Source organism: Melospiza georgiana, chromosome 6 (genome assembly GCF_028018845.1).
Source record: "Melospiza georgiana isolate bMelGeo1 chromosome 6, bMelGeo1.pri, whole genome shotgun sequence".
NCBI lineage: Eukaryota > Metazoa > Chordata > Aves > Passeriformes > Passerellidae > Melospiza > Melospiza georgiana.
Window position 1 is genome coordinate 11,943,727 of NC_080435.1, and position 58,916 is coordinate 12,002,642.

Sequence of the window (58,916 nt, forward strand, 5' to 3'; positions counted from 1 at the left end):
TTGATAGATTTCTTGGGTGAAAATAATGCCCAAAAGCAGAAAATACCCAAGAACCATTGGGTTAAACTGGGATAAAGGATATGGTTCTGACCAGAGTGGGACAGAAAAGAGACCAGAGAAAGAAAAAGGGGGATGGAGAGAGTAACTGCTTTTACCTGCCAAGGCTGCTCCCAGAGCTCCATTTCCCAGGCAATTTTCTCAGGCATCCTGGCATGTGTCAGGGCTCTCAGCACCTGCCCAGTCCCTCCAGTAATTTTTCACCTCATGTGTAATACATGTTAAGGCATAAATAAAAATCAAATCAGTCCCTCACAGAAATGTTTTTGAAATCTTGCCTTTACTAACCTTACTCCAAAGGGGTGAGAAAGAGACGACAAAACACACTAACACAACACACTGTTACTCATCTTGCCAAAATTTGCCTCTCCTCATTGCCACAGCTGCTTGCCCCCAGCACAGGGACGCCATGCAGCAGGGCATAGGGCATAGCAACAGTGAGAAACAGGCTACCAGGGGAAAATTCAAAATCAGTTTGCAAATGAGGCGGTAGATGTAGAGGATGACTTGGAGGTGGGGGAGGTCCACAGGAAAAGGCTCTTTTTTCCTACTTAGAACTGTGAAATATTCGAGTGCCAGAGTGCTGGGGCTGTTGAAGGTACTTTCCCAGTTGCAGTACAGAAATTTCACTCTCCCTTTACACCCTTTCCCAGAAATTGTGCTCTCCCTCTGTCCTGAACACCCCAGATTCATGCCCAAAACACCTCTGCACAATTTTTTCCACCCTTAAGGAACAGGAATTTTGTCACCCACTCCCCCACAGCTGGAACCACACCCCAGGGAACAGCCCTTTTCCTGCACCTTTCGTCCTTTTCCTCTGCACAGAGAAGGAGTAGTCAGAGCCTGTGGTTACCAAAAGGGCAGGTATTTTACCAATCACAGCTCTTGCAGAGACTCAGAGGCATTAGACCCTTGAACTGTTTAATAAAGCTTAAGAAACAATTATTGTCTAATGGTCTAATATAGCTTAAAATAAACCCATTAACTGCTGGCTTACAAAATACCCTGGGGTCTTTGTACGTGGAGGCAGAACACAGTTGTCAGAGGATTTATTTCCTTCATCTGCAGAAAGAATAATTAGGACCAGCCCTAATCAGAATGCTATGTGCTAAAGAGACACTTGGCAGTTGTCTCCTAAAAATATTCCAGGCAAAATGCTTCAAACTAATTAGTACAGAGATTGATGTTTTTGACAAGGGGCACACAAAAAACATCCCTATCCTATGAAAAACCACAAAATTACAACTTTGGAACTGGTATTGTGGAAAGGGTTTCACATCCACAAAGGTAGACATGACAGCTGCACATCCTTTCTCTGCTTTAATCAAATATTCCTTTTCAGAACTTCAAGAAAATACAGATGAAACAATCAGCCTGCATTGCTTCATGAAAACATTACATTCCCATAAAACATACAGAGACTCTCTTAAATATGCTTGCTGCTTTAGACAGTATTCCACTGGTCTGGATCACATTTACGTGACACTTTTCAAGACAAAGGAATAACAGAAGCTGATCACAGGCTCCTTAGCCTTTTTAGGGGAGATCCTCATTCTTCCTGGGCACCAAGCAGGGACAGACCAAGACACAGAGGTCTGTCAGTCACAGCTGATTTGTCTGTCAGCACCTGGGTCTTGCTGGGTGCTGCACTCTTCAAGTGTTGGTTCAGCGAGCCAGGCATGGTCGCCAAGATCTTACTGGGTTGATCTTTAGCTGAACCAAGTTGCTGTAGCTGTTGTCTGCTTCTGGGGTAAAGCTGAGCTCATCACTAATGCCCGGAGCACCCATGGAGCCTGGGGGAGGCCAGCAGAGCAGACAAGGTCACACAGCATTCACCTCAGCCCGGCTTGGAATTTGCAAGCAGAAAAAATGGTCACAGCACTCAACATGACTATCCAGCTGAAGGCTTCTCTCCCACTAACAGCTGGACTTACATTTCATCCTCAGCGTGGAATCTGGTTTATTTTGGAAGCTTATTTTAAAGTCCGATGTGTTTTCAGCAATATTATTTCTAGTTACAATTTAGAGATGGCATTTTCTTTAATTCTGATTAATCTGTTAAATAAATATGCAAATATATCAAGTGCTCTATATAAAAATACATACACACAACAAACAACTCCTCATAATAAAAGCAAGATTAATAAAAATATGTACTGTTTTACACATATGAAATGGCTGTCTAGTTTCGAAACTATAATGAAACAATTACACATAAGTCACAGGACATAATCTAAAAAGAATCAGCATATATAAAATAATGGCATTGCCTCTTGAGCATCTCTCCTTTAAAAATATACAAAGAACCCAACCAGTGTTGCCTGTGCTTTTATAGCTACTGACTATAAAATAAATTACCAAGAAGTTTGTGGATTTCTTCATTTAACATCTGAACAGGGAGATGAATAACATGCCACAGACTCTTTGGTTTTTTTAAGAGAAGTTTAGCCTCCAAGACAGTGAAATACGTCCTTCTCACTGAGACCTATTCCCAGTTAGGATTTAACAATTTTTAATTCTTACCCTGGATCTCCCTACTTAGTGGAATGAGTACCTAACAGCAGTTTAAACACAGCCTTCAGCAGATCACTCTGATTTCTAATGACAAATAGAAAAGTGTGCTTAAAAACATTAAACAAGAATCAATCCATTGTTCACAGATGAAATATCTGATGTGCATAAAGCCAAAAAACATCTTATGTGTATTTTAAAACATCACTTTCTCTTGGGACTTTTTGCCCAGGTGTAAATTGCCCTGAGCAGATCTGCCAGCAGATACCAGGGCACTTGAGCATTTCCATGAAACACATGGGAAACTGCTGGAGGGCTGTGACTCAGAAATATAATCAACAGTCTTGTTCTTTATGTTCCAGTAAAGATCAGTGCTAGCTGAAGTCAGTATTTAGCCAGCTGAATATTCACCCTCCAAACTGCTTCAGATGGAGAACATAATACAACACACTTTAGCAGAGCAGTTTCAAAGACAGGGGCTATGGTCAGTGAACAGAACTCCTGAACAGCCCTGCTACAGACCATCCACATCCCACAGCTGGCACAGACCAGCATTTTTCCCTGCATTTCCTGGGGGGAGTCCAATTGGAAGTTTACAATTCTCCCTCCATTCCAATAAGCTTTCTAAAAATGGCATAGACCACTGGTAGTAAATAATTGTTTTCCTGACAATTCTTATCAATATAATGCACAGCATCATAGCTTAATACAAATACTTTACAGACACAAAAGGACATAACGAAAGCATGTAACAATGCAGCTCAACTACTCTACTATATTACATGGCTGGGAAGAGTTTCCTTTCCTTTGCTTTGATCTTTTCTGTAGAAATTGAACTTCTGGTACCAAAAAGCAAGCGATGTTTCTTTTTGGTGTTTTTAAAAAGCTGATGGAAAAAATGTAGATGAAATAGAATTCAGAGGAAATGAGCGAGATCATAGAAAAGCAGCTTTTAAAATATAAGCAATCTCGTATAATGTAATAGTTATAGAGGAAAAAAATTAATAGGCTCAGCATCTCCTTACCAAAATGGAGCAGAATACGGAGACCTATTTTCAGGAATAAAATACTGTCAGCTTCCCTAGTGATCTCAATTGCTTGATTTGTGCATATGTGATAGAGCTGGGGTCATTTTGTTTTATTCATTATCTTAACTAACAGGCTCATTAAACACATGCACAAACTTGGACCAATGAATGAGGTGGGGAGAAGAGCAGTGAACACCTCAAAAACTGAAGGATAATTGTACAGGTTGCTAGGATAATGAAGAATAGAAGTTTATTATATTTCAGCTCATGTTTTCATGCCTTTATTACCCCTCCCGAGAAGACTTGCTGTATGTCCATAGATATTTAAAAATAGAGATAAATAAATTTTGTCCTTCTGGGTTTCCTTCGTTGCAGACCAAGCCACACATAATTATAAAATGTCACTTTTTGTTTATACTGGCAGATTCTGAATGTACCCACAGCCATTCCTGGCTGGAAGGCATTTCTGAAGGATTCTGCTGTTGCAGACATTGTAGAAGATGCCTTTTGGGTTTAAACTTGATTTTTTTACTCTTGACATTTTTCCTCACTTATTTCTCTACCATGGCAAGTTTTATACTTTAAATATCTGTAAGATGGAGTGACTGGATACTTCTTTAGCTTCACACAGTGAAGACCTTCCATCTGGGGAATAATGATGTAAACTTGTATGCCTCCTAACATCCAGGACACAGTGAGAGTCCTCTGTGAAGGGACTGGGAACTGAAAGCATTATGCAACTCTTGGGGGTGTATTTCAGAAAGCACATGTCAATTTTTAAACTCAGGCGTCATTGCAAAGTGATTTAAAAGAAACAGAACTTATGTTCAAAAGACATCAGTAGCACAGTGCATCTGTGAATTCCTGTTCAAGTTCCACATGATTTTGGTTTCCCCAGCCCTGATCTGCTTGGCAGTGTGGTACCATTACACTCCAGTCTTCATGTCACACTCGTGATGATTTTGTGTTTCATTAACAGTCAGGAATTCATCACATGCTTGTGTTCGGTCATTTGACTGTTCTTTATGAACCAAGTGCACCATTTCTTGTGATTTGCTGATATCTCCATTTAATTCACTTGTCTTCCTGTCCTCCACTGCCCCTTTGCCATTGTTAATCACTAGCTTTTTCTTCTGCCCACATCTAGAAAGAAATGAAAATTAAATATTATAAATAGAGTACAAAAAAATAATAAAAAACTGAAGGTCAGTATTTAGGAAAAGGTGATTGGAAATTAAAATTGTGTCGGCCAGTGCAGACTTACACCATACAAAGTGTAAAATTTCTCCATATTGCATATTTTATTTTTGAAAACATCCACCATTATATGCATAAAATTTATTAGGAGCTCACTTATCTAATTTCTATTTACTGTTACTACATATAGCAATAACATTCATTACTGAAGACTAGAAATTTTTTTCTTTCATTTGAATTTATCCACATTTTTGAACTTTGTAAATAGCCCCACTATGAAGACAACTTCGAAATCCAGGCTTGGGACCACAGCTTTGAAATGCACAAATTCTTAAGCAAGCAGAAAATCTGGATCAAGCTCTCACCTCATTAAACAAGACAACTGTTTTTTCCTTTGTATTAGCAGGCCAAGCTCAGAAGCCAACCAACAGTAAGGAAATATGGAGAATTACTCTTGCTGTTGTCAGCAGCAGAGTTCCTTGGGATGTTCAGGTAGGAAAGAGGTACTGGGATTTTCAAGTTACACTCGCTGCAGGACTGCCCAATAAACCTTATATGTAGCTCTGAATTAAAACACACTAACCCACAGTCTAAATTTTAAAGAGTCACCAGTCCAAAGCCGATGCACACTGGTTATCCTGGGCTGGGTATCCTTCAGCATAGTAAAACAGCACTACTTACACTGCTGTCAGATTTACTGTTTAGATGACTCCCTGGCTACACAGTGCTGGACATCCCACTTGTCCTCAAACAGCCTTGTGCAAAGTGAATATGCAGAGCCCAGCATGCCTAGGAGGGACAGTGTGTCTGTGAAGTTGGACTTCTAAGTCCTTTCTTCTTAAATGAAGCATATTTACTCCTGAAGGACTGATTTGGCTGTTCAATTTTACTAAGATGCTCTTGAAATAGCATTTTTTTCATGTCTACTGACTCATAGATGAGGGTTATTTTATCTGAAGTAGCTCAGTTCACTCTGCTAATGCTACACACACCCTTGGGAATGATTTCCTGCTCTGCAGTCATAAAATGCCAAAAGACACCAGCAAAGAGCTATGGAGCTCCACAGCCTCTTAAAAGAGCAGCTCAGAGTGCTCTGAAACCAACAGACTAGGAAAAAATGTGCTCACTACTTCCTGCACAAAAATATCCACATGTTATATGGTCATTATGATAAAAAAGGAGTTAAAATCCAACTTTCAAGTAGCAAATAGTTACTCTGTTAAAAAGCTCAACTTTAACATTCAAGTAGCAAAAAGCTGTTGAAGACAATTGGCAAGTAACCTCAAAACAGGCCCCAGAGAAAAGAAAGAGTTAAGAATATTATAGCCCATCCTTTAGGCTAGGGTTTTTCCAATTTCTCAGCTAACTTTGCACAGATCATTGCATTACTTTTTACTCCTCAGCTTCCTCATCTGTAAAATGGAGTACATAGAGCTCCTGAGAGCTCAGAGAGCAATGTTAGCATATATGCTTGTGACTGCCAGCTGTGATAGTGGCTCTTGTTCAGAAGAAACAGAATAGCAGGTTTTCACAGAATCGCTGTGACTGTCTAGGACAGCCCTTCACACTGGCACACAGACAATGCTTTAATGGTGGAGAATTATTCCTGGCTCATCCTGTGGTTGTTACTGTGTGTTCATCTCCCAACTTCCACCCTCTATGAACACAATTTTCCCATTGATAACAAATAAAGAGAGGGTAATCATTTTTCTGTGATCTATGTACAGTTAGTTTCCCTTTCCCAGACTAAACAGTTCATGTAGCTGCTGACTTCATGGGAGTGGTTCCAGGTGAGTGTGAAGGCTGATGTGTGACCTGTGCAGGACATGGTGACCTGGGTCCCCACACCACAAGCCACAGAGCTTTGCAGAGGATGCTCTTTCCTGTGGTTTGCTGCTCTGCTCTTTGAGAAAGCTCTGGAGACTCTCCAAAGGAAGACAGAAGTGAGGCAGCGTGTTTTGGAAATGTAAAGGGGTGGCCTTACCTTCTGCGACTGTTGACAGCAATGCACACTGCCAGGATCAATGCAAGCACCACCAGAGCAACAACAATGATCAGCCAGTCTGCAGGGACAGATGAGGGAGGGCGAGAGAGAGTGTGAATGTATCTCATGTGGTTTTGCCATCTCACAGAACTGCAGAAACACAATCTCTTCTGCTTCCCATAAGCTGTCACACTCTTTTCCTAGCCTCCATGAATGTTTGTTTGGTGTACAAAGTCTTTCCGTGCAAATCAAACACATTTTCATCACTCAGCTATAGACAGGCCAGCTCAGATTAAATACCCCATTACTGCTATCACCTGGAAGCACTTTGGTGGGCATAGTGAAGAGGAGCTGTTTCACTGATTTACTCCAATGGCAAAAGAAAAAGCTCAGCATGACACACCTACAGTCTCAGGCACAGAAGCAGGATGAGTTTTAGCACATTTTAGTAAATCAGGTTTCACAACCTTCCCAGTAGCCTACTTTCTACTACCATTATAGCTCTGCTACCATTACAGATGGGGGTCCTCTCCCAAGAGTTATGTCCTGTATTTTCTTTGTTTGAAACAACCGTTCCTAGTTTAACAAGACTCATGCATTTAATTTGCAACAAATTACCTCTTCTAGTTAGTTAATTATTAGTACTCCATGGTGAAAAACTGATAGGCATTCTTTTCATAGCATGCTTTTCTTATATCTCCCTTCAGTTTTCCCTGCAAATGATGAGTTCTTCAAAAGGTGCTTCAAAGGTTACCTTCCCAAAATTTTCTGTGTGCTCTTGTCCATTTTTTTCCTGTGACTAATGCAATGCCTTGAACTGAAGACAGAGTTTCACCTCTGGACTTGCTAGGCCTAAGTACAGTGGGATAATTACTTTCTCTGTTTTAAAAATTACTTTACCACTAATAAGTCCCAGAATATATTCACATTCTTTTGCAGTTGTATCATGGTGTTGGCTTCTTTTTATTCTATTTTAGTCTGCACACTCTCTTCTGGAGAGCTTGTCTTAGCTGAACATTCTCATGGATATGATGCTATGCATATAACTTTACCAAGTTTTGCTTGATTTAATTTCAGTTTATAAAAGTTAATTGAATCTTAATCCCACTCCCCAAATGTATGGTTTCTCTTATCTTAATACTATATGAGTTACAATATACATTTCACAGACTACTTGTGAAATGCTGAATATGATCTGATCCAGAACAAAGCTTGAGCAAAGCATTTGACCTTCATTTTCATATCTTACTTCAGTTCATATGAAGACAAGTCTGTCCTTGGATTTTTAAAACATTTGACTTCCAAAACCCACCTGGTACACGGGCCGACCTTGATTCTGAACCTATTTTTGTTGTGGCAGTCCCTCCAGGGGAAGTCATGGATTCATCATGTCCCTTGTGTGGTCCTTGGTTATCATACACACTAGAGGTAGAGCCTAAAGAACAAAAAAACCCCAGCCATTAGGCCAAAAATGCTTGATGGATATTTAACAGCAATGTATGAAGACTGCAACTTAAACAGTGTAAAAATCATACTCTGGAAAGTCCATGCTGAAGCAGTTAATGAGTGTTTGTACTGAAAATTATCACACAGACTATAAGCATGACACTTATTTGAACTATGGCTAGCTTTAGTATTTTGAGAAGCAAAACTCATGGCTTTCCCCACTTGTCTCCCTCATATGTTTCAATTATATTCTGACACAGGATAAAAGTGAACCCCTAATACTCTAATGTTGTCATAAAATTGAACAATAGTCCTTTGAATGCTTGTGACTTTGGCAGCTAGAGTGGGACTCTAAAAATTAAAAGTATTCTTCTCCTAATAGAAAAAAGTGTTCTCTGCAAACTTAGATGTGGATCCTCTTGTCCTTTTTAATAAGTTGTGTAATTTGGTTCCAAGATGGTGTTAGACCTTTAATCAGTCTCTTATATTTTCTAAGCTGGCCATACTGCTTAAACTTTTAGGCAATTACATTCCTGGCCCATGCTATTGCCATAAGGTTATCCCAAGTCTATAATTATCAGCAGACTATAGATACAGTAATTTCATGATCACTACAAAAAATATATGACAGATCTCCACCTCTCTGAATTCTTCCAGACTCCAAGAAATTAAACACTAACTTTAATCAGCTGTAAAGTTCTTTTTCTTTATCACACATTACAACTAATTTCTGTCCAATATTTCTGATCTCATTTCCTAGTAACAGCTGGCAAATGCAAAATTGAGAAGCATGTTTTATTCCCTCTGTGAAGCACAGCCAGCAAGCAGCTCATGAATTTTCCAGATGTTTTTATTATTTTTGTTAACAAGAAACTTATTGACTGGCGTGTTGTTTGGTGCTATCTCACAACAAAGGCCAGAGCACAAATTCAGCAATGAAGAACCTTGATCTAGCAGCACAGAAAGCTGACCAAGAGGGACCTACTAACTTGTCTACACTACATCTCAGCAGATTTTTGAGCTTTTTCTCCACAAAACCCCTTATAAAGGCATTCAGACATTTATTAGAAGTTGTGTGCTTAGAAACCTGCTACATTTGCTCCTCCCCTGAGCATTGAGAAGCAGCAGCAAGGGTCAGCCACGTTCCCTGCTGTTCTGGCTCTGGGGAGGTGCTTGCAAGTGGCAGGGAGGGAACCTCAAAAGCCCTCTACATTTCATTTTGGTAACACAACAGATTTTCTTTCTTTATGGACAGTTATGTTTTGTGTCCCTTCACTGGACTGACTTGTTATGCTGTGGACACTTGGACACTTGGTGTGGTCTGACGACAGCCTAAACATTGCTGTAGAAAAAAAGCAAAAGTGGTACCGTACATCAAACCATTAATTTGATCAGAGAAGGCCTTTAATAATACATTCATGAATCTTTTCCATTCCATTTCACCTACACTGGGCAACATTACAAATGAATGAACCCTTCAATAAGCTTTTTGATAACAATGGTAATGTCTTAGTAACTCCCATCAACTGTGTTCTTAAAATGCAACAAGAGAAGGTAAATGAAAAAAGGAAGAGTTTTGAGAAAATGGCCTTCTGAGCTTTTTGCCAAGGTACTCACAATACTCCCACTGAAAAAGATATTCCCACTGTAAAAGATTCAAACCTGTTCTTACAGGTTTTATGTGATTAAAACAGAAAGGCAGCAAACATTTTTTCATAGTGTGTAATGTCTACACACAAAATTAAGAAGGGAGCTTAAATTAATTAAGTGAATAGGGCCTGTGAAATGAAAGAAATGTGTTTTAGTAGGAAGACATTATTTAAAACAGATTTCATTGTTAAAATTCTGACAAATACATATTTTGCATTTATAGTCCTATGCCTACATCAAAATACTCTAACCAGGCAATTTTGTTAGAGTTGAATTTACTGCTTTATACAAAATTCTTGGAAAAATAATTAGCCCAAGTTCTACCTCACAATATATTAATTAGTACTAATGAATTATTAAAGGAATTAGTTTTCAACTGTTTTCTGTATAATACTGTAAGGATATAGGTACATAATCTTGTTTATATGCAATGAATGTCCACAGAGCATTGGCAAAACTGCTCTGGAATGGTTCCACTAACTTCCAAGAAAGTGCATGAAAACAGTGTTTGGATTAGCTGAATTGGGAAAAAACCCTTACTTTTAGGATGGTTATTTGTGAGGAAACCACATTTGGGAATATGGAAAATTCCCTTCATTTCCCATGTTATTAGCATCCAAAAACATTACCAAAGGCTGTATGTAGTATAACAGGCTAACACTGTTAACTGCAGTAACTTCATCAGAAGAATAACTCTTTGAAAAACAAGGCTGTTCACAAAAGAAATGTCAGTTACAGCCCAGTAACAGCTACATCTAATCACTGGAAAGATACCAACAGCACATATAGCTAGGAAAAAAATGGTGTCACAGAGAATTACCTTTCTTTTGTACTTATTCAGCTAATTTAAAAGGTTACAAATGGGGGGAAGTGACAGATACTTAAGGGTTACATAGCTGTCATTTGTGCCCAGCAAAAAAAAAAAGAAAGACAAAATGCTATCACAAATATATGGGCATGAGCAGAAAGTTTGCATTTCTTCATTTCAATAGTTGTGTTACCACATGCTGATAACAGAATATAAGAAAAGCTTATTTGCAAAACACTATTTACAGCCTTTACATAATGCTTTTGCTAGAAAGAGATACCATTCATGACATCTTATCAGCAGGTTAAAACCAATAACAAAACCTAAAAAGGAAATCATAATATGACAACCATTTACAATTATGCCTAGTACACATTTTTGGACAATAACTATTGTCCACAACAACAACTTACTGATGGATAAATGAAAATGGTTATAATTCACTGTTCTTACTGGTAGTAAGAGGAGTCTGCAAGGGAATGAAACGGTCCTCAATGTCTGAAAAAACTCCAGGTGTCCCATGGACATGGAAACCATCTGTGGTGGTTGCTGGTTCACCTTCCCTTCCAGGTGCAGTGCCAGGTGCCAGTGGCTCCTTGGTTGCTTTCTCTTGGTCAGCATCATCCACAGACTCTATGACTGCCATGATGGTGGCATGATCAGGGAGCACTCACAAAAACCACCACCTACATAATTTCCTGGGCCACAGCAAGCCAGAAAGCACCTTCGCCTTCCTCATGCAAAGCACAGAAAGAGGGGAGAAGACATGAGGCCTCTCCTTCTTCTTCCACACTGTCACTGGCTTCTGAGAGACCCTGAAGCTCCACATCTATGCTCAGCATGTTGGAGCAGGATGCTGGTGACATACACAGATCCCAGTGACAGAGGGAAAGGGGAGACCTTTAGAAGAAGAGATGACAGCAGCAACAACCTGACCCTATCACTCAGGAGTGAGTGGCCTCACCTCTGTCGGTTTTGCCTGGCAATACACAGGGGAAGAGAAGTAAGAAACTGATGGCAGAATTTAAGGGATGTAATTCTTTAATGAATGCACTGCCCTCACCACTGGGACACCACTTCCCAGTAATGGTGCTGCTGCTGAGTTGACGGATCAAGTCATCTGATTAGCCTGCCAGAGCACCTCCACCACACCAGTCATGGTGCCAAAGCATATCCAGCCTAATCCCACTGATGCATAAGAAAGGAAGATTAGGTTGGGGATTCAGAACCACCAAAGTGCATGTCTCACAGAACATTTGGGAGATCACCCGAAAACATGCTTCAGCAAAGGTCAGAAACCACCAAGTACACCAGCAAGAAGGAGCAAGGAGTCCCTCAGGCCTTGTTCACAGATCCTATGCCAGATTTTTCACTGCAAGTCCACGCTGAGAATGAAGATACCCAGGATGAGAAAGATAGTGAAAGGAGTCATCTTCAGCAGAGATAATGTCTCATTTCACACCAGACATGAGAAATGAGAATGATCCATTATTCTTGCTGATACCCATCAGAAAATAGTCATTACCAGCTGTGGTCACACTGGAGGTAGTTCTGTGGAGGCCTTCATCTCTGTGCGTATCCATGGGATTTGTGATGCCCTCAGTGCCCTGTCCTGGTTCATCATCTGAAGGCAGAGGTGTTTGAGTTGGCTCTTTGTGGTGGGCACCCTCAGGAGAGGAAGCAGATGTCACCACAAGGCGAGGTGCCCACGCTTCCTGGGTTATATCTTCTGGTGCCAGAATGTCAGTGGAGGCTGTGACTGTTGTGATGATGGCCAAGTTAACTTCAAAAACATTTTAAAAATGCACCTTACATATTACTCCCTCTTTATTTTTAGTAATCTCTAGCTTTTTAATTTATTTGCCTATGTAGACTCTACAGTGAGAAGATAAACAAAACAAAACAAAGCCACAAGCAAAGAATATCCTCTGCATATGACACACTCTTTTTGGTTTGCCTCTTCCTTCATTAATATTCACAATGCAGCCTAAAATACTGGTTTTGAAAATACCTAGTGAACACTGTTTAGAAGTGAGAAAACAGCAATATTATTTTCAGAATGAGTATAAGAATTCCTCTTGTTACACAGAGGAATGAGATTAGAATTACTTAATAACATCTGAAAAAATTGCAAAATCATACTTGGGTTTTCATATTTGCAACTGACCTGTCAAACCTCATAAATTTTGAAAACAGTGAACTGGAAAACTTTACAGAATCTCATTCATATTTAGAAAACGTGAGCAGATGATAGTGAACACAAACTTTTTCATCTACAAACTATATTTTTAATCTACACAATTTGCAGTTTTCATAGCTCTCTGTCAAATCCTAAATGTTGAGGATTAAATAGTCCAGATAAAAATGGATTTAGAGGTAGAAAAGCAAAACGATAACAGCTAATTTTTCCTTAGAACATCTCTTTTATAAAATGCAGGAAGAAAAGATGCAAGAAGTTCCAAACAACTTCAGTGTGATAAAAAAAATCTTATTGTATTAAATAAAAAAGAAGTATTTTCAATGAGAATAATTTTAAATGGATAACATGCATAGTTTGAGAATTTAAGTTAGAACCTTGCAGAACTACATAAACAAACTCCAATAAATTATTTCAGATTTTACAGTATTAAGAGAATATGCTGAAAAATTAAGACCAGGAATGACCAGACATTTGCACTACCAGCCACCTCCAAAAAGCAACTGTTTTCACAGTTAAAAATACACCCAAGTAAAGTCAGGGTGCACAAGAAACAGGGCACACAGGAAAAAAAATATCCTTAAGCAGACAGGAATTCTTGTTGGGATATTTACATGCAACAAAATAATAAAAACATTTGCAATGTAAATTCACAACAAGAATGCACACTTCGAAGATGAGAAAGGCAAGGAAAGAAGTCAGTTTCAGAAGAAATAATGTCTCATTTCACACCAGACATGAGAAATGAGTACAATCCATTATTTTTATGGGAACCCATTGGAGGAGAGTCATTACCAGCTTTGTTCATAGTGGCTGTGGTCCTGTGGAGAACTTCATCCCCGGGGGCATCTGTGGGATTCGTGATGCCTTCAGTGCTCATTTCTGGTTCATAATCCCGAGGCAGAAATGGTTGAGTTGGCTCTTTGTGGTGGGCATCATCAGGAGAGGCAACAGCTGCTATGATGGTTTAATAACAGATGATTTAAGCACAGGTTATTTAATAGCTGTGAATTCCACGTGTGTGCTGCTGTGGCCTACCCATTTCCATCCCATCCAAGCCTCCTGTTCCCCTCAAAGCACTGTTACCCTTTTCTATCCACAAAAAGGGCAGAGAAGGGAGCCCTTGTGTACATCACCACTGCTCTCTCACAGTTTTGGTGAGACATATCCATTTGCTGTTCTTGCCTGCTTTTTTACTTAATTAAAAAGACTCCTGAGGGCAATGGACCCAGGGAAAGACACAGAGGCAGAAGTCAGAAGGATTCCCTGACTCGCATCCCAGGCTACCTACAGAGTCTCAGCTTCCTTGGCACTGTCACTTGCTCTAACAGTTTCACGTTACAAGCATCAGTACTGAAATACTGACAGTCAAGAAGACATGAAGGCCTCTGCTTCTTCTTCCACACTGTCACTGGCTTCTGAGAGACCCCTAAGCTCCACATTTAAGCTCAGCATGTTGGAGTGAGATGTTGGCAAAATATACAGATTTGAGATGGTCTCTCCTCTCCATCTCCAGTGGCAGATGGAGAGGAGAGACCTCCAGAAGAAGAGATTACCCATGTTTTAGAACACTATTTTGATGTTATAAATACTGTGTTATATGAGAATGAATTGCTGTGTCTTGACAATTTTATAGATTCCAGCCTCTCATCATTGTATGAATGAACCAGAGGGATAAAGATTTCAGTAAAGTCTATGAAAAGAACACTCTTTCACCAGGTGAATATTCACAAATGGAATGGATTAACCTCGAGGTACAAATATGCGTAAGTATGGATTCGACTTTATGATAAAGACAGTCTGGCAGCACCAAATAATGTAACTTAAGTAATGAGCTGGATGCAATTGCACAGCCATGCTCCAGTAAGGAATGAAAAGCCCTCTAAGTGGTGGTGGCAAGTAAAGATCAAATGTTTTATATTGAGCTAAAATTGAAATCTGTTTCACCACCATCCAGACAGGGCACAGAGAAAATTAATCACTCTACAGTTTATGAGATCAGTAATTACTCCTTCTACAAGTTCATGCAGTATCTTTCCAGGAGAGGCCATCTGAGAGACAGAAGTGATGCAGCATACATAACAGACATTATTACTAGTACCTGTGGTGGAAGACTCTCTTTCATGATTGCTCTCTCTGGAAGGAGTAACTCTATCCATTCCAGCAGGCTCTGTGGCATAATCCTCTCCCTCATTCCAGCCTGGAGACACCAGTGGCTCTCGTGCTGAGTCATTCTGTTTGGCCCCATGGCTGGGGACCATAGCTGTTATGATGATGGTGAAGCAATTATGAACTCAGTATATAAAGATACATTTCTCACATTATTCTCCTCTTCAGTTCTTGTCTCTATGACAGGTCTTGCTCACATGACTACTACATTTAATGGCAAAGAGAAGTAAAGTAGATTTGCTTCTCATCCTGGTTTATATTTAGAAAAGCTGCCAACTGTCATCAGTAGGACCAAATCCTTCCTCAAAATGAGCATATGCTTTTCAGAATCAAGTTGTGTTATTTTTCAAAAGTATTTATCTGAATCTTGCTGTCAAGTTTGTATCGTTGAATATTAAACCAAAATTGACTGATGCAGAATTTAAAACCTCAGACATAAATATGCAAGGATATGACCCATCAGTAAGATTTTGATCACATAATTTGAGTGTGTTGACTATATCCAATTTCTTCTGCTCAAAGTTTCACTGTTTCATTAGTTGCAGCATCTCCAGGAAAACACACAAAGAGGTGTGACAAAGGGTAATGCTAGGTCATGGTTCAGATCTGTGAATGGTGCACACAATGAATAAGACAGCATACAGCTGGAGAATATCTGATCTTGTAGTTATTTAGAAAAACACCATCCATGTCAACCAACCTGTAGATTTTATTACACAATCAAAGCAAAAGAGTACCCAAATTGTGTAAAAAAGCATAAACCTTCTTAACCCCTTCAACCCAATAAGAGGGGCAAAAAAGCAGGAAATTTGCCACAGTGTGTTACAATTTTAATTGCATTTAGGCCATTATATATTGGTGTAGTAGTGTAGGATAACAGATTATCAGAGACCTGCATTTGATAATCCACAAAGGCAGATGATGACTGTGGTGCATTCACTGTTGGCAGTCCTTAGTACAGCACATCTGTCATTAATTTGTAAGTTTGGTACACTCACAGGAACAGAAATTAAAATATATCAATTTTCAATTACCACTTTTACAGTATGATTTTATCTTTTATGCTTCAATTTATTCAACCAATGAAAGAGAGAAGCCTCTCTCTTATTCTACATTGCTTTGTTTTCTTCCCTTCATATTGCTATAGCTCAAAAGTGGGATGAGTAAACATTTTTGATACTTTTTTTTAGATATAACTGTCATTAAAAAAAACTGGAAAAAAAAATCCCAGGGCCAAGAATGACTTGCAGCAGGAGAGTGAAAACAGTTGCCAGAGGAGTGAAAAATGCAGCACACATTATTATTTTTCCACTTAAGCCTTCTCTGTTTCCTGCAGACAAAACCCTGGCAGACAGCTTGTTGAAAGCTTGTGACTGCATGACACACAACACAAAACGTAGGAGAGCTACAAAATTGACCTACTAAAGGTCTTGACATGCAAGACAAATAGAAGAGAAACATCCAGGAAAAGTCTGAAGAACAGACTAATTAAAAATATAATAATATAATATCAAAATTGCTGAGGTTTATTCACAGAACCTGTGTTATGGCCTCAGAATGCAAAAATGTGAGTAAAACATCCTAAAACTAAATTTTTATAAAACCCTGAAAATTTACTAAAATGTGACCTGCAATATTACCTGTAGAAGTTTCCTCTGAAAAATAATTTTCACCTGCAGTAGTAAATTCATGTTGTTCAATATTGCCAGTGGTACTTGCAGGATTTTGTTCTTGACTGATCCCTCCAGAATGAAAGCTGTGTGATAGTGGATGTTGGGTTGGTCCTTGATGCTTTTCATTTTCACTTGTAACTAGTGCTGGTAAGATTGTGATTGAATCAATAATGATCAAAATACTCAACATATCCTTATCATCACAGTCTACATAACAAGGGTGTTTGGCTTTTGCATTTTGGCTTTTTCTTGTTGTTGCATTTCATGTGAAATGAAAGATGTAAGAAAACAGAAGTCTTCTGGAAACCCGATCACACAAAAGCATCACCAGGAGTAGCAGAAGATTTAAGTACTCTAGAAAGGATCCCAATGACCAGTGGAAGATAAGACATATCCGAGAACCAGAAGAGCTCATAGAAACAACAGCTTAAATATTTCATATTTATTATTATAAACTTAACTGTTGAGTTTGTTTGTATTCTGTGTTTTTAAAGTAAAACCCTGATGAACCTTTTCTTTTGAGTTATCTCAATTGCATAATTACAAAGCTGGCCCTAAAGAAATTGTAATTTCTTCTGAGACTGGATGAATTAAATAAGCAAGTTCATATAAGTAGATAAGCATAATTATTTTGAACTCTATAATAATTAAAGCTCTCACCAATTAAACTAATTCATTGCTTGCTCTTTAACTTGTTGTTGTTTACACAGCAGAAGATGCAGTCAGCTGAAGTACCACCACCATAAGAGATGTTCTAACAAAGATTTGGAAAAGATACATCAATAAACCTAACATAAGCATAAGAAGTCAGATGGAAATATATTTGCCTTAAGTATCAAACATTTCCATGAATGGTATATAAAGGTAAAGCTAAGGTCCTTAATCAAGAGCATGCAAAGAATGAGCTGGATGCGTCATACGTGTCATAAATTACAAGAGAGAGAAACGATGCTACTTCCCAAGAAGAGAAAAACTGGAGGAATATTTATCTTCACATTCAGGCAATGAAATATTTGTAAAGACAGCGCTCATGCAAATGTAGTTCATTATTTTTAAATTAAACCGAACACAAATACACTGTCTTACAAAAAAAAGAGGTAATATTAATCAATGTATGAATACAACTGATCTAACAATACTTCACCACTAAAAGAAAGTTATCACAAAAACCATTTCTGTATGATTATAGAATCTGTTCTAATGCCAATTGCATAAACAACTGCTGTTCAAAACAATCTCAGAACCAGACAGACACAGAAAAATAGCTTGAGGATGCACTCTGTAGCTTTTGCATACAGAATTGAACATTTTGGTATCTCGGTTGGCTACTGGCACTAACACTGGTAGCAAAATGTTCACCTCCAGTTCATCTGGCAGTAGTGTATTATCCTTTGCAGGACAATTTATGTATTGAAAACACTAGCTCCCTTTTTTGTCTTTTGTCTACAGATTTTACAATATAAATTTTGAAGTAGAAAAAGGAATTTTTTTCTCACCAGAAGTTACAGACTGCTCAGTTTTATTGCACACTACTGGCAGTGCAAATTTTAAAATACCAGAGATGTGAGGAGAAGTGGCAAGAAATGAACTTTGTATATATAAGATAGACTTGAATCAACAGATGAATGTTACAGATGCCACCTTTGAGGGCTCTAGTACAAATAATGTAAAAGTATTACTGTGAACTGATGAACTGTAATTCCCACTAATGGTGTGGGAATTACAAACAACTGCACCGCAAGTGTCATACTTCACTGAATTATATCAGAAATCTGAGTATTATCTGAAATGCTTTACCCCTGCTACCAGAGCTAGAATCCTGCTCCTCTTCATCTGTAAAGGTGGGGTTCCAATGGCCTTGTGTGGTGATTTCCAGAAGTGTTACGTGTTGTGAGTCTACAGCTGTTGGGAGAATGGGGGATTCAATGCTGACTGTGCTCTAAATCTGCTGTCTGTGTGTGCCATAAAGGTGATGGAAAATGGAACTTCTTGCATAGCCTAGATGTAGTCTCTTTACTCCTCTTATCAAATCCCTTCACAACAAACCAGTTGCTCTTTTCTTTTCATTCAAGAGATGCAAAGATTCCCAAGAAATACGGGAAAAACAAGCAGCAGAAGAAAAATGTACAGTAGAAGAACTGCAAAACCATTAGAGCAGTTGTAGAAATTTAAACTCATGTTTTAAGAATAATGCTGGACTTAAGGAATATGGTAGGTATCTCAATACACATAAAACATGCTTGCTAAGTACTCAAGAAGTACTCAAGAAGTACCATGTTAGAATACCCATGACTGAGCAAAAAAATGAGAGCACTTTGACAAGCACCAGGAAGCCAATATTAGTCAAGAAAGTTATAATACAATTAAAAAGATATAAACCAGAACTTCTACAAGAGTCTGTGACCAGAGACTGAATAGACTTTCACACATGGACCATGCAGACACCATGTCAAAGGTATGGAATGCAGTACACCAGTGGAACAAGTCACCAATGCAGATTCTCAAAGATAAATAAACACCAAAACTACCCAAAGCATAGGAGGAAACATAAGAAGTCCCAAAGCAAGATGAATTCCTGATTAGCATTTTCTACTAAAATGGAAACCACTGCTGAAAAAATGCAAATACTGCACTATCTTCAAAAAAATAAAAGGCTTATGAACAGTGACTGCTGATTAAATAAGAGCACAGACAACAGACACATTAAGATGTACTTAAATTAAATAAAACTACAGAAATAGAACAGGTTAATATCTTTGTACAAGTATGAACATTAGACTATAGTATTTAACAGCAACATATATGCTAAAAACCCCCAGGGCTGGGGCCATTCCCAGGTCAAAAGGCAAGTAGCAGTTTGTGCACTTCAGTGACACATAGCATTTAGCTTTAATCTTCATATATGGTGTTTTTCTGGTTTTCAGACAAAAACTATTTCACCTATGGATGGATTGTGAATTAAAGAGTTCTCAGATGGTCACTGTGGGACTATTCATACAAGGAAAATAAAGCTATGTATTAAAATATCTCCATTGTAACACTGGATGGTGCCTAGACATCTGAGGTCACAAAACAAATGAGATGATGTTAGAAGACTGAATGTGTGTAAAAGGTAGCAAATACAAGACTGTATTGTTGACAGTTCCTAATGAAAAAGGGACTTGGAGTTTGGCCTTTTCAGATCGTACCTCAGCATCCTCAATAGAGAGGAAGTCTACTATTGAATAGATGTAGGTTATATATACCAAGAAATAGAATTATTTTAACACTTAAAATAAACTAATAGAAGGAAAGATAAAATTTTTTGTCTTCATAATCATGAGTAAATACAAGCATTGAATAAACACGTAACTTAGACACTAATTTTAAGTAGAGTCTTTAAGTAGTTTTAAAAACGGACATTATTTTATGCTAATGACCGGAGATAAATTTCCAGTCACAAAAGAGGTATGTCTGAAAGGGAACAGCTGATGAGAAGAACATCCAATTTTCAAAACATAAATGCATTACAAAGTAGTAGAAGAATCAGGTAAGACAAGAAAATCAAGAAAGAAACAATCCAAAGAGAACAGAAACTCGTTACTCGTACTTGGAGCAGTCTCGTCCTTGGCCACACTCCTGCCCCAGCCTGGAAACATGGTGGGATACACAATCTCCTCAGAAGAGTCCTCATCATCTGAATCACTGCCACTGGAGGTCACACCTGCTGTGATGATGTTAAATCTGCCATGAAGCCCGAACCCACAAGGCCTTCTGCTGCTGGCACTTCAGCTTTGCTGCCTACTCTACCCACAGCCTTACAATCACAGAGGAGAATTTACAGCCCCGTGCTTCCCAGGGGCCACAGCTGCTCCTGGCCTTGCCACTCACAGGCGGTTCTCCCCTCTGCCATGGCCCTGCTCAAGCTGCTCCTCTAGAGCTCTTACATACATTTTGGGAACCTTTCCATGTTCACACTCATAGCAGGTAGAGCAGAGCATACTGGCTTGAAATCCTTTCCTTCCTCTCCCCTAAAAGTCCTTCTCATTGGAACACTCTGCTCCTAAACTGCTTCCAAACAGGAAGAAAGACAGACCCAGATACATGCTGTACACAATGGCATGCTCCCATACTCATCCCTTTCATACAGGCAGAATGCCTCCATGGCACATGGACAGTGTGCACAAATGCTCCATTGCTCCACGTCCACACTCTGTGACAGGGAGCCCGGGACTTTGCTTTTCCCTACTTCAAGCACCGTGCAAGGAACAGCAGAGAGAAATGTCACCCATTCATCCCTCCTTCCACCTAGAGTCTGTGCACCTTGCTGCCCTGCTCCCTGGTAATTCAGCCCCTAATCCAAGCAGCCTCTGAGCATGGCATTCTTTACCCCTGGTAGCTGGCGTGGGTTCTTGCGTCTTCTCTCCAGGATTCGACCACCACCAGTTGTCTGGGAACGGATTCCACCAAGCTTGGGTGGTGGTTTTCTCCAGGTTGTCATGATGAGGCCCTGGAGCTGTTAGGACATGGCTCATTTAACCAAGACCTGGTGGTTATTTCTTGAGAAGCAAGTTTTCCTCCAGCACAGTCCAGTCCACCAGCAGCAGCACCTTGAGAACGCTCATGCTCACAGATGGATGTGAGAGCACGGTGAATGTATGAACCCACGGTGTCATTACATTCCTCCAATGCCCAGCCAGATGCAAGCACTTTGGGCAGTCCCAGGAAAGAACATGCTCCCTTGAGAGCTGCCACCAAAAAGCCCCGTGGGGCTTTTCACACCTTCACATTTCATAAGATTAATGAGTTCCTCAAAAGCTCTGACAGCACGAGAGAGCAGATAGTCCTTGAAAGAGAGCCCAGAATGAGGAACATCCACCAAGATGACAAAAAATCACATACAAAAGATGGAAGAAGTATCCATGATAGGCAAAAGGGATACCCAGAGATAAGCTCACCCAGAGAACCAAAATGGTCTTCTACTGACAAGCCCATGAAGCCAATCCTGCCAAGGATCTGAGCACAGAACCGAGGCCATTCCTCTCAAAAGACACATGCATTACCCTTGACCAGATGCTGACAGCTAAATGCACACCAGAAACACCTTTCAGAGAAGGCACCAGTACAGCATGGAGAGATAGGAGCAGCTTTACTTGTGTCCTGTTACCAATGCACAGCCTATTCTCACAACACAGTATATCAAATAGCAGGATACCTAGATTTATGCCTTGAATTTACAGATGGAAAGAGGTTTCTGCTTAAAAAAACGACAGGAATCTACAGTCTTTTCATCCACCATGCTACGCAATCCAACCAATTGTTGGCAGACTAAGAGAAATAATTGTGCCACTTGTAGGAGGCTGGAAATTCCCTCCAAATGAAATCAATCCTTGACTCCCAAGAAGTCACAAGGAAAATCCACAAGTCAAATGAGAAGGAAGACAACAGTTCAAGAATCAATAGAAAGTGGTACTTTTAGCTATGTGGAGCCCAAACATTATAAATTTGGCCTTTTTGTGACATGGGAGATGCCTCTGAATAAAAGGCGATGAGATCATCCAATTTTCAAACAATATATGTGTAGCTAAGGAGGTGGAGCACCAGATGGGAAAGGAGAAAGAACAAACCAACGAAAGAGAACAGAAGTTCCTTACTCGTACTTGTAGCAGTTTCGTCCTTGGCCACACTCCTGCCCCAGCCTGGAAACATGGTGGGATACACAATCTCCTCTGAAGAGTCTTCATCATCTGAATCACTGCCACTGGAGGTCACACCTGCTGTGATGATGTTAAATCTGCCATGAAGCCCGAACCCACAAGGCCTTCTGCTGCTGGCACTTCAGCTTTCCTGCCTCCTCTACTCACAGCCTTACAATCACAGAGGAGAATTTACAGCCCCGTGCTTCCCAGGGGCCACAGCTGCTCCTGGCCTTGCCACTCACGGGGGGTTCTCCCCTCTGCCATGGCCCTGCTCAAGCTGCTCCTCTAGAGCTCTTACATACATTTTGGGAACCTTTCCATGTTCACACTCATAGCAGGTAGAGCAGAGCATACTGGCTTGAAATACTTTCCTTCCTCTCCCCTACAAGTCCTTCTCATTGGAACACTCTGCTCCTAAACTGCTTCCAAACAGGAAGAAAGACAGACCCAGGTACATGCTGTACATAATGGCATGCTCCCATACTCATCCCTTTCATACAGGCAGAATGCCTCCATGGCACATGGACAGTGTGCACAAATGCTCCATTGCTCCACGTCCACACTCTGTGACAGAGAGCCCGGGACTTTGCTTTTCCCTACTTCAAGCACCGTGCAAGGAACAGCAGAGAGAAATGTCACCCATTCATCCCTCCTTCCACCTAGAGTCTGTGCACCTTGCTGCCCTGCTCCCTGGTAATTCAGCCCCTAATCCAAGCAGCCTCTGAGCATGGCATTCTTTACCCCTGGTTGCTGGCGTGGGTTCTTGTGTCTTCTCTCCAGGATTCGACCACCACCAGTTGTCTGGGAACGGATTCCACCAAGCTTGGGTGGTGGTTTTCTCCAGGTTGTCATGATGAGGCCCTGGAGCTGTTAAGACATGGCTCATTTAACCAAGATCTGGTGGTTATTTCTTGAGAAGCAAGTTTTCCTCCAGCACAGTCCAGTCCACCAGCAGCAGCACCTTGAGCACGCTCATGCCCACAGATGGATGTGAGAGCACGGTGAATGTATGAACCCACGGTGTCATTACATTCCTCCAATGCCCAGCCAGATGCAAGCACTTTGTGCACTCCCAGGAAAGAACATGCTCCCTTGAGAGCAGCCACCAAAAAGCCCCCGTGGGGCTTTTCACCCCTCCATGTTCCATAAGATTACTGAGTTCTTCACAGGCTCTGACAGCACGAGAGAGCAGATAGTCTTTGAAATAGAGCCCAGAATGAGGAACATCCACCAAGATGACAAAAAATCACATACAAAAGATGAAAGAACTATCCATGACAGGCAAGAGGAATACCCAGAGATAAGCTCACCCAGAGAACCAAAATGGTCTTCTACTGACAAGCCCATGAAGCCAATCCTGCCAAGGATCTGAGCACAGAACCGAGGCCATTCCTCTCAAAAGACACATGCATTACCCTTGACCAGATGCTGACAGCTAAATGCACACCAGAAACACCTTTCAGAGAAGGCACCAGTACAGCATGGAGAGATAGGAGCAGCTTTACTTGTGTCCTGTTACCAATGCACAGCCTATTCTCACAACACAGTATATCAAATAGCAGGATACCTAGATTTATGCCTTGAATTTACAGATGGAAAGAGGTTTCTGCTTAAAAAAACGACAGGAATCTACAGTCTTTTCATCCACCATGCTACGCAAGCCAACTAATTGTTGGCAGACTAAGAGAAACAATTGTGCCACTTGTAGGAGGCTGGAAATTCCCTCCAAAGGAAATCAATCCTTGACTCCCAAGAAGTCACAAGGAAAATCCGCAAGTCAAATGAGAAGGAAGACAACAGTTCAAGAATCAATAGAATGTGGTGCTTTTCGCTATGTGGAGCCCAAACATTCTAAATTTAGACTTTTTGTGACATGGGAGAGGCCTCTGAAAACAAGCTGATGAGATCATCCCATTTTCAAACAATATATGTGTAGCTAAGGAGGTGGAGCACCAAATGGGAAAGGAGAAAGAACAAACCAATGAAAGAGAACAGAAGTTCCTTACTCGTACTTGTAGCAGTTTCGTCCTTGGCCACACTCCTGCCCCAGCCTGGAAACATGGTGGGATACACAATCTCCTCTGAAGAGTCTTCATCATCTGAATCACTGCCACTGGAGGTCACACCTGCTGTGATGATGTTAAATCTGCCATGAAGCCCGAACCCACAAGGCCTTCTGCTGGTGGAATTTCAGCTTTGCTGCCTCCTCTACTCACAGCCTTACAATCACAGAGGAGAATTTACAGCCCCATGCTTCCCAGGGGCCACAGCTGCTCCTGGCCTTGCCACTCACAGGCGGTTCTCCCCTCTGCTATGGCCCTGCTCAAGCTGCTCCTCTAGAGCTCTTACATACATTTTGGGAACCTTTCCATGTTCACACTCATAGCAGGTAGAGCAGAGCATACTGGCTTGAAATCCTTTCCTTCCTCTCCCCTACAAGTCCTTCTCATTGGAACACTCTGCTCCTAAACTGCTTCCAAACAGGAAGAAAGACAGACCCAGATACATGCTGTACACAATGGCATGCTCCCATACTCATCCCTTTCAAACAGGCTGAATGCCTCCATGGCACATGGACAGTGTGCACAAATGCTCCATTGCTCCACGTCCACACTCTGTGACAGGGAGCCCGGGACTTTGCTTTTCCTGCTTCAAGCACCGTGCAAGGAACAGCAGAGAGAAATGTCACCCATTCATCCCTCCTTCCACCTAGAGTTTGTGCACCTTGCTGCCCTGCTCCCTGGTAATTCAGCCCCTAATCCAAGCAGCCTCTGAGCATGGCATTCTTTACCCCTGGTTGCTGGCGTGGGTTCTTGCGTCTTCTCTCCAGGATTCGACCACCACCAGTTGTCTGGGAATGGATTCCACCAAGCTTGGGTGGTGGTTTTCTCCAGGCTGTCATGATGAGGCCCTGGAGCTGTTAAGACATGGCTCATTTAACCAAGACCTGGTGGTTATTTCTTGAGAAGCAAGTTTTCCTCCAGCACCGTCCAGTCCATCAGCAGCAGCACCTTGAGCACGCTCATGCCCACAGATGGATGTGAGAGCAGGGCGAATGTATGAACCCACGGTGTCATTACATTCCTCCAATGCCCAGCCAGATGCAAGCACTTTGTGCACTCCCAGGAAAGAACATGCTCCCTTGAGAGCAGCCACCAAAAAGCCCCGTGGGGCTTTTCACCTCTCCACATTTCATAAGATTAATGAGTTCCTCAAAAGCTCTGACAGCACGAGAGAGCAGATAGTCCTTGAAATAGAGCCCAGAATGAGGAACATCCACCAAGATGACAAAAAATCACATACAAAAGATGGAAGAAGTATCCATGATAGGCAAAAGGGATACCCAGAGATAAGCTCACCCAGAGAACCAAAATGGTCTTCTACTGACAAGCCCATGAAGCCAATCCTGCCAAGGATCTGAGCACAGAACCGAGGCCATTCCTCTCAAAAGACACATGCATTACCCTTGACCAGATGCTGACAGCTAAATGCACACCAGAAACACCTTTCAGAGAAGGCACCAGTACAGCATGGAGAGATAGGAGCAGCTTTACTTGTATCCTGTTACCAATGCACAGCCTATTCTCACAACACAGTATATCAAATAGCAGGATACCTAGATTTATGCCTTGAATTTACAGATGGAAAGAGGTTTCTGCTTAAAAAAATGACAGGAATCTACAGTCTTTTCATCCACCATGCTACGCAAGCCAACTAATTGTTGGCAGACTAAGAGAAATAATTGTGCCACTTGTAGGAGGCTGGAAATTCCCTCCAAAGGAAATCAATCCTTGACTCCCAAGAAGTCACAAGGAAAATCCGCAAGTCAAATGAGAAGGAAGACAACAGTTCAAGAATCAATAGAAGATGGTACTTTTAGCTATGTGGAGCCCAAACATTATAAATTTGGCCTTTTTGTGACATGGGAGATGCCTCTGAAAGCAAGATGATGAGATCATCCCATTTTCAAACAATATATGTGTAGCTAAGGAGGTGGAGCACCAGATGGGAAAGGAGAAAGAACAAACCAACGAAAGAGAACAGAAGTTCCTTACTCGTACTTGCAGCAGTCTCATCCTTGGCCACACTTCTGCCCCAGCCTGGAAACATGGTGGGATACACAATCTCCTCTGAAGAGTCTTCATCATCTGAATCACTGCCACTGGAGGTCACACCTGCTGTGATGATGTTAAATCTGCCATGAAGCCCGAACCCACAAGGCCTTCTGCTGCTGGCACTTCAGCTTTCCTGCCTCCTCTACTCACAGCCTTACAATCACAGAGAGAATTTACAGCCCCATGCTTCCCAGGGGCCACAGCTGCTCCTGGCCTTGCCACTCACGGGGGGTTCTCCCCTCTGCCATGGCCCTGCTCAAGCTGCTCCTCTAGAGCTCTTACATACATTTTGGGAACCTTTCCATGTTCACACTCATAGCAGGTAGAGCAGAGCTTACTGGCTTGAAATCCTTTCCTTCCTCTCCCCTACAAGTCCTTCTCATTGGAACACTCTGCTCCTAAACTGCTTCCAAACAGGAAGAAAGACAGACCCAGATACATGCTGTACACAATGGCATGCTCCCATACTCATCCCTTTCAAACAGGCTGAATGCCTCCATGGCACATGGACAGTGTGCACAAATGCTCCATTGCTCCACGTCCACACTCTGTGACAGGGAGCCCGGGACTTTGCTTTTCCTGCTTCAAGCACCGTGCAAGGAACAGCAGAGAGAAATGTCACCCATTCATCCCTCCTTCCACCTAGAGTCTGTGCACCTTGCTGCCCTGCTCCCTGGTAATTCAGCCCCTAATCCAAGCAGCCTCTGAGCATGGCATTCTTTACCCCTGGTTGCTGGCGTGGGTTCTTGCGTCTTCTCTCCAGGATTCGACCACCACCAGTTGTCTGGGAACGGATTCCACCAAGCTTGGGTGGTGGTTTTCTCCAGGTTGTCATGATGAGGCCCTGGAGCTGTTACGACATGGCTCATTTAACCAAGATCTGGTGGTTATTTCTTCAGAAGCAAGTTTTCCTCCAGTACAGTCCAGTCCACCAGCAGCAGCACCTTGAGCACGCTCATGCCCACAGATGGATGTGAGAGCAGGGCGAATGTATGAACCCATGGTGTCATTACATTCCTCCAATGCCCAGCCAGATGCAAGCACTTTGTGCACTCCCAGGAAAGAACATGCTCCCTTGAGAGCAGCCACCAAAAAGCCCCGTGGGGCTTTTCACCCCTCCATGTTCCATAAGGTTAGTGAGTTCTTCACAGGCTCTGACAGCACGAGAGAGCAGATAGTCTTTGAAATAGAGCCCAGAATGAGGAACATCCACCAAGATGACAAAAAAATCAAAAGATGTAAGAAGTATCTACAGAGCCAATGCTGCCAAGAACCTGAGTTTAGAACTGAGGATATTCAAAAGGCTCATGCATTCCCCTTGTCCTGATGCTGGCAGCTAATTTTACACCAGAACCCCTTTGCAGGCAGGCATTAGTACATCACAGGGAGGGAGGCACAGCTTTACTCCTATCACATTAGAAATCTACAACATTTCCTCAGAACACAGCATATCAAGTATTAGGTTCTACAGGTTTGTGATAGATATTTCTGAATGAAAAAATGTTTCTCCTTTGAATAATTACAGGAATCTACAGCCTTTTCTTCCACTGTGCATCCACATAGGTATTTCTATGCAAATAGATATAAATGTGTCTATCATATATGGATGAAAAAAAATCAGAGTTATTGTTCATGTAGGTAGCCCATTAATCAGTAAGAGTTCTACATCTGATTCATGGCACACCTAGAGGTGAATCATAATTTGTTAATAACAAAGAGTAAAACGTGTCTGGGCAAGGAGAGAAAGTCAATGGTAAACTGCTGATGTTGTATTAATCTGGCCCATTAACTTGATGGAGCACAGCACAAGTGATGTCCAAATCCAGAGAAAGAATGAATGTGTATCATCTGAAGAACAAGAAGCTTTGCAAATTGCTCATTTCAAACCATAGCACAGAATTCTTTAGATTAAGCTATATATCTTTAAAAAAACTTTAACTTTACAAATTAATTTAGTACAGTGGAGAGCCACCAATTTTGTTTCTCACTTTGGCATACTACAGAGTTAGATACATAGATTTCCAGCCATCTATCTGAAGATATATGACAAATAATTTTCTTTACTTATTTCTTAATTTTCTGCTTCCCTGTCTGTGGGTTTTTTCTCTGGGAAATTAAATTGTGACCAGGATATTCCACTGAGCCTGCACTGCTATACAAACTAAGTAACAGATATTGGGTCATGGCTTTATTCCTTCTTTTTAGGACTGTTCTCCATGTCATTTTTTCCTGTGCTACTGAATATTTGATAACTTCTTAGAGAGATGCACAGCTTATACTTTACGTCTTTCTAAAAGGAGTGCTAGGTTACTGATTCATTTGTAATGCAGTAAAATTAAACTAAATGAGTTAAACACTTCTGTGTTAAAGTGATCTTGCTGGGTAACAGCCAAAGCTATCAGAAAAGCCCAGGAGCATTACTTTCATACATTTTTTTTTCCTCCAGAGAACCAGTTTATCATTCCTACCCCTGTAAACAAACATGCCAATGTTATCACTTGTGTGATACACATTTATCATTATTGATGCATTTTATCACATTGCTCTATAGCTTCTTTGATCTTTTCAGATGTTAAATATCTCCAGTTTTCCCTCTGTAAAACAATCTTGCCCATGAGAGAGAGCTGCTAGCAAGAGGAAGGGACATACATATTTAGGAACAATACATTTGGTAATCAAGTATTAAAATGAAAACAGAAAGCTTTCCTGTACAGAAACAATGCACAGGTTTTTTCAGTGGGTACAGAAACACCAGCACAGGGAAAGATTAAGTCACATGTGCACACAAAAGCAAACATATAGGAAGGAAAAGTCACCACCAGAGCCAACCAAGCTCCCCACTATTACAGGTGCGATTTTCTGAAACCTCCGCCCCTTACAGGCAACATTTTGTAACAAAAGCTTTCAGTGGAAACAAGCACCAGAAAATTCTCTACTTTTTTTCAAGTTTGGGGGTAAAATCAACCTAATATTTCTTTTTCTATCTGCATACTTATAAGGCATTACTAATCTTCACATCTTCTGAGAAAAGATGTTTGGGTTTAATAATTTATGTCTTTAAGCAGAGCTTTTGCTAACTGAAATGCATACAGTCATTCTTCCTCTAAATAAAGTGATGAGGGCACTATTTCTCAAAGTCACTTAGACCATTTGACCAACTATCAGCAACCAACAGGCAATCAAGGAACATGGATTCCCCCGATGGAGAAAACAAAGAGCCAGTGGGAAGGAACTTTCCCTTCTATCAGTTTGATCTTTACTACAACAAGCCGCTGTAGATTTCCTCTGTATAATTAAAATGTTCTCCCTTTAGGTTCACTATATTTTCTGAGGCAAAGATCTTTATCACTCTAACCATAAGAACTAGTGTGAACATATGTATGTTATTTCCACTTTAAAATGTGGAAGAGGACTTCAAAAGCTTTTTATTTATTGTAGCTGCTGCGCACTACATATTTGATAAAAACATCGTAAGCAGTTTTTCCAACTCAGTAAAGCTATGTAAGGACAAAGAACAGAAGATGGCTACTGTTCTTTTGGGTCCTCAAAGATTGTGGAGTAACCACAGACCCCAGGTTTTTCTTAGGAATGTTGTCAACAGCAAGGGTGAAATTAGTTTTTGCAGTGCACAAATGGCTTGGTAGTTGCAACTACCATATAAAGCACTGCCTTGGTTAGCAAGGCCATGGTTTTTGACATGGAACATACATACATTCACAACTACAAATATATTAGAATAACATCACGAATCTACAAAAATATCCTTTTCTACCTCAGAAATAAATTGACTTCAAGCAATAATAGGTTGTACTAATTTGTGATTCCTCATAAAGTGATAAACCAGCTGTCGGAAACCCAAAACTGCAGTCTTTCCGAGCTCAGGTAGAAGCATTGCAGCAAACATACTGTAAATGATTTTGCTCCCCTTGTCTCAGAGAGTGAAGGTCATTACCCACTTAACCAGTCTAGAAAGCAGTCTATTTCAATGTCTTTCCAATTTCTGAGGTGTTGCATACTTCACCACTTACCAGAATGCCCTTCTGGAAGAAGAAAGCAATTTTAATGTGATCTCTGTGTAATGTTGTTATTATGAAACATAAATCTTACTAGTACTTGCAGGATACTGCCCATCATCTTCGTCATGGAAATCACCAGCCGTTGTCCCAAAAAAGGTATCAGGTGATACAGATGGAAATTCATCACCTGTATGGTGATGGATAAATCATTACTATTTCATAAGCTCAGTTACAATACAGTACTCACAAGTACTTCAACTATTCCACCCTGCAAGCTCCATTCCTTCATGTACTGGTCCAAGAGAGAAGAAAGATGCAGGTCCCACATAAGCTTATCTCACTAACACAGTAAGGATATCACCCAAACAGATCGTTTGAAGAGGAGAATGTATTACAGTGACAATGAACATTCTGGCAATGATCTGTTTAAGTGCTACAAGATCTCATTGTAGCTGTATGACATGAGGACAGGGACTCTAGAGCAATGAGTGAAGTTATTCATATTCCCCTCTGCTGAGATATATTCCGAGGTTTAGTCCAAAAATCTAGACTATGCATGCAAGCAGAGATGGTAACAGTTGTAACAGCAACCAACAGAAATACACTGCACACACCTTGGGGAATGTGGGGAATGTTTCTGATCCTAGTTCCTTAGCTAGACAGTCTTAGGATTTACCTTCAATAGTCCTAGCTACATGTCAAAACAAGCATAACATGCCATGAGTACACCACCAGTGAAAAGTAATTTTATAATCCTAATGTTCTTGCTTTTTTTTTTAATTAATTTCAGTATGTATTGAGAATAGTAATGCAAAATACTGGTATCCTTCACTGGTAATTTATTAGTGATTTGATAAAAAGCCTGTAGTCACACAGTAAGCTTTACTGTTCTTAGAGGATGACTTATATCTGTATCCCTAACGTTCAATGGGAGTGAGTCTTTCAGACCTCTGATAATTTCAGTCACACAAGCAACATAAAAGATTAAATAAAGTAAGTAGAAAAGAATATGGCATTTGTATTTGACAGGGCCCCATGAAATTAGTCTCAACCTATTGTCCTTACCATAGATTCCAGGAAATTCCTTTTCACCTCCTCCAGAAGAATGACCTGGGAGCTGTGAGACTGGAGTAGGACTTCCATAATATGAGGGGCTGGACCTGCTGATGGAGGCATCCATGGCAGTTGTCTCATGAGTTGATCCACTACCTGCATTTTCATCATCCACCCCTGAGGTGGAGGACTCTCCAGCGGTGTGACGTGTACCGTCCGCGTTGAAGCTGGAGCCGTCCGCGTTGTCAATGACTGCGGAGATGGAATTAAACGGAATTCGTGTCAAGGAGGCACACAGCCATAATAAAGAATAGTGCCTACGGATTAATACCAGTTCACCTGGTTTTGGCCTCCTATCTAACCTGGATAATACATCACTAAAATATGTCTAATGCATATATGCTAATTTATATGTTTTTTGCATTTGTAGGCCTGAATTGCATCACTTATTTTTATCAAACAGCTTGATTTTAACATAATGTCTTGGCATGTGTAAAGTCAATCAGATCTTAGAGTTGGAAGATATAATTTATTATGAGCCTTTTTTCAGCTTCCAGCAGCTTTTCTAACAAACAGCTCAAATCAGATGTATGAAGGATGCAGTTTTAAGCAAATTCCTTTATTTCAAAGGGATGTTAGCAGCTCTGAGGTACCAAAAAATGTCAAATACCTATACAAAAAATGTTTGGTATCCTGAAATAAGCCAAACTCCACAGGCTTTAGGCGAAGACAAGTGACTAGTTGCTTTAATTTCTACTGAACATCTCATAACTTCTTTTTCTTACGTTCGGCTTGGCTTTTTTAATATTAGTGATTGTTTATGTAAAAATAAGATAACCAGCTACTAAAAACTGAGCAAGTGCATGTCTTTCTAATCAGTACAGTACCTATTTCATCCTGGTTGCTGAGTAAGGAAGTATCTATTTTTACAACTGGCTCACATGTTTTTTCCTCTGTTTCTGTGAAAGAAGGAAAATAGAAAGTATTAATTTAAAAAAATGGATTAAAAAATCACATGTATACCTAAATCAATTGTACATAACGACAAAACATCAGCTTCAGATGAGGAGGACTGGAAGCAAATTTCCAAACAAATGTTATTCACTGTTGTGCCACTTTCCCAGGTGGGGCACTTTGAGATTGTTCCGTCAGCTAACAATGAGATTCCCCATTTCCATAACCATTCCAGAAAATGTCTGCAATCAGTGCCAGTTAAAACAGCCTTATGACACAGTTTCAATGCAGTCAGACCCACTGTCATTGTGGCAGTGGCAACTCTAATGTTTTTAGCTGGCAAGACCCCGTCCCTCCCTGGAGGGCTCAGCAGAGGCCGCGCGTGCCCCGCTCTGGTGAGCGCTGCCGGCCCCTGTGGGCTGAAGTGCCCCACCTGGGGATGGTGTATGAGCTACCTGCTCATACTGCTGGTTGGGAATAACACTTGGGAGGAGTTATAAAGATCTGGAGGGGATGGACATCACCATTGTAGTCCTCCGTGAGTGACAGACAATAGCAATTCACATGATACTACACCAGATTTTTAATTATATCACTACCAAGAACAAAATAAAAAATTATCACTGCATTCAAATCATCGATGAACTTTTCCTACAACTTTCTGTAAGAACTCTCTGCTTCCACTACAAATGTCACAATCTACTGAAATTCAAGATCCTGGAAGTTATTTTAGATTTTATTTTCAAACAGTGTTTTCAGCATCTGTCACAGACTATATACACTTTCCTAATAATTTGCTATAATATCTCCAACTATTAAAAAGTCCAAAAGCTTAGAAAGCAGTCTGCTGCTGACACACCTTGCTGTCCAGCTGCCTCATGTCTAGATGGAGATTTGCCTGAGCAAATACTGAATGAATCTGCCAACAGGAGAGCAGTAGCTCTGTTCATGGGCCTGGGATGGACACTGCAGACCTCAGAGCTGCTGCAGGTGGCAGCCACCCCCAAAACACAAAAACTGCTCCTGGCTGTAAAGCTCATGTCTGCATGAACAGAAGAGTGCCAGGCTGACAGCAGTTGTGTCTTTCAGAATCACTGCTGCACTGGTGCACTTCACTAAGCCATTATCATGAACTGTTCTGAAGCTGCAAAGTTTGTCCCAAGGCCAGAAAAGTGATGTAGTTCCAAACACCCTGAAAATAAAATGGTCATTGCTGACATGACAGATTCACTTCTAGAGGCTGACAAAATGTATTTCTTCTCAGCTGAAAACCAGGCTATGTTTATTATATAAACCCTCATCCCAGTACCTTAAATAGGAGATTACATATGTTATTTTTAGTTAATCTGTTTCTAAAATGCATCATAAAATCATCTGCTTACCTGTTGCATTGTAACAGTATGCATCATACCGAGCAGTTGTATTTGCTGAAAGTTTGTAAATGCCAGTGTTATTTGCTGCACAAAGAGGATAGGGATTGATCCGTGGGATAACAACATACCCCACCACGAAACCATACCTGTGAACAACAGAGGTAAATAAACCATATGACTTACTATAGCAGACGTCACCTCAAACATTAAGAAGCTACAAAGAAACCATTATTATTTAAAGGTTCATGCATTTATTCATACTGTTTTGCTTTTTTGTTCCTTTTTCATTTGAATGTTCCTTTGTCACATGCAGCTACATCAGTCTCCCATCAGTCAACATCATTTTGTGTTTAATTTCTAGACCTAAACACATTTAAATTAAATATGCATCTTATTGGCTAGATAGGGTGATCAGCTCCAGAGCAAGGGAGTGAAAGTGAGGGAGGTGAGTGCACTTTTTGTTCAGTGTGAGTTTGTATCACCTGACACTAAATTCCCATTCTTTAGGGATTCACATTTTCATTGCCTTGACATAACACACCCAAACATTTCACACAGAAATGTTGAGGGCTAAATTTATGGTACTTGAGCAAGTTTAAAGAATGATTACAATCCACATTATTATCTGCAAAAACTGACAGCCTAGTAAAATATTCAAATACAAAAATCATTCATCCACAAATTCTTATTGTATCTTTCAGTTGAACAGTGTGATTATTGTGCACAGAGCTCACATAATTCAGTGAAGACTGTGATTACATAAGGTACAATACATTGTTACTGTTTTGCAATCCTGTAACACCTGATTGATTCCAATGTATTTAACTGGAGATGTGACAGAATGGTAACAAGAACTGAAGTTTGGTTTGGGTTTTGCTTTACTTCTTGAGAGGAATGATTTATCAAGGAGGAGCAAATGTCACAGCTTTGCAATTTTTTATCTAGGAACATCATTTGAGTTTCATGTCTAATGTGCAGATACCTGCAATTCTGAAACTTGTAGGTGGAATTATAAATTGCTTTACTCACACTCGCAACTAAGCTTACAACGCTGACACTTTACAAACCAATATTGACCTACTTGTGTTAGGCTCTGTTGATTCATCTTATTCACACACATTTGGATGGTTATATACAGCATATTTTCCCTCTCCTACTCAAGTTTAATAAGAGCTAAAGCTTACTGACAAGGATTACTTATAGCACAGGATCAACAAATGAATGCAATAGGGTGGGAGGGTTGGCCAGAAGGAAGGGAGGAAGAAATCCTATCTACATGGCTTGCATGTCCAAATCCGTCCTCTGGTAAAATGTGAATTAGGGAATTGTAACATTAATTAAAAATTACAGCTTCCCCCTGGGGGAAAAAAAATCCTTCTTCTTCTTTCAATTGCCTTCATATTTTAGCTTTAGAAAATGTTTTTCATAGTTTAGAATACTCCTAATTGCTTGCATAGAAATCTCTACCCCTATGCATTATTTAGGATTTGATCTTTAAATATTGTGTAGTGCTGGGCAATTCAGAATGCTGTGTATGTTCATGTGCTAATGTCTGAAAAGATCATGCCTACTGCATTATGAGGGACTTCCCCTCAGAGTAAAGAACTCTTTCTCGTCTTTACATGGTACAATTTTAAATTACATTTCCACTTCTAATGGAAGAATCCCCTAAGAGTTCTCTGTTCACATAGTCCACCACCACAATATTTGTGAAATGAACATGCCAGAACAGGAAATAGTTGCAAGCAGCATTGATGTCAGTACTATTTCTCATGGTACCAGAGTGAAAGTCTTAAAATTTTGGAGACATGTCCACTGAATTTTTCTGTGCCAGTTAGAAGATAAATTCAATTTCTCCATGCTTGCTGTTTAAGTTAGACTGCAATAAAGTTGAATATTTGCTGACATTTACTTAAACTCCATAATGGTGTGCCACCATGAATCTCCTGGGCTGCAGTGATCATGCAGTGGTGGAGTCTGAAGTCCTGAGAGAAATGGGCAAGGAGAAGAGCAAAGTCAAACCCCTGAATTTTAGGGAAGTAAACTTCCAGCACTTCAAGGAGGTAGTCAATAGGCCATCCTGGGAACCTGCCCTCAGGGACAAGAACAGAGATGGTCTTCAAGGATTCCTTCCAATAAAGTGCAAGAGCTCTTGATACCAGTGTAAGAAATCAGCAAACCAAGCCAAGGGACCAGCACAGCTGTTTTGGGACTAAGGCACAGGAAGGAAATGCACAGGCAGTGGAAGCAGTGCACCAATACCAGCTGGGGTATAAACACACCGGGAGCAGCCTGGCCAGCAAAACCTGGGGGTTCTGCTGGATGAGAGGCTGGGCACGAGCCAGCAGTGCCTGCTTGCAGCCCAGAGAGCCAAACTCATCCTGGGCTGTGTCCCAAGCAGCGTGGGCAGCAGGTCAAGGGGGAGATTCCCCCTCTCTGCTCTGAGACCCCGCCTGAAGTGCTGTGTCCAGCTCTGGGGTCCCCAGCACAAGAAGGACATGGACCTATTGGAGTTCAGAGGAGCTTCATGAAGTTGATCAGAGGGATGAAGCACCTCTGCTATAAGGAAACACTGAGAAGATTGAGATTGTTTAGCCTCACATACTTTTATTCACTTAATTTTTTTTTAATTAAAAGTTTTCTGTAACTTCTAGTCTCTTGGTCTAGTTACTTTTTGAGAAACTGGGGAGTCTGTATCATCCACATTTGTTGTCCTATACATCATTGAATACAGCAGGTCACTTGACAATGTGGTTTTGGGATTTTTAATAACTACTGTAGCTGTCATGTGAAACATCTCCATTCACAGATTACAAGAAGGCACTAGTACTGTGGCCGTTTTTTCAGTGGGATGTCAAGAGTTAACCCCTCACAGTACCATCTGCTGCTCTTTACTGTTCCTTGGCAAGACTGAGTTCCATTCACTGCATTCACCATCCTCAGCCTTTGACCTCAAATTAGGTCCTTACTTCCCACATACTTATCTTACCAATTGTTCAGTAACACACTAGGATATGAACATCTTCCTAACTAGCTGATTATACTGTCAGTCTTTTGTTGCCTTTATATTTTATCTGTGTGAGGTTGTGATTTCTTTAAAAAAATAAATGGCAAAAAACAATGGCATCAAGGACTTACTTATTACTGGACTCAGAGCAAACATACACATGCACAAAGACGTTTTTTTCATTATAGAATATAACTTATTTAGCCAATCATGGCATCTACAGTAAGTCAAATGTAATTACTACACTAGTGGTGTCATGATATACTATGTCTTCAAGTTTCTTTACCTGCAAGTTTCAAATCCAAGCTCATGAGCTTTCTTCAGCTGCTCTAGGGTTGCCAAGGTACTGTTGAGAGCTCTGCAGAGTTCAACTGCTTCAGATCGTGTGAGACTGTAGCGACCATTTTTTTCAACATGAAAAACTCCTCCATATCTGCAACTTACATTGAATTCTGTTATCAAAAGAAAAGAAAAAAGATGTTAAAAATGTATACCTAATGCTTCACTGAAACCTGGAAATTAATTTTTTCAAGTATAATGCTTGAAAGCAAACCCACAACAAGTAACAGCTACCAACTCATTCAAAAAAGCAGTGCCACTTTCAATCACCTTTTTCATACTTTCCTTCTTTGGGCTGAGGCATGAGCCAAATCTTCAGCCTTCCCAAAAACAGGAATACAACATGTTTTTGTAGGGTATCTAGGAAAACTAACGTGCCATTAACACTAATGTGCAGAAGAAAGGGTTAATAATAAAAATATCAATACAAATAAGAATAATCATGTGCGTAGAGAGAAATGAGGAAACAGCAGGACACTTCAAAGCAATGTGAATTAATTTTGCTTCTGTCTCACCTTTCCCTCAAGAGAAAAAAAGCAGTGGCAACTCCAGACTAGAATGACAAACTGCAAAGCACACTTCATAGGAGTAGCTATTATTTCCAGTGCAAAGAGGAGCATGACTCATTTTTATCTTAATTTTAATGGAAGTTCCATGTGAAAGCAAGGGAAAAATAGACTAGTCTTCTCCAATATTAAAAGGGTGTGTCCTTACTGTCTATTTGAAAAAAACAGATGATATAGGAAAACTGTTTTTCTAAAAGACACAAGATGCAATTCATGCACATTTGCATTGACACATTATAAATAATGAGCAACTTTCCTAATGTGATTTTTGCTTGATTATTTTGTTTTGTTTTGTTCTACAGCATAAATGTGAAAGCAAATGACAATATCCAAGGCATGCACTCTTTCTTTAATTACTTTTGTCCATTCATAAATTGATGCTATTCTGTGTACAAGGTATCTACTCAGTGTAAACCTCAAGGAACTTTCCTTTCCATAGCTCACAGGAAACACTGAAGGAGATAAAATGCAAGAGATAAGATGCAGGCTGGGTGATGCATGAGAGGCCAACCACTATTCACAGCATAGGCAGGAGTCCAACAGTATTGATGCTTGCTTGTCCAAAGAAGCTCAAAAGCTGTGCATCCAATCTTGAATGCTTGCACCATAAGCAACAGAATTAATCATTATTGTTACTTGGATAGCCTTCCCACAAAATGAACAGAAAAAAAACCTCTTTTCCAACAATTCCATCTTCCCCAGTATTGGTTGACAAAAAAAATTTAATTTAGACAAAATCAATTAGTATTTCAGAGCTGTTTAACAGTCTTGTTAATTACAGTTCTCTGTATTTTTAATATTTTGTTGTCACATGTCATTAAAAAACATATGGCCCTTCTGCCACTCCTTGACTACTGCTAGGATGGAGCTGCTCTCACATCTGCCATGCCAGTGACTTTTGCTTTGGCTCCAAATATTTCATATTCAAAACCTGATAGTGTCCTGGACGTTGTCCAGGCAGTAGCTGTATTAAGCAGCTATTAAATTACCTAGACAAGAAAAAAGGTTTCTCTTTACTTTTCCCTTCTTCATTCTCTCTTCCTAAAACACACTCTGTGAGGCACAAGACTTAATGTTAAATATGGGGATAAGATCACAAAGCTGTACTTGATTACTTTAACATAACAAGCTCAGTGATTTTGGAGATAAATTTTCTTGGAGCATCAACATCTTTTCTGATAATTTTAGGCTAATTTCTAAAAAGCTTTCAGTGTGAAAGCAGATACCACATACACTTGCTTTGGGTTCCATTTGATTGCAGTTAATCCTAGATTCACTGAATTATAAAGTGAAGTTTGCTTTTGTTTAGAGAGAGTTGATTTAGCTATCGTCAAACCTCAGCCCACTCCTGGTTTTAAACACAACAATTTTTGCTCTATTACCACTCTGAGATTCAATCATACTCAGAATTCTGCTTAGAGAGTCAATTACTTAGAGTTCTGCTGCTCAAAAAAGTAGGCTTACTCACACAGATAGGCTTAATGGAACGGCACGTGGGCTGCATGCCTGCACGTGTGTACGTTTTCTATGGAAATGCCTGCACGTGTGTACGTTTTCTATGGAAATGCCTGCACGTGTGTACGTTTTCCATGGAAATGCTGAGCCTGAGCAGACCCTGCACCCCAGGATGCTGCTGGGGGTGCCAGGCTGGCTGCACGTGTGCTGCCCAGCTGCAGGAGAACGCCCAGCCACACTGCCAGGAAGCCTTGCCTGCGCAGCATGGGAGATCACGTGGGTGTCCAGGAAACCCCAGGCAAAAATGTGGCAATCCAGTTCTCAAAACTGGGTTTGAGGCCATCCAATTCGTTGGCACTGCGTCCTACAGTAATGCTGAGACAGCATCTCTGTCTTCACTTTGATGATATCTTCTACGCCTACTATTCCAAAAGTACCACTGCTGCAGCAGAGACACTCTGTTCATGAAGAGCTGAGTATGGAAAAAGGACCAAAGCATACTCAAAACTCACACAGAATTTCACAGTCTAAGCAAATTGTGTAAATTCAGCATCTACTCTTTGAAGGCAGTAATTATCACATTTTAAAAATGAGCTATCAGGGAACACAGCATTTTTACTGTATAGTCTCAGATTTTAACATTCACACAATGGGGAGGGACCCTTAACTGAATTAACAAAAAAAAATTCTAATCACACTAATAAATACCATATCAAAAACAAATGATGGGATCTAAACTAAATTAATACCTTCATTTTTTTCCCATCCTGAGGCTTACAGAGTAATTTTGAATTAAGTAAGAAACATGACTAAAATTTAAATCAAAACACATATTTCACCTTTTCCCATAGGGCAAGAAGGCCAAATCCATTAATTTTATATTGATGTTACTTAGCTGGCTGTAACACACTTATGCAAAAGATGGATTTTTATCGTGTTCCAAGAGCCAAGGCAATGTAAAACTCATTTAACATGACTGACTATTGCTGATCCTTTTAACATTTTTGAATCTTCAAAGGGGCTGACTCAGAGTGGACTCACAGTGAAATCACCAACAGCACGCTAACTTTCCCTCCTTCCTCCTCCTAGAGCTGTCTGGCTTTGAGGACTGACAGGACACAATCCTTCCTTTTTTCCTTCATTCACATGATTTGCTAGAGCTGTTTAATAATAGCCCTTGAAGAAGGCAAACAGTACGAAAAACATCGGAATTGTCATAATCATCAATCTCACCCAGACCATGAGATTGGGTGACACAACCCAAAGCCATCAAGTGCTTCTGTCTGTGCTGAGCTTTATAAGCATGGAAAGCATTAACTTCTACATTTCTCCCCATCCTTGCTGGGATTTCTGGCGCCCTCTCTCAAGCAGCTGCATGCAAACCTTTCTCTGCTATCCTCATTCACACATCTAAACCAGTTTCAATCAATACTTGTCAGCCAAAATCACTAACTTTGGTTCCCCAGACAATCTGCTAGCTAGAGCCCGCTGGTGGGGTGGAATCGCCTCACACAGACTAAAGAGCATTGTCCTGTCACAGAAGTGTGAGTTACACCCTGATAATTAATAGGAGAGGCTTGTTAGAAACTGTCACTGTAAGAAACCAGGTGCAATTTCCACTTCCACCCTGATTCTGCAACCCTTATGTATAATGAGTAACAATGATTCATGCTAAGTCTTCCCACTGGAATTAATTTTCCATGAAGATTTTTGGTATACTGTATGGACACCTCACGCTCTACTCCCCAGTTTTCATTGTTTTCAAGACACCACCTGGGGGTTTCATTCTCAAACTGTCTTTTATTGGAGGGAAAGAAAACAAAAAAGCAGCAGATCTTTTAGCAGCTGCAGAGATACATCAAAGCAAGGCAAGTGGAGGATGTGCAAACAGCCTGCCCGCTGGAGGAAAAGCAGTGTAAGACTCGTACATGCTAACAGAGTTCTTGGTAAAACCGCATGCTGAACGGCATGGCAACCAGGAAATGTTAGGGGGATGTTTTGGTGGGGATTTTCCTTTTCAGTTTGTGGTTCAAGATGACTGATAGCTCACCAGGATGTGCTACACTGGGGCTGACAAAAGGGACAGAACTAGAAGTTTGACAGCGCATATAGTTTTCATTCTCTTTGTTTTAATAGATATAGGATTTACATTTACTGTAAGAACTATGTTCTATATTTATAAAACTGATTTCTAGCTCTAGGCAGATGTACATGTGTAATTGTTTCCTTATAATCACAGATTATTGAATTTTGTACTGACACTTCTGAACAGGAACCACCACCAGCTTAGCACTGATACCTGCATTATGAATATTATCACCTGCTTTAAATGCATGCTAGCAATGAAGCAGCAAAAAGTAACATACTGGAAACAGATTAAAATATATTTAAAAGAAAATCCTAGTCATTACTATTCCTCTTCAAGCAAATCTATGAATTGGGCCACATGAGTCCTAAAATCTGAGGAGATCTGGACAATTCAGATCTTGTCTCTCAGTTCAGACCTATCTCTAGTTATGCCTGGTTTTCTAATTGTTTCTCAAGAAAACTACTTCATGGCTAAATAAGAATGCATATTTTATATCTGACTCGAGGAAATGGCCTCTGAATACAAAATTTCATATGGGATGGATTCATAAAACATTTCAGGATCCAAAACATTTTGTCAATGTATATATTACGTAAGTCTGATTACTGCCATTTTGACATCTGTGAGAACTTAAAATGTACAAAAACTATCATTCAGTGATTACTGAATATACTACAACACACATGGGCCTGGAAAGCATTATTTGCTGAGTATTCTACCTTTTTTTCAGTCTATTAGTAAAAAAGTTCACTCAAGCAACTTGCAGCCCAGGCAACTGTAACAGGATAGAGAGGCTTTTACCTTTATGTCAGAAGTTGGACTGAAGCCCAAGGCAGTGATGAAAACCACTGGATGGCTGTTTGCTAGGTTATGTGAAATGATTCATTAATCCCAGCCACACTCACTAATAGACACGTGTCGACATCATTAAAACACACCTATACTTGAATCCCTCAGGGCTTGATGAGGAAAGGAAAACTGTGCTGGGAAAATAGGACGCAAAACTGGGATGACTACACACTGATCAAAATTCAGAAGTCAAATTTGCAAGATCCATGTGAATGAAGCCAGCAGTCCTTTACCATCCCAACACAAAAGTGCCAAGGATCAAGCCATACATATCATCATTAAGTGTGGCTGGTTTTGTGTTCCTCCATTTATGATATTCTGGTTCTGCCAACCAATACTCTCCAAAGAAAGCAAAGAAACAAATCTAGAAATAGACCACTTGCTCCATAAGCCAGGATTCTCCAAATAGTGACAGTGAAAGTCTTCACAGATTCTTGGGAGTTATTTGATGAAATACTTTCCTTGGAGTATTGCCAAGCTGTGAAACCTACAATGACTTATAGGAAATACATTTCTAGATTTAGTGGCAATAAACCTTATTTTTAGTTTTCAAATTATCCCTTGTGGATACTTAAATAAAGCAAAATAAGGAATTTGTTTTCCAGTATGAAATTACCCTTAATTCTGAAATTAAAATAATTCATTTGCACAAAATAAAATAAAATCACTTAAGAAAGTTAGGTTTAAATGTTTACATGGCTGCAATACATGTAGATGGTTTAAGGAACCCAGACAAAAGTTTTCCTCAGGGATCCTTTAAAATGTCATATTTTCATTTCAGTTTGGCATAGAAAAATGTTCTAAGCCTTGAAAATTGTAATGGGACAGAAAAACGCCACATAATTATATCCATAATAGTTATGTGATATTCAGGGAGGGAAAAATTCTCTGCACACCTGGCTTTTTAAAGACAGCAATGTCCAGGAAAACAGTTTAAAAGGGATTTACCTGCATGTTTGCAAGGCATTCCTGCTATAAATAGAGACAACGTATTCTTAGTAGCTGGGTGTGGTGACAAGAAAGTGAAGATGACTCTCCATAGATCCAAAGGTGCAAAGTCAGAACTTTCTTTGAAGTTGTGCCCAAGCTGTTCCTACTACCCAGGTATATTTGGATACCTAGTAATTCACTCTAGAAAAGCAAATAAGAGTGTAGCTTTCTCACTTTCCTGTGTGCTGCTAACTGCATGAAAAGCCATGAGACAGCCATGCTAACCTTGAGGTCCAAGTGGGCTGAGGCAGATCTCTGCAGTGAAAAAGAAATGTGGCTGGACGTATGCACAGGGGCCAGAGTGGGATACAGTGCTGTGGGAGGTTCTCCTTTCTCCAACAAAAATTAGCAAGCATTCCTTGCATTTCTGTCTTCTGGAAGTGCACACCGGAAATGGGATGCGAGACAAAGCTCAAGCTGCTGACTTTCTTCTAAACTGTTGCTCCTAATGAATCTGCCTACGGATCATGCAGTCACTGTCTCTGGATCTGTCTGCTGATGGACAAAAATCTCCAGTCTCTTAACTGACAGCTCTCCTGGCTGCTGCTTTAAAACAACGGGTGTGGGGGTAGTGCTATTAATAAATCAAGCCTTCACAGAGTTACTCAAAATGCAAGTAAGTACAAGAAATATGCCTCAGTCCTCAGCAGTTGCTGTAGGAAGAAAAGAATCTGCTAATGCATCTTCCAATCATACTTTATCTGCGTGGCAACTGTTGCTCTGGTAAACATCCTGAGTGAGCCGATACGGTGTCATCACTTATGATAAACCTCCTTGCTGCTGACATTAATATTAGTCTTTTTGTAATAGTCTCACCCAATAGGGAGCTAAAAGTTTTCAGACTGCAGCAGGATGTGGTACAGCTGCACAGCACCTCGGGGGAAAAGTTGCAGGCAGTGATATCATAGTCTGCAATTAGTTATCTGATATGCCCCCTCGAAATGATGAAAACATAATCAACATTGCCGATACCAGGAGAGCTCCAGGCTGTACAGTGAGCAGTCTAACCCCAAAGGATGAGTAACAAGGGCTGTGAGGAGAATCAGTTGGGATCAGTTCCATGCAACCCAGGTGAAGAAACACATGAAACAAAGCTGGAGAATAATAGCCGGAGTCTGATTTTCACTGTTAGACCGATTTAGTTATTTGGGATAAAAGCAGTTGACATACACACAGAGACTCAGCGGACAGATCCCCAGTCTGGAGCCCAGAGGACCTTACTCCTATTCACTGCTCTGTCACTTGTCCAATCAAAGAAAGGAACCTCAGGAATCTTTTCTAAACCTCTGAAAGCCAGCCAGTTAAAACAAAGATAACATTACTCTGAGAGACATACCAAAGAAAGGAAGGCTGCTCAGAATATGCCCCACAGTGTAGGAATGATCCGTAGAAGTCAAAGGGAAAGTTCTTATGCAAGCTTCTGATGATGGAACAGAATATTTTCACATCCACTACTCCCCTTGTTTTTCCCCTAATACAAGCATGACAGGGATCCCATAGTCTGTAACCAGATTGCCTAGGCCAGCAGGCAACTTCTCCTGGAATTTTTGGTGGCAAAATATTTCCATTTAATGGAGTCTTTGTGGGTCTACCCATGCATTTACTAGGGATTCAAGAATCTTGAGATTTATACTGAAAATTCTGACTAGCAAGTAACTTTACTAAGATGTATGCAGGTTATTCATACACTAAGCTACATGAGCAGTTAAATTTCTTTAATAATTCTTATAGTCTTAGTTATGAATCTTTTTGAACTGGTTTCGTAAAAAGGCACATTTAATAACTAGAGTTTGCAATAAGCATTAAGATGTACACAATGCTATTGCTATCACAAATATGGTGGGAATAGTGATATTTTTCCTATTAAAAAAAAGTTTATTTAAATTTAACAATTCATGGCAGACAGTGAAGATTTTCTTGCTTGAGGGAAGAATGGGAAAGAAGCACTGGCAGTGGGGCCTTGATATTCTGTGACTTCAAATACTACATTAAATCCTACATATATTTAGGCAGTGGAGATACATAAAGGCAATACACTTTTGCATGCATGGAATCACCCTCAAACAGTGAAGCATCATTGTTTCCCAAAGACATTACTAATTAATAAAGCACCACAATATTTTTCCTCTCACCAAGGACATTACTTGAAGCAAAACTCATCAAGAGCACTAGACAAAGCATCCATCCAGGACATAAGAGTACAGGCTAGGAGAAAAACTCATTGAGAGCAGTCCTGATGAGAAAAACTTGGGATTTGTCATGGATGAAAAGCTGGACACGAGCCATCTGTGTATGCTCCCAGCCCAAAAAGCCAACAGCATCCTGAGCTGCATCCAAGGGAACGTGGCCAGCAGGGCAAAGAAGTGATTCTTTCCCTCTACTCTGCCCTTGTAAAACTCCACCTGGAGTGCTGCATCCAGCTCTGGAGTCCCCAGCATAAGGACATGGACCTTTCAGAGCAAGTCCAGATGAGGGTCATTAAAATGACTGGAGGGCTGGAGCACATCTGCTACTAAGAGAGGCTGAGAGAGCTGGGACTCTTCAACCTAGAGAAAAGAAGGCACTGAGGAGGCTTCACTATGGCCTTGCAGTACTTAAAGGGTTTTTTTAAAAAGAGGGAGAATTTTTGTAGAGGCAGATGGCAATAGAACAAGGGGGAATAGTTTTAAACTAAAAGAGAAAAGATTCAGATTTGATGTTAGGAACAAGTTCCTTATTGTGAGGGTAGGAGGCACTGGAACAGGTTGCCCAGAGAAGCTCCACCCCTGGGAGCATTCAAGACCAGGTTAGATGGAGCCCTGAGCAACCTCATTTAGAGGGTGGCATCTCTGTCCATGGCAGGGGTTGGAACGAGGTAATCCCTAAAGTCCCTTCCAACCCAAGCCATACTGTGATTCTGTGATGTCTTAGGAACAGCCGAAGTAGGTGATGCAGTGAGAAACAACTTTTCCAGGTGATTTGCTACCAATCACTGTGCATAGATCCTCTTGTCTTCCCTGAACAGCCCAAAAACATGTCTTAGAAACACCTTGCTATAACAAACTGCTGAATGACCTGACTCATAGAACTACTTTCTCTGGAAGGGTGGGAGACATCGGGCTATTTCCCAATATAGAAATCAATTCAAGATACCAAAACCAGTAAGTTAAAAAGTAAAAGATAAATTTCAATTAGTCATGTTGCCATGACTATCACTGTGGATATATTTGTATCACATCAGGGGTGGAAAAAAGGTGTCAATACATTGCCTTGCAATTCCTGTGAGTCAACACTGATGTGATTGTGACTGTGTTGATTAAATGGTATGACCTGACCACTATGAGTAATAAAGTCAGACAGAAGACTTATACTATTAAGAAATTCAGTGTAGGTCTACAAAAAAGGGGTTGTATTGATGCCTTTAGAGGCTCCCTAGAGCAGAGGCTAGACAGTGTTAAAGGAATAAGTTATTTAAAGGAATAAAGTAGGTATCCTTCAAAGGATACACCTTGGGCACTACAAGAGCCCATCTGTGGCTACACCCAAGACAGACAATGGGTCACGAGTTTTTGCACTTCTATAGGTTTTGGTCGATTTACATATTTAATTGTCCAATTACTGCTTCAGGTTATGAAGTTCCATCCTTCCAGACTGCTCTCCTCAGTTCACTGCTATTTATGCTTTTGGGGCCTGAAGCTGTAATGGGTCCTTGGCTCTCCTTGGAAAACAGATTATTTTGTCTGACAAAACTGTCAGAAGAACTTGCTAACACTTCATATGAAGTTGAGAGTTATAAAGTAATGCAGTACAGAATCTGCAAAACATGAAAGCTAAAACTTAAGGCATCAGTATGGGTGATTCAAAAATTAGGAAAACACTTACTCTTACTCATAAGGGGTATTTTCTCACACATACTGCTTGGCAGAAGGAAGGATTGCACAACCAGACTCAGTGATGGATTGCCAAACAGTAACTGAAGAGAGTTTCCTATTTTTACGGTAACAGTTTTCAGAGAATGCTCTGGTCCTCTGTGTTCTTGTTCACTTCCTATCCAGTAGAATAATATTTGCACAAGAACGTTTTTCTTACAATTAATCATAATGCTTCTTTCATCTGAAATCGCCCTGTATGTGAAATGATAGCTGCTTTCTGAAACTGAGGCAAGAGAGGCACTGATCTTGTTGATGGGACAAGGGGCTGGGGCTTTGGAGAAGATGTTCTATTTACAGCTATATTTCTGTCTCTCTGTTGTCCTGCCTGTGAGGCAGGGATAAAAACACTGACTTCCCATGGGCTACAAAAATCACAAATCAGTATTTTCTGCAGGCAGCATGTTTGTCAGTTCACTTCTTTCTCATTAGTTGGGAATATTATTTCTCTATTAAATACCACTATACCTAGACTTCAAATTCGAAGTTCTAGGGTAATTTACATACATCCAGCCTGACTCCAGCTCTGCTGAAGGTGTTGATGGAATCCACCAAATAAGGTAACTCCCTCTTGACCAAATGTTGTAATATTTACGTAAACTCTGCACAATGGAAGGAAAAAAACAAGAACTAAATTTCAACAGAGACACCATCTACTTCCGAAGTGATATGGAATACATCTCAGACTGGTGTTGAAATGTTTGAATGTTTAAGGTACTGTAGGACATACTGAGGAGAGACCACTTATTTTTGTGACTAATGTCTACCTTGAGCTTTGAAGATGTGGATGTGTATTAAGTAAACGTTATCAATAAATACTTTTGTAGGTTATTAATGAATATAAACCTTGCTGGGCCCAAGACTCTCAGTGCTGTGGCTATGTTTTAAGGGGCTTGTGATAACACAGAAGCAATTGAAGCAAATAACACTGTTTATATTTTATTTTGAAGGGTATCCTAGTCAGGCATAGAGAGCTTTTTTAAGTTTTTCCTCCTTTTCTCAGCAAAAGAAGTTAATTAAAGAGTTTATTAATTTGCAAAAATTTTGGATAGAAATTCTACTGTTCTTTAAGGGCACTGTAGAAACATCTTACCAGTCTTGCACTATTCTTTAAGCAATATATTATTTATACTGCACCAATGTACAATAGTTAGGGTCCCCACTGGCATATATATAAGTAATAGGAGTTGTTACGAAATATAAAAGAAGAAGAAAAATTATCTCCAGCTCCAGAAAGAAACACAAAATACCTGTTATATGTACTACCAAAATTAAAATAAGCTCCCATCAAAGCATTACCAGAAAGCAAATTCAGATTTAGTCATTGGTCTTAACAATCTCCTACTCACAGAATATGTCTCCTCCTGGAAAACTGGACAACTGGGCTTTTTCTAATCCACATAAACACACAGAGACAAATAACACTATCTAGTGTATATGCCTAGAGATGCCCTTGAAAATCACCTGAAAAACTGTGCTGATCTTACTCTTCCATGATGCTATAAGATTGCCCCAGCTTCGCTGTTTAAAAAAAAAACAGAAATTGCTGTTCTCTGTCCAGTGAGAGCACAAACAATATCACTACTGGATTATGTGTGAGACTTGGCAGGTCAAGAGTATGTTGAGAAAATAAAACAAAACTACTGTAATCTCTTCCCACCTAAAAAGCATCCAGGAAATTAAGCCATAAGAATAAAAGGAGAAAAAAAAGAAAAAAGATAGTGAATAGAACTGATCTTGTAGAAATATCACTAGACACAAAAATCATCACAGACACTCTTAGAAGTGCTCTGTAATATTTTATACCACAACAGGGAGCAAATGGATCCAGGGTTTTACTGAGGCAAGCCATAAATGCAGGAAAGAAACTTTTCTCTAGGCAGTCACCATGGGAATGTGTCTCACATGCTCAAAATGTCTGGCAGTTACTGGTTTTAATACAAGAATTGTCAAGGGGATAAATGCTTCTCTAAAACCTTAGCTGTGCCCACTCAGTGGTGAACTGGAACCACCAAGTATCTCTTCTCAGTAGGCTATAAAATGATTTGGTTACACGGTGGAAAAGAGGAGTTTAAAAGTTTAGAGCTCAATACCCAGTCTCAAGGAGGACATTTTTATTTTCTGTGCTAGGAGAGACTGTGCTCCTCACAAGACAAAGTTTACTCTGACTAGTGCAATGGAAGAGTGGTATTTCGTTAATACCAAGCTTCCAAAGTCACTGCACACTCCAGCCCTACAGCCTTTGCCAGAGCATCAAGTTTAAGTAGCAATACCTCCAAAATCTCAATAGGACAGTTGATATTTATCACTAGGAAGTATTGCTTCAAACACGAGCAAAACTTGACTAAATTTAGTCAAGTTTTAAATTAAGTTTTAAATTTAAATTAAACTTCAGCTAAGTATTAAATAAATTTTCAAGTTCTCGAACCTAAAGAAGTGTTCATTCTGACAGCAGGGCAAAAGATGTAAGTCAGTTCTCACTTGGCAAACAGCTTCAAACATCACTAATCATAAAAAGATAAGCATGGAATAAGAATTCTTTAAGGAAACTCTACTTTGCATTTGCTGTTGTCTAACAGGAAACAATTGCTATTGAGCTCTAAAAAGCTGCCAGTCCTTAGTGCATATATAGATAGCAAACACACAAGTAAACAGGATAAAACTGTCAGAGCAATATAGTTTTATCTGATTTTTACAGCACTGCTACTGGTGAAATTGATTAAAACAAAATACGTATTACTTCACTTCCATGTTCTAAGGGTTCCTCTATGTCAAATTCATATATAAACAACATACAGGAACAGAGAACAAAGCCCTACATTCATAAACATGAAGACTCATTAGCAAAAGAAGCTTTTTTTCTACATTTACACACCTGTGTAAATGAGGGAAAAGGGAAAGGATGTGTAAATAATGAAGGACACCTAATCAAGCAGGAGGAGGAAAAATAAGGAAGTGAGTGAAAGATGCGTTCAGGCCGCACCCTCAGTGTCTCTATTATGAATGGATCATGTTTCCTTATAATTGGCAAACACTACTTTCCCTTGAACCTGCCTGGTTAACTACTCCATCTTCCTTGCACAGAAGCTTTATCCAGAGCACCAGGATGGAGCTGGGAAGACCTGGCTGTCCCTAGCAGTGACATACTGTGTCACTCCCTCACCTCCTCATTCCGAGATAGGGACACTGTCTCAGAGATGCGAGCTGGCCGATGACAAAGAGCAGGTAAAGCTGCCATGAGAGCCAGCCCTGCTGCTCGGCTGAGCTGCTGCATTTGCACGCTGCAGGAGGAGCACAGGCAGCCTGTTCGGCCCGGTGTGTGTGGGCATGTGGGCTCAGAGCTTGGCCTGCGCGCAGCCGCAGCCTCACTGCCCTGGCACGCACCATCCATCCCTTGCCGATACACCTCCCAAGCCGTGCTCCCAAGGACAGGCTGCCAGCTCCAGGTGCTGCTCAGCTTCTACACCCCACTTTGGCCATGTGGGCATGTGGGCTCAGGGCTTGGCCTGCATGTGGGCTCAGAGCTTGGCCTGCGCGCAGCCGCAGCCTCACTGCCCTGGCACGCACCATCCATCCCTCGCTGATACACCTCCCAAGCCGTGCTCCCAAGGACAGGCTGCCAGCTCCAGGTGCTGCTCAGCTTTTACACCCCAGTTTGGCCAGCAGCCTGCTTGCTGCCTGGGCACTGCCCCACATCTGCTCACGGGGGTCTGGGTGCCCACAGAACGTCCACTGAGCTCCAGCTAACCTCTCACTTCTCTATGGGAAACCTGCAAGGAACTATTCATTACAGCTACCCACACACACCACACCCTGCTTCTTTACAGACACCTATCCATTAACAAAAATAACAATAAAAAAGCCCCCTAGGGAAATGTACTTCTGAGAACCTGTTTTGCTAACATGCTGTCACTGTGAGACATACATAATTAACAAAAGCTATGCCATGGCAGGTTTTTTTTTTACTATTACACGTTCTGTCAGAGGCAGCATCTCATTTACGAAAGCAGGTATTTGGTAAAACATTAATTGTGAAGTTGAGGATTGCAGGCTAATGCCCTTTTCCTAGGCAGCTGACAGTATGTACCCTGGCAATCTCTTTTACAACCCTCTTACACTGCTTTTGGAACAGTATCATTAGCAGAGAGATGAAGTTTTAACACAGCTGCTGCATGTCTGGCATTTTTTTTTTTTAAGACATTCTTTTTTTTTTTAAGACACAACACAGTCTCTTAAGAGTTTCCAGCTACTAAACTATATCAATCATCAATAGAAAAGTGAAGTGAAATAGAAAAAAAAAGTGAAGCAAAGTATATTTCAAACTCCAAATGTAAATAGAATTCGGGTCTTCTCTGCAATTTTTACTTTGAATTAGCATGCCCTGCTTATGCTTTCATGTTTTTAACGGATAAAATTGTAGATTATTCTCCAACTCCTTTTAGGGTTTTTTGGTTTTTTTTCTTGTTTGGGGTTTCACAATATGAGAATTGAAGGTTATTGTACCAAAATAAGACAGCTGCATTATATAAAGTTGCCAGTGTTGTCGTGTAGAGGAACTGGAAAGTCCCAAAGCCATTGCTTACAAAAGAAAGTTCAATTATGTTCCTAATTGAAAGCACAGACTCAAAAAATGACTGCAGGTTTCGTTAGGCAGGAAACAGTCACGGAGGTTTGAACTTTAAATTGCAATTAGCTGAACTTTCTGTCTGACTGGAAAGATTCTCCAAGGAAAACCCCTCTTTTCCTCAGCTGCCACTTCACATTTCTGCCTGCAGACTCATTCATAGCATGAGCTGCTCTGCCGTCCTTGGGCGGGGGCAGCTCCGCAGCCGCGGCAAGGGAGGGAAATCACAGCCAGCTGCTACTGATATTGCTGCTGAGCACTGGGGGAGGAAATGATAAACACAGAGCACCGGCACAGCCCTCTCTGCCACTGCTATTAGCAGCACCCAGCATGGCCACTGATGATTACAGTGTCTGATAGCTTTGAAATTATTATTGCCTCTCTGGGAGGGAGAGATGGCTGTCTGTTAAGAGATGATGGACTCCTGGAAAATGACCAGCAGCTACACCAAACTGGCTTCCCGCCCACAGATATCGTGGATAACACACAGAGAATGGTCCAAACCACCAGGTTTATCACACAGAAACCCTGACGAGTAAAGGCAAAGGACAAACTAGACTGTGGATGTGTTCTGCTTTCTAGCAAGTTGGAAGCTTCCATTTCTCTATTTTAAGAATTCAGTTTAATGCTGACAAATTGAATCATCATGCTCCCAGATGCCAGCTGATTCTAAAATATGGTGTGTTTTGGACACCATTAATTGTTCCAATGCAATGTTGCATTGTTTTCCAAGATTACTGTGATGGGTCATGTTTGTTTCACAATTATCCTCTCTGTGAAGTTATATTTCACAAATAACTAGGTACATTTAGCCTTGGTCCTGGAAAACCCAACTTTATAGGCAAGTTTTGCAGAACTCCTTCCCTTGCTCTCTCACATAGTATTCTCTTTAAAATAAAAGACCAAACAGTGATATATGAAGGGGAGAATTATCGTCTTCCATATTGACTGTATTTTCAAACACTCACCCCTTAGTTCTGGAACAAAAATGTGATGCAAGAAGACCAGAAAGCAGATGGAGAAGCCTTTTGACAGCATTTGGAACATCAAAAACTTTTAAATTCCTTAACTGATTTACCCTCTTCTTATAAAGGAACTCTACATTGGTTTATCTCTGCTTCTGTACAATGTGTTTTACTACCAGTCAACTAAATTCAGAACTAGTACTATCAAATATTATCACATCTTTTCAACAGGTATTTTAGGAGTAATGAGCTCATGATTCTCTCTGGTGTTTATCTGTCTATCAGCATGTCGTGATGTCTCCGACTCCTGGCACATTCTTGATACAGTCAAACCTCATGCCTGTTCAGGGGATAGATTAATAACTGCAATATTCACGCTATCTTCAATTCAAGCCTATAAAAGTCATGGGAACTTTTCAGGAATGAAAGATACATCACATATGGATGAACATTTTGTTTAACCTTGGCTAAGGCTACCAGTGGTTTTAAAAGCATTTACTTTAAAAAGTTCTTCCTCAATTGTACGATGCTATCTGTCCTCATTAAGCCTTTCTCTGACTTCCTATTTTCAAGGTAATGGCTCTTCATTGTGGAGAACACCAGTACCTAAAGAATCTTCAAGCATTTCTCCAAAGACTGCAAAACAATCCCCTGCCATGCTTTCTTAGCTCTGTGTGTGCCAATGTTTCCAGGACAGCTCCAGAACCCTTCCACTAAACAATGATGGAAAGTTCAAGTGAACTCTTAATAAAGTCTAGTTACTTTGCAGCTTTGGGAAACTGCCAAGATACACACCATAAGGACTGAGTGAAAATAATCTAGCACAAAGAGCTTCTTCAAACTGCTTTATTTACAAATTTACAGGATAGATATGCAAACCAAGGGCCAGGCAGGTCTCTTCCTTTGTGACTGACCAGGAGCTGCAGGAGCCCTGTCTCAGAGCCTTACCTTGGAATGGGCTCTGGCAACCTCTCCAGAGCTAACACACAAGCTCCTTCCTCCCACAGACAGACTCATTCTGCCTCTTTCCATTTCATCCTTACCACTACTACTTCTCTTCCAGTTTCTTCCAAATTTGGGGGTCAAAATTCTAGGACTTGCTTTGTGTTAATCAAGGAAAACTTTGAGGAAAATATTTCTACAAATACATGATGCTTGCATGAGAAAATCTCCTCTGAAAACATCATTAACCAAGATGACAGCATCTATATCCTCCAGGATCCAGACTCTTTAGACAAGTGATGTCAACACCAAGAGTGAGAAACGTATCAGTGACAGTATAGACACAACACCACAGAATTCAGGATGAGTAAGTTTTTCAGCTTTCTCTGTATCTCATTTTTCCTTCTGAAATCAGATTAAGAGTAATGCCAGGTCCTCTTTTATTCCATAAAATTCTGTACTAAAAGAATTAAAATTCCAGTTCAGGAGTTTCCCAACAGCAATAGCCATCAGTCTATGATACATAGCAAAATCACCAGTTAAAAATAGAAAACAGCATCAACTGCTGTTTTGAAATCATTACTGACTACAAAGTCATGCTGGAATGTACTGTACACCAACTCAAATATACTGTAGCTATATTCTAATACCTTACTAAGCCAGTAAAGAAACTTCCATGGAGGGCATATGTGAAGTTTGACACACTTTTCGTAACCATGCCGAGGGCTCAATAATGGGGCTTTCTGTCTCACTGTGAAAACACATCACTCCCAGAGGCAGGGCAGACCCTGCCCTCTAGGACACTCCAGGCAGCTCACAGGAGTCAAAATCAGTCGAGCAGTTATAATATTTATACAGTGCACAGACGTGGACTGCCAAGGATTTAACACATCTTAGACATACCTTACTTGCCTGCAGTAGCCCTGTCCTTTCTCTTAAGGCTTTGTCTATATACCTGATCTTAGCAAGAGCATTTTGGTACAATGGGCACAGGATTTTAGACAGAAAAGCTACGAGACTGCTTCAGCTATCACAGAAGCACTGGGAACTTGTTCCCCCTGACACACCCATTCCCAGCCTGGCAGAGCTGCAACCATTAACAGAAGTATCCCCTGCTGCTCAAGCAAATGAGACACATATTTACTATACACACAGCCCTTGGGTGACAATGGCCATGAAAAATGCATTTGGTTAGACTCTGGGACTGATGAGTACAAAAACAATATAGAAGCACAACTGTTATTCCTAACCACAAAATGCCTCGAGGCAGTTGCAGTCACAGTGAGTCTGCTGAAAGTATGATCATTCCCCTAAAACATGGTTGAGCCTCCACCATGTAAAGTTTCAAAAGCTTTTTTTATTCACTTCGGACATAAATTACTTTTTTTTCTCTGTATTAACCTTAGATCCTTAAATACAAATATTTGAAGCAGATAACCAAGCTGCAGGAAGGTAAGTGATACACAACTGAACTTTGTCACTTCTAACCCCCTTTGTTCCAAAAGCTCATCAGTCAGCCCCAGAGAGACCTTAGAAAAGTCAGAAGGAAGCATGCTGGGCATAAAAACTCTCCAAATTTCAGCAGAGATCCCTGCAGTTTTTCTCCTGTTCAGCAAGGCTGTGCCCAAATGCAGTTTGTTTCAGCTGTTGGTTCAGCTGATGTAAACTCCAGAGTGCAGCTGTAAGCTGGGGGGTCTCACCCCCTTCCTTCCACCCCCTTTTCGCTGCAGTCCGGAGGGGAGCAGGGAGAGCAAACTGCGTTTGGAACAGCAGTCACATTGTCAAACTGAGCTTCACCAGAGCCATTCTGAATTCCCTAATGTACTTCTGTTCCTGTTTAAACTTCATTCTTTAATGTTCTGCAATTCACTTTTAACAGATTTGGAATTGCCCTTTACAAGCAATACACAGCCTTCCGTGATTGTACAGACCAGCACAAATGAGATTACACATCTGAAACATCTCTGATAACACTTGAAAAATAAAAGTTGCAAGAAAGCTGTTCGCTGTCTAGCAGAAGCACATTTGCTGTCTGAAGCATTAACTTAACAATCATAAGCATTTTCATTCATAAAAATCTTACCTGTTTCTGCTAGACAGAGCTTCAGCAAACATAATCCAAAAACTGTCCATAAGGAGAAGTTGGCCATTGTTTTCTTGGAACTGTTTTGCAAAATCCAGAGATCCTTGGAAGCTGCAGAAAGAAGAACAGCCCCGACGCTTGTTAAGCCTGCAGTCAATGAGTCTGAAGTTTGCTGCACTTTTTATTCTGATTCAAAGGAACTGAAGTAATGACATAACTGGGAGGGGGAAGCTCCATCAAAAGTCACACCCATCTTGCAACAAAAGTTACCCAGCAGCAGAAGAAGGGGGAGTGGAAGGAGAGCTAGGACTGACTAAGCAGGCACACTTGAGTTTTAAAGAGCCACTAAACCTTCTCTTCTTACACTAGTCTAGTCAAAAGTTATACTTAGTGTGCTTGTAGGAAAAATTGTGTAATCTCTCCTGAGTTCTCTCAGAAATGCACTGTTTGTTATAAGCTTTTCATCCTGCATTTTAAAATATCTTCATTATTGCAAACCAAGTGAACATAAAAGCACTAGAGTTTCTAAACCCTGGTAAAGCATCTGTAACAGCCTAGATATTTCCCAAAAATATTTTGCTTATTTGTTCCTATCTCACCATTTTCTCTTTGTGTGGTTCAGTTAAGAGCAAGTAAAATGCCTGCTCTGCAGTGAAGCTTTCTGCAATGTTTTTGCTCACTGCTGGAGGATAACATCATGCAGAAGGTAAGTCGAGGCTGTTCAGTTTCCCACAGCCCATTCTACTCTGCACAAGCTGCTCCAAGAAGAATAATAAATTAGCAAAAAGTAGTGAATAATTCCAGTGCCAGAAGTGAGTGATACTGAGGACTAAGGCTGATTCTTTATTCTGTTGATGGCATAAGGTACAGAAGGAATTTTTCCTCCTATTCCCAATGCAGAAAGCAGAGAAACGGGATGAAAAGGTACGAGATCTTTGAGGTTCAGACAAGGTCTCAGTTCCTGAGGGACAGATGTTCATTGCAGTGTGTGGTTTTGTTTGGCTCTTCATGAAACCCCTGGTGAAAACCCCAAGGCCTCTGCAGATAAGCAAAATGTTTGTCTCTTGTGTGCCTCGGAGATTTTCCGTGGTGTCTCCACGCACTGGCTTCTCTTTGGAGCTGGAGAATTGGAAGAGTGGTTCCTGTGCCATGGCATGAGGGGCTGGTCAGGGATCACCAAAGCCAGCGCTTCTCACCTTTAACAACAGCCAGAAATGCCCTGGTTCCAGTTTCCCTTGCCAAATCTGGAATGAATGGTCCTATATCAGGTTACCAGTTTGTCGATCTTCCCACTTGAAAGAAGTTTCTCATTAATTTAACCTCCGTTAGCACAAACAATGGAAAAGTACAGACAAGTCTCTCCAGCCACAGGCACAAGAAGGTCACACTAAGAGGTTTTCAGAACTTTGCCCTTTTTTTGCCTTTTGACTTAGAAATGGCTGGCTATCCTTTCCTCAACCAGCCAAATTTTTAGCAACAGGTTCCAACAGGCTTTTCCTACAGGTCTAGACTATCTGATGGGACAAAGTTAAAGTAAAAATCTTTCCTTTACACATAGGGAATCTTTATTATGAAGCTAGCAACTTTGAAATAATGGATAAAATGGATACATTTTCTTTAGTAAATTGCTACTTTTTTTAAAAGAAATTACTTTAAAAGCAATTAAAAAGCAATCTCCTATATACCTTATTGTCTAAAGTGGAAATTGAAATAGTTCTGTAAAATCCTGTACATTTATAAATGTTTTGGCATCAAAATCCATAAATAAAGTTTAGTGGGATTTCAAAATGCTGGCACACAGTTAATGAATGCTTTAAACTTACTAAGGATATCTTGTTCTCCAATTGCTAAGTTACTTGTAAAACTCACATCCTATGGATTAAACAGAATAATTAAATATTTAATTATAATTCAGGAAATTTTGAGTCCTATTTTTGATTAACATAAATTGCCTCTTCATTAATACCCTGTATTCTTAATGATACAGAATTTTAAAAAATAAAAAGTTTTCTTTGGCACAGGTAAAGGGAGAATAACATCCATTTTTTAGGGATAGAAGCAGAGTCTTAGGTAACTAGGAGTTACCTAAATTCCTAGTCTCTTCATGGCCTGAAGTTTCTAATTCTAGCCCTTCTGATGCCTAAATATGAAAAGGTTGTTTTCAAGATGCTAAAATATTACTTGTTATTCATCTCAGTCTTTTCAATACTTCTGCATGTGTTCAGCAAGGGTGGGGGGTATTCTGCTTTGGAAAGACTCTCTTGGTCGCTGCCCTGAAAAATTGGGCTAAGATTAGGCACATATAGAGCACGTGCATGGAGGTGCTAGTACCTAATTCAAAAGGAAAAGACAGATCTACACAAGAAAAATAATTGATAACATGACATCATTTCATGTGATAAATCCCAAAACCAGTTCATGAGCTGTTTGTATGTGACGTGTGAGTTTGGCCATTCCTCGTGCCATCAGCCTGCCTGCATGGCAGCCTAGAACACACATGTGCATTCCAGCAAAAAAATGACACAAAAAAATGTCCTGCTTTCCCAAACAAACATGGTCAGCTTGTGCCAGTCTCAGGTAGCCAGCAGTCCAAATTTAGTCTGGCTATAGGGCATAATGCTGCCCAGAAAATTTAGTCGAAGCAGATGTACAACTCTGGAAAAACTGTTGGGTTTGGGGGTTTGTTTTTTGGGTTTATAATGGTTTTGTTTGGGGGATTTCTTTATGAGAAATATGTAACTTCTCCTTTCTTTTGGGAAAACCTTATTACATAGGAACAGAGAAATCCTGAAGCAAATCTTCAGCTGAAGAAATGCAGCAGAGCATCCCTTTTGAGCCTGTCAGTACAGTTAAATATCTGAGATCTGGAATTTGCTTACTTCCTGGGCAACAAGAAGCTACTGGCACAAAAAATTTCTAAAATTATTAATGAATTAAGTTTTCAAAAGAGAATGAAACAATAAGACTGAAAAAGGATAAAAGCTCATCATTTAAAATAGTATTTTTCTATGATGCCTTTGATACAGTGAATACTGAATCTGTGATGGTAAAATATAGCACAGGAACACCAAAGTAACTAATTTGTGATTGTATCACATATGTGAACTGTAGGCAGCACTAATTAATTTTGATAAAAATCCTAATAGGGAGTACATATGTTGGAGTCCTAGAAACATATGCATGGCTTACA

At 40.4% G+C, this 58,916-nt stretch overlaps 1 protein-coding gene across 1 annotated transcript; it reads right to left on the reverse strand.

The window, feature by feature from the left end:
* Nucleotides 1-1,364: 1,364 nt before the first annotated feature.
* CD44 (CD44 molecule (Indian blood group)) lies at nucleotides 1,365-55,871 on the reverse strand. Its single transcript, XM_058026202.1, is given in 23 exon segments — nucleotides 1,365-4,739; nucleotides 6,778-6,856; nucleotides 8,090-8,212; nucleotides 11,135-11,320; nucleotides 12,180-12,440; nucleotides 13,674-13,766; nucleotides 13,769-13,809; nucleotides 13,811-13,832; nucleotides 14,980-15,141; nucleotides 16,688-16,879; nucleotides 18,518-18,622; nucleotides 20,304-20,426; nucleotides 21,090-21,215; nucleotides 22,354-22,476; nucleotides 23,140-23,265; nucleotides 26,454-26,576; nucleotides 27,238-27,363; nucleotides 30,621-30,716; nucleotides 31,595-31,834; nucleotides 32,470-32,541; nucleotides 33,919-34,055; nucleotides 37,203-37,368; nucleotides 55,727-55,871. Coding segments are annotated over 23 exon segments (3,006 nt in total). The 5' UTR covers nucleotides 55,794-55,871; the 3' UTR covers nucleotides 1,365-4,522.
* Between the last annotated feature and the right edge of the window lie 3,045 nt (nucleotides 55,872-58,916).